General features: G+C 32.4%; 5 protein-coding genes, 1 long non-coding RNA gene and 1 other non-coding gene across 8 annotated transcripts; 3 read left to right on the top strand and 4 right to left on the bottom strand.

The window, feature by feature from the left end:
* Positions 1-13,562: 13,562 nt before the first annotated feature.
* LOC122602635 (1-aminocyclopropane-1-carboxylate synthase-like) lies at positions 13,563-17,475 on the bottom strand. Its single transcript, XM_043775236.1, has 2 exons — positions 16,912-17,475; positions 13,563-14,733 (listed from the first exon to the last, which is right to left on the bottom strand). Exons 1-2 carry the CDS (start codon positions 17,379-17,381, stop codon positions 13,755-13,757), a joined length of 1,449 nt encoding a protein of 482 aa, XP_043631171.1. The 5' UTR covers positions 17,382-17,475; the 3' UTR covers positions 13,563-13,754.
* Positions 17,476-35,559: 18,084 nt separating this feature from the next.
* LOC122584742 (G-patch domain-containing protein 1-like) lies at positions 35,560-41,487 on the top strand. The gene is made up of 10 exons (XM_043756796.1): positions 35,560-35,725; positions 35,849-35,933; positions 37,448-37,524; positions 37,631-37,728; positions 37,816-37,882; positions 37,977-38,082; positions 40,124-40,305; positions 40,563-40,793; positions 40,871-40,984; positions 41,214-41,487. Exons 1-10 carry the CDS (start codon positions 35,648-35,650, stop codon positions 41,271-41,273), a joined length of 1,098 nt encoding a protein of 365 aa, XP_043612731.1. The 5' UTR covers positions 35,560-35,647; the 3' UTR covers positions 41,274-41,487.
* A 5,215-nt stretch (positions 41,488-46,702) lies between these two features.
* Positions 46,703-48,005, top strand: LOC122588279. Its single transcript, XR_006322160.1, has 5 exons — positions 46,703-46,947; positions 47,059-47,137; positions 47,245-47,385; positions 47,495-47,658; positions 47,749-48,005. It is a non-coding gene; the product is annotated as an uncharacterized LOC122588279 (long non-coding RNA).
* A 5,999-nt stretch (positions 48,006-54,004) lies between these two features.
* Positions 54,005-56,738, bottom strand: LOC122585146 (meiotic recombination protein SPO11-2). 2 transcript variants are annotated; one of them, XM_043757251.1, is made up of 11 exons: positions 56,583-56,738; positions 56,400-56,483; positions 55,816-55,945; positions 55,586-55,723; positions 55,392-55,480; positions 55,055-55,183; positions 54,883-54,977; positions 54,750-54,812; positions 54,583-54,659; positions 54,356-54,483; positions 54,005-54,264 (listed from the first exon to the last, which is right to left on the bottom strand). In XM_043757251.1, exons 1-11 carry the CDS (start codon positions 56,649-56,651, stop codon positions 54,130-54,132), a joined length of 1,137 nt encoding a protein of 378 aa, XP_043613186.1. In that variant the 5' UTR covers positions 56,652-56,738; the 3' UTR covers positions 54,005-54,129. The 2 variants fall into 2 exon arrangements, with proteins under 2 accessions (XP_043613186.1, XP_043613187.1); XM_043757252.1 differs by having other exon boundaries at positions 54,190-54,280.
* Positions 56,739-58,214: 1,476 nt separating this feature from the next.
* TRNAA-AGC lies at positions 58,215-58,287 on the top strand. The gene has a single exon. It is a non-coding gene; the product is annotated as a tRNA-Ala (tRNA).
* A 169-nt stretch (positions 58,288-58,456) lies between these two features.
* On the bottom strand, positions 58,457-60,397 carry LOC122584823 (protein LURP-one-related 17-like). Its single transcript, XM_043756887.1, has 2 exons — positions 60,009-60,397; positions 58,457-58,901 (listed from the first exon to the last, which is right to left on the bottom strand). Exons 1-2 carry the CDS (start codon positions 60,285-60,287, stop codon positions 58,539-58,541), a joined length of 642 nt encoding a protein of 213 aa, XP_043612822.1. The 5' UTR covers positions 60,288-60,397; the 3' UTR covers positions 58,457-58,538.
* A 3,611-nt stretch (positions 60,398-64,008) lies between these two features.
* LOC122594319 lies at positions 64,009-65,481 on the bottom strand. Its single transcript, XM_043766801.1, has 3 exons — positions 65,311-65,481; positions 64,960-65,119; positions 64,009-64,511 (listed from the first exon to the last, which is right to left on the bottom strand). Exons 1-3 carry the CDS (start codon positions 65,479-65,481, stop codon positions 64,009-64,011), a joined length of 834 nt encoding a protein of 277 aa, XP_043622736.1.
* Positions 65,482-72,089: the final 6,608 nt, after the last annotated feature.

A 72,089-nucleotide genomic window follows, 5' to 3' on the forward strand; every position in this document is an offset into this window, starting at 1 on the left:
TTCACAATTTTTAAGGCCTGCGTTTAGCATTTATCAATTTTAAATTATCTATCGTGTTTGCTATATAAGATCCGTTGAGGAGATACAGAGTACCATTACAACATTGTACGTTATGACTCTCCACAACTTTCTACAAGTAGTATATTTTTTTCACAATATCATCTTGCATCATAGGCGTGATGAGATACCTCGCGTTCTTGATAACAAAATTCACTACAAGGTATGGGCTTGTTTCACCTCCTCATATATGATTTCCATGGATATATATAAAAAAAAAGGTAATTAATGGCATAATACAGCATAATTAACGCAACATCCATGATATAAAATACAAGTCTCCTAGTCATCAGTAAACAAAAGACCACTTTATGCTCTTTTATAATAAAATGGAGTATAATATATTATTAAGAAGCCGAAAAAATTTATAATGTTTTATAAGAAGCCGCCGGCCCGGCCCGGCCTAGCTCTATCGCTATCTGGTATAGGGGGTGGATCCAATATGACCGACTAACCCCATATGGTCGTTACTCATTACTCACAAGTAACAATCACAACCCAATAGTGATCAGAAGTCAAATTAACTAAGTCAATTAACCGGTTTGTCAAACTTCTACGAGACAGCCATTCCTTTTGGCAAAAAATTATTTATATTCTATGTCGGCTACTGTTTAAGTGTTTCGGTATCTTATTATCAGAATAAAAAAAATAAAATTGGAGTATTTCTGATACGTTGTCCTTTTAAATGATTTTTTTGATGTCTATACGATTTGTTAGTCAACTTATAGGTCCAATGTTTATTGAAGAAGCCAAACAAGAGATATCGGTTCAATTATGGAGTTTTGATTTGTACGTAATGTTGTGGTATAGAAGGCGATAGTCTATGGCCCCTAAATAATTCAGGCCCTTAATTTTAATGTTACAAGGCTAAAATTGTTAATGGATTTAATTCCGGTTGGTTTTGGACTTAAAGAACTTACAATTAAAACCAAGATACCTTATAAAATATAATATATGGTCTACAATGTCACAAGAAATATTAAATAAGTTAGTTATTTTATCGATTAAAAAATATGTATTGTATGAAATTATGAAGATTTGATTGAAGTAATTGTTTTTAAAAAAGTTAGAAACATAAATTTTAAATAAAGATTTAAACTTTTTTTACACATTTAAATGTAGATAAAAACTTCAAATCCGCAATTTACAAAAAAAAAATTTGTTTATTTTTATCTTTTTCAAACTTGAAGTAAAAAAAGAAGGTTTTATAGTAACGCTCTTATGCCATATGTGTATAATCTATACTCATTTTTTCACCTCATTTCGTTTAAGCATACATAAAAGTCATATATCTTGAATTTTAATTAGCTAGTTAGAGTTTTGCAAAGACTTAAAAATACGAGGTTAATGAAACAAACTTGGAATCTCGAATTTTTTTTTTTGTTGTTGTTATAAAAAATTTGTTTTTTTTGTTTGTTTTTCTTTTCAGAGTAATAAGGCCATTATTAGTGTACTACAATCTTTCTTGGTCAAAAAGACTTTGAAATATTAGATACGATGATTTCCATAAAAATAATATATCTTATCTTATAATTTATATAATAATACCATGACAAGTGAAACCAAACTATCCACATATTTACCTACCATGATTTAATTACATTACTTTAGTTTAATTAGGTGAAAAGCTAGATCACTCCGTATTAGATTTTACTTAATAGTCAAGCACTGTTACTTATCAATGGTCTAGTTAAGTAAAACGTTTCGATTAACCAATTTTTTCATAGGAGAGTTGGTCACAGCCACCATTTTCTATGAACAACCCGCATTTAATTCCTGTCAAGGGCAAAATTAAATTGAATTGTTTGAATTATTTTGATATTATCTTGTTAAGAGTTACGTGAATATCAATTTAGCACATGAGATCAAAGAATGTTTCGATTTCACATAAGATGTAGAAAGTTGCTCTCATATCCCGTAAAAGGCACACTTACCGTGGATTAGGTTTGAAAGGCTGTACCATACACATGTTGGTGTTTATAGTGTTTGTATGGGGACCAATCAAATAAGAACAACCTTGAGATCATTTAAAAACTACATTTTGATGCATTAATGTCCATAAAACTAACATGGTGTATAACTAATTATCATTATTTAAGTGTTTAATAACACATTGATTTGTCAAAATCGAGAAAATCATGTTTTTATATTGTACATCCATCTTAGATGTATATTCATCAAAATGAACGCATCCAACAAAAAACGTGATTTTTCCGATTTTCACGAATCAATATGTTGGCTAACTCTTAAATAATGATAATTAATTATACACTATATTAGTTTATGGACTTTTAATGCATCAAAATGATGTTTTTACCGTGTTTTTATTTTAAGAGTGTTCTCACTGCCATGTGTGTTTGGATTATATTTAAATGGATAACCAACTTATTATATATCTTTCATTTAACGGTTAAATTTTAAGTGTCAAATGGACGTAAATTAAATAGGATAATATTTAGTTTACCATTATGTTGACTATGTTGTTACAAACTTACAATATATTATGTTGCAGCACTAAAATGATATAATCTTGGCATAATGATCGAGGCATATATGAATTAACTTTAATTTTAACATAGCCTTGTACATTTTGACATCTCTCGTTTTATATTTTATAGATACGTACATATTATATGTGGATGGGTATATGTAAGGACCCAAACCTTTTTAAACAAAATCGAATAACTTCTTTTTTTTTTTGGGTGTCCACTGCGGCGCAGTGAGGCGAGACCACCTCCACTGCGGCGCAGTGGAAATTCTCTGCCAAAAGTGAAAGAAAGCTCACTGCGGCGCAGTGAGGCAGGACACACTCACTGCGGCGCAGTGATATATCTCGGCTAACATTAACCAAAAGCCCACTGCGGCGCAGTGAGCTAAAGCAGGCTCCCACTGCGGCGCAGTGGGGGCTACCTGCAGCAAACCACTTGTTCAAAATCAGGTTTTCCCACACTTAACTCTAAATGTTAAACCAAAACACCATTTCAACTTCAACATTTCCGAATACCAAAACATGACCTTTAGAGCATAAGTCACCCATACATTGAAATCATTCCTTTTAACAAGACTTTGACTACAAAATTTCACAAGCGGGTCAATAACCCTACTTGGGTAATTGTCAAGCTAGTTACAAATTCTACCATTACTAAAGTTTCCAACGCATCTACAACCTTTCAGGAGTTCATCCAAAAATAATTTGACCAAAGAACATGTATCAAAAGCCAATGGGTATCAAAAGGGACCATCTACCCAAATTATCCAAACGCCAACCTTCCAAATGGCAAGAGCTTCCAAATTCTAACTTCACTCGATCACTTCTTTACCTTTGCTACTACCAACTCCTATAAAAGAGTTAAACAACTAAAACATAAGCAACGCTTAGTGAATGCATACACATATAATCATAATCATGTCATTTCAACTTTGTGCATCAAGCACCATATAAGCCTAGCAAGCTAGCCTTTTCATACATTTCAAACAACATACATTCATTTTCAACATGGCCATGGATAATTTGGCTAGTAGGAATTTACCCACCTACTAGCTCTTATAAACAAATTGACTAGTAGGAATTTACCCACCTACTAGTTCTAACAAACAACTATCTAATGGGTCATAGGAATTTACCCACCTATGACCTCTAGTAACAAGAACATGATTATATGCATATACACTCACCATAAACTTGGCTAGTTGACACAACAAGGCTACAAGATCGATAATTTAATCTTCAACACCTATACAAGAGTAATCGCATATCATTTATGAGTTCCATGACTCAACTACTTACATTCAACAACTCTAAGATTATGGTGTTTGGCTACTAAACACTTTCCAAAAAAATCTTCAATTTCTCAAAATAAAGCTTTATTTTATAAACACTAGCCAAACACCATGAGATCCTTACCAAAGGGGATTCTCACTAACAACAAATTCTTTCAATCAATAATCCATACATCATTCAAATTTAGTTAGGGTTTTACTTGAATACCCCAATAGCAAAAACCCCAACTCTAAGGCTAAGAACCCTAATTTTAAATGACAAATCAAACTAAGGTTATGAAATCTATACCTCAAGAATGGGAAACAAAGAATTAGGGTTTTCAAATTGGAATTCTTCCTCTTTTTCTTCTTTAAAGAATCGGTCACCACCACCTCCAAGGAAGCCCCAAATTTCAATTCTAACACAATAGGAGATGATTATTGTTATAGCTTTTAAGATTAAACTTCTTCAATTTGAGTTTCTATTGCATGAACCATGGAAGGATTTTGAGAAAATGGAGTAGTTAGAAGAGAAAAGAGCTTGAGTGGGAGAACATGAATCATCAACTTAGTGGCTGGCTTTTCTCTCTGCTAGCCACGTCCCATATTGTATTTTGTGGGTAAAATACCCGCTAGCCACTAAAGTTCCAACTAAATTAATCCCTTAACTCAAAACAAAATACTAGGAAATTAACTTAATGTCAAAACTACAAAAAAGGTTAATTTTCTATTACCTTAAAATACTGGGATGTTACAGTATAAAAGGTTGTTAGGTATTTAAGTTTAAGTACGTAACATTCATATACTAATTTTCTAATCCATAAAATTTATGGGGTCTAAACATTAATTAATGAAACAAAAAATATTTAAAAAATAGTATGGGAGGAGTTTTACACTTAAGCTTAGATGTCAGACAATCTTATATTCACTTTTCCCTATACATATATGTGGTACAAAAGTTGAGGAAACTAGGTCGCGTTTGGTTAACAAATTTTGATGGAATATGATGAAACTAAAATTCAATTCCATTCCGTAGTATGTTTGATTGTCAAAAGATGATAGAACTTCATTCCATTAGAATGTAATATTCATTTGGTGGAATCTCCACTCATTGGGGCTGTTAGATGGAATTGCAATCCTATCCTCTCTGATGTGCTAAATCGAGTTCAAAAATTATAAACTAGAAATATCCAAAAACTCACTACTACACACTATCGGGCAGTGGACCCGTTCGTATGCAATATAGTTAAGAGATAAGTCCGTGTTCGTTCTCGGGGATTGGTTTGAACTAGTTGTTTAGTAAAATGGTTTGGAAAACAGAGTGTTGCTTAAAATCTCACTTGGACAATTAAATTAAAATAATTTTAAAAGACAGAACATATAAGAGTAAAGAAAAGTTTCAGACAATATTAATAAAGACCATCCACCTTAAATTCACTAGACTTCAAACATAATTGCATTCAATTATGACCAAATTCATTTGAGTTGAAAAGATAATCGTAAAAGGATTAAGGTGCTCACGTGGTACCACCAACCGTGAGCAAATTACCCGATCACCTAAGCTGCTAGTTAAATTACCCAAGCCGGTACCACCAATGCCTAGACAACCTTACCAACAATAAGTTTGTTTGACTATCGGATTAACAATTGTACCTATGTGAAAATAACGTGGTACCACCAACCGTTATAAAACACGTTGACAAAATGACTCCTTTTATTAAAATGATATTCACTATCATACCATGAACTAGTGAAAATTGCTCATAGACAAACAACCATTTGAAAATCACATATGCATCCAACTAGTACCACTAACGAAGAACACACATGCCACCAATATTACAATAGTATATAAAAAGGAATTAAATCATCAAGATCTCGGCACAACGATAACTGAAAACAAGTTTTGAATTAAAACATATAGCAATCACATCATTCGTCTAGTTTCATCAAGGTGGATGATTGAATGTTTAGCCACACATGATTAATTTAAAATAACAATCAAAATAAAAGAAGAACATGATATACCAATCGTTCTTGAAAATACAATTGCAAGACAATAACGTAGATACGATCTATATGGGTGCTCGTGAATCTTCAATGAATCAAACGAAGAAATCTTGCTTAGTTCCTTGAAGGAATTCCTTGTAGAGCAGCTCCTAGAAAGAAAATTTGATAAAGATGGAAAATAGGGTTTTTGTTCTATTTATACCCCTTTGAAATTTGATGCCAAAAATGGCCAAAGACCTTCAGTCTCGTGCTCTCACTGCGGCGCAGTGGGCGAGTGATGCCCCCACTGCGGCGCAGTCCCAATTAACTGACTTGCACGCTTGTATCTTGAGGTCCACTGCGGCGCAGTGGGCACATGTTTCCCCCACTGCGGTGCAATGGCTATCCTCTGACTTGGGCTCGTTTTCACCTTATATGACTGCGGTGCAGTGGGCCTTGGTCAACCCCACTGCGGCGCAATCCAAAACCTCTGGTCCATCACACTTCTTCAATCTTAAAAACTTGCTGAATTTTTCTATCTTTTCCACTTGAACAACTCTCGATCTCTTGAATCAACTTCTAGGCCTCAAAATAATCCGAAATTGCATCAAATGGACACGTAACCTGTTTAGAGCCTGAAAACACTAGCAAACACCATAAACGCGCCAAATGACACAAAAGCTGTAACACCCCAAAGATTTTAAGGTAAGAGAAATTAACCCCTCTTTATAGTTTTGACATTAAATTAATTTCCTAGTATTTTATTTTCGGTTATGGGGTTAATTTAGTTGGAATTTTAGTGGATAGCGGGTAAAATACCCACATAGGTTGAGGTGGGTCGTGGCACCCATAGAGAGTGCCAGACACTTGCATTTTCTCTTTACTCACACTTCCACTAAACTTGCTCTTCACCTCTTCATGCATCTTCTTCATTCCTTCATCAAAGATCAAAGTTTAATTCCTTCAATCCAGAGATAGAAATCATAATATTAATCATCATCATCATTTTCTATCAAGCAAATTTAAAAATTAGGGTTTGAGTGGTGAAGGGTGGTGGCCGAAAATCTAGAAGAAAAGGGGAAAGATTTGTGAATTGAAAACCTTAAGTAATTGTCTTCCATTGTTGAGGTAATGAATTTCCCCAATTTAACTTTATCATTTCTCATGAAATTAGGGTTCATAAGTGAACCAATTTGGGGTTTTTGCTAGAGAATGAATTATGGGTAATTTTTCCCCAATTCCTTACTTAACCTAGTTGTCATTGAGTTATATAATGTGTTTGATTATGAAGTTGATAAGTGCATGTGATAATGTCAATTTGTGAGAAAATATGAGTTTTGACTAGTTATGGAATTGTTGATGAAAATGGTAGATTGAGCTACCTAGTGTGTTTGTTAAAAAAAATGAAGCTCAATGACAAATGGGTTGGGTTTTGGGTATAGAAAGGCTAGTGATTTAGTATGACTAGGTTGAGCTAGTCAAGTGTGAATGTAAGCTTAATGCATTTTTATGGCATGATCATAGGTTGAAGCTTGCTTGTACTTGTTCGTTTAGCATTATTGTCCTTGTAGCGGAGGAGGTGAGTATTCTTGCATACCTTTATGTATACGTAGGGCCAATTACCATGAGATGTGAATGTTCCAAGCATGGTAAATGGTTCGGCGTTAAGCCCATGTGGAGCATTATTTATGAGGCCTAAGAACCTCCGGGGCCTAAGAATCCCGATAGTTGATGTGATATGAGGCCTAAGAACCTCCGGGGCCTAAGAATCCCGATAGATATGATTTGTTATGATTGTTTAGCTTATATGGATCCATATAAGTGTTGATAGTGTGCAAGGTGAGCATGTAATTGTGTCATGACGATGCCCTAGGTTACATGTGATAGTCCTTGTACTTTGCCCTCCTTCGTATTTGTAAATGTATGCAAGTATATTCACTAAGCATTTGCTTATATTTTAGATGTTTACCCTCTTATATAGGTAGTTCCGGAGGAAGGAACTAGTGAGTGTTGTTTGAAGATAGTTGATTTAGAATTTGAAGCGATCTTTGGACGTCTTGAAAGTTATTAGGTCATTCCCGTGCGAATGACGATCTTTTGGTATAGAAGCTTAGTTGTCCCTCATTTCTTGGCTCATGGTACATTTTAGTTTGAGGTCATGCTTTTGGGTGAATTTCTGTAAATGTTCCAGTTGTAAAGTTTTTGGATAGTTGTGAATTCATAATTTTGGTCAAAAAGGTGTCAAAATGGGTAAATGACCCGTTTGATGGAAATCTTGATTTGTGTACTCGTTGATGTTGTAAATGTGTTTGAAATGTGTCTTTATAGTTGTTGGAATATTTGAAATTTAGTTTGTGGAAGTTGGGCAAATGAATATTATAGTTTGGAGTTGTTTGGTATGTCAAATGGCTGGTTTTTGCATCAGGTGCAAGTCAGAAAATTCCCACTGAGTCGCAGTGGGAGGTTTTTCACCCGCAGATCAGAGATTTCCCACTGAGTCGCAGTAGGAGGTGTCCTAACCCCACTGAGTCGCAGTGGGGGGGAAAAAAATCTTGTATTTTCGGTTTATCGAGTCAGGTTCTTTCAAAAGCGACTTAAAACACTTAATAAAATGGCCAATAATGATATGGGCGATAGGCATAAATTGGTCACATCACTCTCCTAAATTTTTAAAAAATAAAAAACATCTCATCAAATTATATTTATTTGAGACCTAATTACTTTGACAAATTTCATTCATTTTCAAAAACATTTTAGGAACCATCCACACCCAAATGCTAAGCACGTGGAGAATGAGAAATTATTGGCAGAGCCGGCCCAACCGTGTAATGGGGTCAAGCAGCCGCTTGAGGCCCCCAAAAACCACCAACGCCCCAACTTTTGTGATATTTGGACTTGTAAATAGATAAAAAAAAAAAAACGGCTTTAGAAAGAAAAAAAATAGAGCTTGAGAATTGAAAACTCTCCAGGCAACCAGACGCAGTCACACTCACACGCCTCACCTCTTTCACTCCTTGAAAATTGTAAAGCTACACGCCATTGATTTTCTCTGACAATATAATGACAACGCTCGATAGTTGTAATTATGGTGAAATCGAACCGTCTCCAACGTTCTTATGCTTGAAGATTCATCTGTAAATCTGGGTAAATTTATTCATTATTGTTCTTATCATCTTATGCTCCAAAAAATCAAAATCTTTTAATTACGTTCTTAAAATTCTTATATGCTCAAAAAATCTGTTTTGGTGTAGATAAGTAGATTACTATCTTTGGTGTAGATTTTTAATCTATTTTTATTGTGATTTATGTTAATTAATTCGTGATTCTAAATTCTGTTATTTATATATAGTTTCTATCTGAATTAGTGATTTCTAAGTTATATTATTGATTGTCAATGACATACCGAATCCGTTAATGTATGTATGTTAATAACTTTTTGAATTGGTGATTTCTAAGTTTTATTATTGATTTCAAAGTTTTATTAGTGATTTTTAATTTTGATTTCTAAGTTTTATTATTGATTTTTGTGAATTAGTGATTTCTATGTTTTAAGATTGACCAGGAACCTGTTTTTTTTTTCTTTATTTGTATACTACACTTTGTATGTTAATAAAATAGGCCCCCAAAATCGATCTCGTTTAAGGCCATCAAAAAGCTTGAGCCGGAACTAGAAATTGGCATATTATTTGTACGTTATTTCCATATCAACTTATCAAGATGATTTTTGTTCAGTCGTACGTAAACATTTATGCAAGTTTCTCATAAGTACTTAGCTCCGGTTGGAGATAAAGAAATGTCAACAAAAACAACATTCGCCAATCACAACTCTCAATTTCTCAAAATTATTTAAATCAACATATGTCTAAATTAACTTACATTTTTTAGTTTTCCATCACCAATTTACACTTTTAACCTAATTTAAAAATAATTAATACTTTATTGCATAATGTCTATCTAATAACAACATATAACTAAAAGTTAGGGAGGTTACATATTTATATTAATATTTTATATTATTATTGTAATCAAATTAGTAATTGTAATCAAACTATAATTAGGATAATCATTGTTGTTATTAGTAATTAAGTTACTATTTTGCAAGACATTAATGAGAACTCAATCAATTATGTAATCAAAGTAAAGATATTGTTTCTTTAAAAAAGTTTGTATAAAAGAAACCTTGTTACTAGGGGTGTTCATTATTTGGTTTCACCCAGAAAACCGCCCAATCCAATTGGATTTGGGTTAACTGGGTTTGGGTTGTTTGGATTTAGTTGGTTAATTGGTTATAACCGAATAAAAGTATCGGGTATTGGATTGGTTTTGGGTAAAAAAATAAAATTTGGGGCCCAAACCGAAACCCGATAAGTTAATATTGATGAACTTGGTTATATATATCGCGTAGTCAAAATGCAAGTATTCTCGAATAATTGTAGTATGATATCATGAAGACAACACCATCACTATATTTATGTAGTTAATTTACTTAAGATATGTTACAAATTTAGTTCTAATTTACTATCCATGATAAGTCGTTATATATGTTTAGTTTAATATTTGAATCATTTTACATTTTTGGATTTATTGGGCCTCAATCCATTTAAACCGAATGTTTTTTGGGTGGTTTGGATCGGGTGTTTACATTTTTGGATTGGGTATTGGTTGGTTAAATTTTTATTTAAGACCCGATTAAACCAAACCGACTAACCTTATTAAACCGAAACCCGACCGTTTGAACACCCATACTTGTTACACCATACAACCTTGATATGATTTATTATTCAGTATTTACGTTTAAATATCCCAATTCCTTTTAAGTATATTTTTCCATTTAGCGTATAAGTCTTTTTTTGTTTCATATATGAATTCTTATATTAATAATGTTATAAAACTCATGTATATGACATAGGTCTAAAATTTAGTTGAATACAATGTTAATTCTAACGTTAGCTTTAGCTTGCTTAATTGCTATTTTTAACGTTAAACGTACATCTGATCCATCTGGCATCTAAACCATAACTAAAATGCATCTTAAATGAATCTTGTAGGGCTACTAGAGCCATAATACAAGAAAAAAGTAAGCTGTAATGGACAGTTTTCCCCGATCCACACGAAGCTAGCTAGTTATTCTTTACAAGTTCATGTTTAAACTTCACGCATAGCCCAGCCATGTGCAAATCTTTCACAAGTATATCAGTTTGGCGATAGATAGATAGATTTCAAGAGCCAAAAAATCAACATGTAACAAATATCTCGAGACGTTTAGCAGGCTCATTTATTGTAACTCGTTTTCCTCAAAAGGGTAAAGTATGAAGTACATATATATCATACGAGTAATATATTTGGTTCTTTAGTTTTATTTATTTGCTATTTATGTTAAGCTTAACGATTTCTTATAACTCGCGAGTTTTCCTCAATAGGTAAAGTACGAAGTACATATATAATAATATTTGGTACGTTCTTTAGTCTTACAACACAAGTTACATATACATATATACTAGCTAAGTAACTCAGGTTCAATCCGGGTATTATAATCAAAATTTTAAAACCAAAAAAATGTAAAAGAATGTATGTAATTTTTTTATCAATATACTATAACTTGATATGAAGATAGTGAATCGACTAACACAATGATACGTAAAATAAGAGTACATGTTGCGTTAACAAAGTATAAAAAGACATTTCATAATATTTTATAGAAAAAATTAAGATTTATTTGTTTCAAATAAATTAGGAATTTTAATGAAGCATTAAGTAAGATTTTTTTTTTCTTTTTCAAATATGACATCATAAATAAAATAAAAAACTTTTTAAAAATTATGTGATCATAACACATCATAATCTTTCTAAAAATACTTTTGAAAAACAATCTTTCTTTATTATATATAAAAATATATAATATCTATATATATATAATCTAGCTATAGGTCCAAACTAACTGTAGCTTTTGAAGACTCCATCTGCAATGTATATAGCCTTTTTACTTTTATCATTTTTGACTTTTTGTAGATGCTTTAGGCTTCACAACAAAGAGCTGTAACTCATTTCTTTCTAATTGTCACATCAATTTTTTTCTCTTTAAAACACATCCAAAAACATTATCTTCTTAATAAGGCCATCTCCAATGGTATATTCAGTTTGCTCAAGCACACCGGCCACCTCAGCAACACATCAGCAAACTGTTCCAGCACACTAAACCAACAAACTGAACTCATTTTGCCTCCAACCCAACATATTGAAACTCAGTTTGTCCACGTCACATCATCATTTATATTAAATTATAAAATACATAAAAAAAAAAATAATAATAAGAAAAAGGAAGTAGCATGTGAGCATGGAACGGTCAAAATATTTGGTTTTAACAAATATGGGCCCGCATTATTGTTAATTTGTTCTCAATTTGCCCATATGCAAACTGACTAAACAAATTATGAAGCACACTGAATGTCCAATGGTAACAAACTGGGCTTCAGTTTGCCATGGAACTAACCAATAGACCATTGGAGATGGCCTAACACCTCTCCTCATCACATACATAAAAATTTTATATATATACTAAACACATATAAACGAGTTTGGGCCCACTCATTTTACTTCTTCTTAAAATGGACGAGCCACTAAGAAGAGAGGGTCAACTAGCTTTGTATCAATAGAGGAAGACGTAGAAGAGATTTACAAAAAGCTCACGAAATGCCTATTGGGAAAGACCTTAGTAATTAATTTTGTAGTTATGTACTTATGTAAGAGTAGTTCTTTTGAGGTCAACTATTCTCTGAAATGGTGTTAGATTAATTAGTAATTGGCCCAATAACCCAGTTGCCTTTTTGATACTGCTCCAATATCCGGCCCACAAATAATAAAATATTAATATAGACAAATGTTTGGAGGATGCGACGGCGAGACGGAGGCGGTGGCGGCGGAGACGCTAGCGGCGATGGTGGCGGTGTAGTTATTAATCTAAAACTAATTTATGTAAAAGTGGTAGTGTAGTTATTTTCATAGTTGAAGGATGTATGTTGTAAATAATTTTATTAAAGTTATTATCAGTATATTTGATAGAGATATATAATGAATGGAAAAGAGGAGAAATAATTTGAGTTTATTAAGTTCTTTTTTGTAAAATTTAGAAAAGATAAATGTTTTATAATGTAGTTTAGATAATGAGACATGGTGAAAACATGAGTTACCAAAATATCCTTACCTTTGAAAAGTTTTTTCGGTAGACCCATATAATTTACATATGCAAGTAACAACGAACTCTACTCAGTTGGTGGGGGATAGCTAGCTATTTAAGATCTAAGAGACTCATATTCGAGTCTAAAAAAAAAAAAGATTTTCTCATAATATGTTGTCGAGTCATTGGTCGAATTATTAAATAATTTTTCCTTATACAAAGTATTGAGTGAGGAGGTTTTTTAACGTGGATTGAGTGAGGAAACTTTTTAACGTGGATTCAGTTATTATAGTCTGAATCATCCGTTATTATATTCAATTCTCAGTTCGTCTTTTTTTTCTTTGTCCTTCGAATTAGAATTGGATTACCCAAGTTTAATTATTAATTGAAGTATGCATTATTTGGCGTGGACAAATTATTGGCCACCTAAATGTTATATAAAACACACGTACATAAAATAGACTAAACTGTTGCAATCATTATTGAGCAGTGACTTCATGTTAACAAATAAAATAACTTGGAAAGGAGCATATATAGTTTATTTTAAACTTTAGATTAAACTTAATTAACGTACAATATGAAGTGGTAAAGCCCACAAAAAGTTTATTTAATAAAATAATAAAATGCATCAAACTTTCATTGTAAGTTGCAAAAAGTAACAAAAAAATCACACATTATATAGTTACACTTCTATAACCAGCCTCTTTTTAGAAAAAGAGACTAGAAAAACCTTGTTATATTAAAGACTTTATATTTATACTCGCATGATGTTCGTCTAAGTTTGTGCTCGAACCATGGGCGAGTTGAGTGGAGAGTGAGGTGACATGATATCTTCAAGCCTGCGAGACGATAACTTGAGGTGAAGGTTCCAGCATTGTTTCTTTTTGGGCTTGATCTCGAGCATTTTGGTTTTAAGGACAAAGGACTCAATTCTACGTACTGCAACCGTAACTGTCTCGTCATCCATGTTAGCAAAGCAAACCCGAAACCATCCTGGCTCAGAACAATGGAAAGATGAGCCTGGAGACACGTTAAGCTTGATTTCATTAATTATAATTCGCCAAAACGTCATTTCTGACTCATATGTCGCGTCTTTCAAGAAACCACGTAGGTCCATCCAGAAAAAGAGCCCTGCATTGCTCTTTAGGCTGCCTATTCCAACTTGGGCCAGCTCTCTTGTGAACGTATCGTGCCTATTGGCTAGTCTGACCCTGCTCTCGTGAATAAAATTTTCAACAAAATCATTATCTGATAGCATCGAGGCTATCATGTTTTGGGTCTGGGTTGAGACCAACCCAAAACTTGACATTTTTCGCGCAATATTCACTACGGTGTCATTGTAGGAATATATTATTCCTACCCTGAACCCGGGGAAGCCCATGTCCTTTGAGAGACTATAAACAATATGGATTAGATTATGATCGCATATTTTAGGAAATTCATCAAGGATTTCGGCTATGCTTATGAATTCATTCGCGTTAGTCACCGTGCCAGCGTAGATCTCGTCGCAAACGAGATGGATGTTTTTGTCATTGATGAAAGTGACTAGAGTTTTTAGTGTTTCTTTGTCGAAGAATGTACCCAATGGATTTGATGGGTTGGTTATGAGTAAACCTTTGACTTTGATGTTGGATTCGTTGGCCTTGTCATAAGCCTCTTGGAGGGCTTCAAGGGTGACTTTGAAGTCGTTTGAGCTTTCACAAACAACGGGTATAAGCTGGACTCCAGTTCGCCATCTTAAGTCACGATCGAACCTATATTAAATTTGATAATCAAATGGGTTAGTTGATTACTTCATATTAATTTAGTGTGTTTTGATATACTAACTAATTAATTGATGCAATCAGAGTTTATATGCATGTGTGATGCTGAAAATCCTACTACCAAAAATGAACTATAACAAATTATAAATCACAAGAACATCTATCTATTATAAAAATAACAATAATTCTAGTAGTTGCCTAGTTGGGTATGGGTAGTACTAGAAGTTGGTGATCCACTTTGAACTATATATTGGTATTATACTAAATGTTATATATTACTCGTATATTCTAATTAACAATAAAGAATGACTGATCAAAGGTTGACTTTTGTGTTTGCAATAAAAATCGAAGTTAGCCAAATTAGTCGTTCAGAAAATTTTCTAACTACATTAACTTATTTTTATCAAAAGTCCATAATAACATTAATTAGTTGAAAGAAAAAGAACCTCAAGGTCAGTAATTGACATATGTGCTTCAAACTGTGGACTACAGAATAGTAAGTTCTAGACCCAAAACATTAACTAAATTATCACAATATGATTATATCTGACGTGGATTTTGGATGGTAGCAAGCATTTATAATAGCAAGTGCACGTCATTGATCTTATATAAATTTATCATTTAATTTTTGAATCATTGGCTACGGTTCACATTATATCGTTCTTTAATAAACTTATTAAATTGTTGACATGTCCACCGGCTAGAGCAACATAGGTGGATAAAACTGTGTGACATTTTCATCCATTTGGTATCACAATAACCAACTTTAGTATAATTTCATTCGCATATATAAAACTCCATATTTAGACAACCAATCAATTACAAGTTGGATAAATTCTGTAGTTTTATAGATATGACTTAAGAGTGAGTACGAGTCGATTTGGGTTGGTTTTTGGCTAAAATCGAAACCCGAACCGATTCATTCCATTTTTAAAAAACCAAAACCATTGAATTCGGTTTTTATTCGGTTCGGTTTTTAGGTTTTTCGGTTCGGTTTGGATCGGTTACGGTTTTTTTAGAAAAATATATTTTTTAAATTTTTTGTTTATAATGTTATAAATTTAATTTTCAATTGTTAACAATAGAAACTAAAATATAGAGATGATTTATTTTAACTAATTATGTTTTTTAGGTGTTAAAAGTAATATAACTTTTATAAAATGAATTGATTTTATTGCATGTTTTCATCTAAATCATCTAAAACATACAATTTCTATAGATTTGTATACTAAAAAACCAAAAAGTTTAAATATATTAACATATTTACAAATTATAAGTAATAAATATAAGTGTAATATGATATAAATATAAAATAAATCTATATCTATACTCCATTAATAAGCAAACTATCCCACCCCATTTTAACACTTCTACCTTTAAAATGTCTTTTATGCCCTCCTAATTTACACTACCCTATTTTTTCTCTATCACGCTCATTACACACACATACGTTCATCCGATTTCCGATTTTCTCTCCCTCCCCCCTTCTCTGATTTTCTCCCCCCATAAACACCATCCACCACCGCCCCCAAAACCACCATCAAACCAGCATCCACTGCCGCCGGCTTATTTTTTTTTCTTTTCGCCGCCGCCCCACAAACCACCATCAAACCACCGACGTTTTTTCTTATTCCCCGCTGCATCGCGCGGGTACAACGCTAGTTAAAATATAATGGGTTCAGTTCGGTTCGGTTCGGTTTTTGATTGGTTTTTTTGCATATGAAACCGAAACCCGAACCGATCCGTTCGATTTTTAGAAAACAAAAAACAAACCAATGGATTTCTTTCGGTTTTTTCGGTTTGGTTTTATCGGTTGTTTTTAGTTTTTGGTTTTCCGGTTCGGTTTTTGCTCACACTAAGATATGTAATAGAACACTGAAGTCATAGTTAAGTTTGCATGCGTATAAATATATATGCATCATGGAGACCTTAATTATAAAAACATATATAAATTATAAATTTGCAACTTAATATTCTTGGACTTAATTTTACGGATAAATCTAATATCTATATAAGATTTATAGATGTTATACAAGTAGTCAAGTAGTGTTATTGTATTATACGGAGTAATAATAATAATTTAATTTGTTTGCAAAAAAAACTTATTTATCTCGTGCTTTAATATGTTTAAAAGATGAAAAGTGAAATAAGTAGACTGATCGATCATACCCTGGATAGTAAGGAGTGGGCACCAAGAAGGCTTCGCCAGGGTTAGCCAAGCAAAACGCCACCGTCTCATGAGCTCCAGTGGCTCCACCGCTCATCACGATACGGTTAGGATCAAACTTCACACGGCTTCCCCTGACTCGACTCATGAAATTCGCAATCGCGCTTCTAAACTTTGGTAACCCATGGTAATCTTGGAAAATAGCAATCTCCTTGAAGTCAAAACCTCCTTCATGTGTGCATATGGATGCTTCCGGGTGCTTTGCCATCCATTCTTGGATCAAATCAAAGCAAAGTTGATTTTCGGCTAGGCCCATTTGAATAACACCGGTTGGGTTGTTTTGAGGGTGGTAAGGGTCAGTATCATATGCCTTCCAACCATCAAAATATGGTGAGTTTTCACCATGCCCATCATTGGTTGCAATTTTGGATAAGAACTTGTGGCTGTTGTTGTTGTTCAATGCCACCTCCATTTTTATGAAAATTAAGTTTGTGAGAAAGATAGGAATGAGTTGTATGATAAATTAAAGTGGATATATTTTGAGGTAACAAATAAGTTTGATAACTTCATGGAATGGGGTATGGTTTATATAGAAGGGGGTGGATCGAGTTGACCAAAACAAAAAAGAAAAAAATGTAATAGTACTTACCATATGCATGAAGTTTCCTTATTGTTTAGGGACCATTGGTAGAATATTGGGTCCAAGGCTTATTGGTTGTCATTTCCTTTTGTTCCTTCATTAGAAACAAATAGTTGTTGATTTTTGTACTTACTATTGGTATTAAAATACACAAATTCTTATTTCATGAAAATACTTGGGATGTTTCCTCCTCTATCTCTTAGTTATAACAAAACTTGGGAAGCTTAGTATGGGTACGAATTGAAAAGGTTCAAGAGAAATAATCATGGTATAGTATAACTACATTTAAGTGAAAAAAAGATAATTTTCATAGCGATCATAACGGATTAGGGATAAAAATACATAAATAACGATTTTCAGTTATTCATATATTGTATATATTCAAGATACGAGAGTAAGTACCCGCGCGTTGCAACGGTGATATGGTGGGGTGATAGGTCATAAAGTGTGATAGTCAAATGCCTTAACCGTACGAGTTCCGCCATCGGATTTAAAAATTCGTCAAAAGTATATCAAATGACATCTCTAATGAAAGAGCATGAAATTTTAAGAACACCCATATATTTTTTATAATTTATCGATGTACGGTTTATGAGATAAAAGATTTTGAATAAATTAAAGGAATAAATGACTTATGGAAGAGAAAAAAAAAAGATGATTGGTTGAGATTTGGAGAGAGATAAAGGGTGTTTGATAATATATAATTGATAGAAGAGGCATTTTGGGGAAGTAAATGTTGGAACTTTAAATGTTAGACAGGAGGAATATCGTTTAGCATGGGAAATGATCCCTACACAATACAATTTTACCATACACAACAATATATGCATTAAAAGGTTATACAATACAACTGTTTAATGCATGTATTGTTGTGTCTGGCAAAATTGTGTTGTATAGGGATCACTTCCCTTATCTAAATCTATACGAGTATTATATCATAAAGCAAATAGGGTTTCAACTTTTAACTTTCAATTTTAACAATGTACAAATGATAATGCATGATGTACCATACATCAATGTCTACAACTTTCTCTCTCCTCCATAAATCATTTTATTCCTCTAATTCTTTCAAAATCTTTTATCTCAAAAACCGTACATCGATAAATTATAAAAATTATATGGGTGTTCTCAAAATTTCATGTTTTTTCATTAGAGATGTCATTCGATATACTTTCGACAAATTTTTAAATCCGAGGGCGGAGCCCATACGGCTAAGACATTTGGCTATGACACTCTATCACATATCACCTCCTATGACCTATCACATATCACCTACCTATGACCCTCACCATCTTACCTCCGCAACGCACAGGTACTTGCTCTCGTATATATATAAACTGGATTAGTATATCAACTAATGATGATACCACGCGCACACGATGGTTCAAGTCCTACATAAATATAGTGGAAAATGATGATGCCACGTATGATATCGTTGTGTATAATGGAGAATGAGTTAAATGTGAACTTATGTGTACGTATGATATACAGTAGTAATTTCTTCTTGGACTCTGTCACACTCGAAACAGAGAAAAACACATCAATTATGCATTAAGAAAAATTCTTAACTAGATCATTCGTTGGTGGTCAAGTTAGTAGAAATGATTCTTAAAGCTAAGTACCCTGTAACCCTTGTATATATGATCGATCGGCATAATTTTGTTTAGCGTATATTAATTTTGACTTTTGAGAGTATAATTGCCCTAATAAAATTTTGACTTAATCTTGAGAGTATAATTGCCCTAATAACTTTATTGAATTTTGATTTCAAACCTTTGTGATTGATTTAAGGATACACAAGAATTTCATTTCAACCCATAGATATAGTCATATAGTGATATGCATTTTGTGTGCAATAAGTCACTATAACATATCATCCCTTACTCCGTCTACAAGAGTACATTCATGAAAATAGTTCCTAAGAAAATTGAAATAACTTATAAACCACTCTTTCAAAAATGCGATAACGTTCATGATAACATTACGTACATGAGAATAGCTTAACATTATTAATCTTTTTTATAGTTTGAATGCCTAGTTCATTCATAAAGTTTTATAACATTTACATGTTCATAATTGTATAAACTTAAAAGACATTAATTGTCATTAGAGATTACTCAGTCCGAACTATATTTGCAAGTGATGAAATAACAAGTCCCACCTCCACGTTTTTGCTCTGGTTTTTGAGCTCTTGAAAAAGTATGAAAAATGAGAGGCGTGAAGTTTTTATCATCCTGGCATCAACTATTTTTTCGATGGACCTCCCCCACCCAAAGAAAAAACACAGAAATCTTTCTTTTTACATTTTAACCCTTAAGACTATTTTTATTTTAGCCCCTTAACCTGTTTTTGTTTTCCATTATTAACCATATCTTTTCCAAATTCCCATCTTAACCTTTAAACTTCTTTGTGGTTTGTACGTTATTCACTTATTACATAGACGAACAAACCTCATCTAAAATCAAGAAATTTATTTATGCATTAACAAACCTTAGAAAATAGATTGAATTAAACCATATATACCTTGAGTATTAAAACGACTATGTATTTCCGATAGAAAAGAAACTTTACCGACAAGGATAAAAACTTAAACTTTGTAGGAGATCGAATCAACAAATAATCATACCAAAATATTAATCAACTAAAACAGGACCGTGAAATAAGCGTGCAATGAATATTATGAGACGACGAATGAATAATTGACAGGGTGATAATGAATTGAATTCATGTTTATAAATAATGAATGAAAATAACACAAGGCGGCATATTTTAATCAAAGTTTTCTACACAAAACAAATATTCATTGATCAGCCACACTACCACACGGGATGATCCAAGAGGCAACACGTACGGGCTACGGTAATGATACGATTAGTGCACCTATTAAAATTCCACCAACCTCATTCACTCTTCTTCACATCAATCACATGTACCACCATTATTGGCCTGGCCAATTTGCACCAAATGTCCTGTTTTATTTTTGTTTTATTCTTAAATAATAAAGAAACGTAAGTTATGATAAACATTTGTTGTGCTTAAAATTAAGTATTTGATATATATTGGCTAGTGAGAGTCTCATAATGAGTTGATATCTAAGCACGTAGTGATCGAAGCTATCTCGACGGGTGATGATAAGAGGAAATAGATATGGCCATGTGTGGGTTTTAATTTGTATAAAGTGATCAATTTTTATTTATGTCTATACTACCATCCCTCGTTTAAGGGGAAATAAAATGATACGAGTAATAGAAGGCAACGCCTTTAAAAAAGTTAAAACCGGTATGGCATGCATAGATATTTATTTGTTTATATACGTATGTATTTGAAAAAAATACATAATTTGGTGGTGTTGATAAAAATACAACTGTAAGCCCTATTGTTGTTGACTTCTGCAAGTAAATACAAATCATAATTTTCATGAATTTAGGGAAAAGGGGTGCAATGAAAGCAAAGAAATTGCTACAAAACGTTATCATTCCACAAGTTGACCCATCACTCATCCAGTATGATTTATGAAAGTTAGAGCTTGTTCATTTTAAAAATGTCCAATTGAATCCAAAAAGGGGAAAGTTGTAAGAGAAGTTGAACTTATAATTTGAGATATTTAAATAAATATCATGGCTTTGATACACTGTATTTAGATGCACATAAAAATGATATCATATATGATCACGATAATAATAATATAAAAATGTTTTTGAAATATTGAGTTAACAAAAAATTTGCTAAAGTAAATAATTGCTAGCTCTAATGGGCGTGAGACTAGTATCGTCTCGTGCTATCGTGTTTCTCATTTGCTATCATTTTTTGGTATCGAGACGAGAGCATATAATGTGAGCTTTAGTCTTGTATGACTAGCTTGGTTATTAAATACAGGACGTGTTGGCCCGGCTCTGTTTTGTTTTACAATTTTGCCAAATCCCATAATAGTGTCACGACATGTTATAACCTCTACCCTATAAGTTTACATAAGTTATTAAGTTATTATGTAGTTGGGTCTCACATATTTTACGAAGACAACTTTTCTATATATGGTAAATCTAATCTTCGTTTGGATGAGTAAATCTAATGGAAGAATAATCTTATGGTCCTGTGGACATCACTCCACATGTATCATTTGTGGACATCTTTTATAAGCATTCATTGAAAATGCTTTAAGGTAAACAGTTGACAATTACTGGCTATAATATGAGCTTTATTCTTATCGAATACAGGTTGTGTTGGCTTGTCTACGTTCATGGGCACCCAATGACTTTGACTTGTTTGTTAATTTTTGAAACATCTGTTTCAAGTTTCAACTAAATGTTAAATAGAATTGAAAATGACAACATTGAATTTAATAAGGGTTTTTTATTTTTGACTTCTTATCCTAACATTGTTATTTTTTCTTTTCCACAAATGAAAAATGAAAAACATGATTAAGTACTTCCCTTTATAGCTCAATGGTTGAACATCAGTTTTACATGTTGGAGGTTTCGAGTTCGAGACATGGGAAAAACATTTCAAGGTATTTCACAAATAAAGTCCTCCAATGAAATAGGTTTGAGTCCCGCAGAAGGGGCAGGGTTTTATCCCAATTAAATGTCGTGCATTCGGGCGATTTAGTTGGGGGTTTCTCCTCCTACTAGGTATTGAGGGTGAGGGACTCTCTAGCGTGGACCCAGTTAAGACAACATAAACTAGATCATCTATTGCGAACAAATGATCCTTTCAATAAATAAATAAAATAAAAATAAATACAAGATGCATAGTTAGTCATTTACACACTCTTGTGCCGGTTATTTCTTATAAAAAATATTTCACGTGGATTAGTGTATCATAATGTAATCAACTAAACACAAATAGTCATAGACTCATAGTATGTACCATACTTCAATTTCATTTATTTAATGTAAGTAGGTTGTTATTTTGTCCAACTTGTATAATGGATTACATGCTGAAAAGTTAGCCGGTTACCAATTGATATTTGTTAATGAGTTCCCTTAAGAATAATGTCCCAAAGTGTAAGTGTAACACCCCGAGTTAGGTTCGAAATGTACCGAAATGCATGACACAAGATGAAATTATCGTAGAACGAGACTATATGAATTTAAAAGGATTCCGTGAACCCAACAATTTGTTTACAAATGTCACAAAAGCACAAGGAGCATACAACCATCAAGAGTTTACAAAACAATATCAAAAGATGACTGTTTTGGTCAAAAATTATCCAAGATAATCAACCTTGAAGACTTAGATCAATTATATAACCAAACTTTCGTTCGTGAGGTTGTGTGCTTAAAGATCTTGAAAGTTCAATATACTGAGATGTCAAAATAATTGCGAAAATGTAATGTATTTGCTAGATATTGAATAATCACGTAAAATAATGTTTAAAAGAATGTTTTTATCAAGATAGGACTGTAAAAGTAAAGATCTACTTGTAAAATCTAATAAATGAACATTTAAAGTGCCAAGATCTTGAATAAAAAACTTTAAAACGTGATAATACTTAAGAATTCGTTAAGAAACAGTATAAAACCATAAAATATGTTTAATTAAAATACTTGAACGTAAATAAAAAGATTACTTTGTAAACATTGATCTACAATAAGCAAAATGTAAAGATATGAGCGATAATCGTAAGAAAAACGTTATATAAAATAGAAATAAAGTAAAGTGCATAAAAGGAGTAAGAACACCGTGATTTGTTGACGAGGAAAAGCCCTTAATCCTTCTGGATTGCCGGCATAAAAACCCCGGGAGGAAGCAGTCGTTCCTGCCTTTGTTATCTTATTGATTATCGTAAAAATGTTTACAAGAGGTGGAATTTGGTTGATCGATCTTTCTAAGTGTGAGAATGGTGATGAGAATAAAGAGAGTAGTGTGTGAATACAAGTGTGTTGTAAGCAATAAGTGTGCAGAAGATAAGATGCCTAATATCGATCAACCTCCTTCGTTTATATAGACTAAGGGTCTAACTAACTCTCCTGAAAATCCGGGATATTGGAGCTGACTATCCTGAAAATCTGGGATACTGAGCAGATTCTTCTCTTTGACTTGATTATTTGGTAAATGGACGTTGTGGAGTCATTTCTACATGTTTTCAACCATAAATTCTGACTTTGGGGGCAAGTCTTTCGTTTTAATCGTTCCTGTACAGCTGAGTCAAACTAAAATAACGGTCAGATATCTTAGAGCCCCAAGATCTTGGAACCTCAAGATCTTGGAACCTGAAGATCTTGGAGGTGAAAATCTCAGGCATAACAATGACTCATGATCCTAAGCAAGGTCCCATCAGCGGGTAATGAATCACAGATCCATGGTCATATTCCAACTCCTAGCAATGAAACCAAGCTCTTGGATTCTCTTGGTTACCTGAAAAGTGTACTAAACAATGTCAACACTAGGTTGGTGAGTTCGTAGGAAATAATGAACAAGAATGCGTACCAATGTCGTCCTATACATAATTACATCAAACATAATCTAAGATTTGCACACTTGTACACAATGTCTCTCAATGTCCGCATGTCGTCCCTTATGTCATCAAGTACTAAGAGTACCCGTAAAATGTCATCAAGTACATATCGTACCCGTATAATGTCATCAAGTACTAAAAGTACCCGTTTGTATTGTCGTCATGCACCTCATTGTATTCATTGCACATAATTTGATCATCCATGACCCTCATTGTACACACATAACCCAACTCCATGTGTATATACTTCATACGATAATACTTTTGAAAGGCCTTTGATGCTTATATATAGGATCACCCGCAGCCTTCCCACCACATCTCCAACCTTTCAAAGGCATTAACGTCTTCCATATATACCCAATTACCCTAAAAACATCTCAACATACACATACAATAACCATACAATGGAATCACATATTTGCACGTCTACAAAATCATCACACAACATGTAATTCACAAATTTCTTCATGCACAAAGTACACTTTTCAGCCCGACTCTTAAAGAGTAAGGGAAACTACGAAAACTCACATTTGCCTTGTAAATGTTAAGGTTAGAAAGAGCTACAACGTCAATTGTTCACCAAACGTTCCCGACCTATCAATGTATAACACAATGTCATCAATATCATCTCTAAACCCTAGGACAAGTTGGTCTAGTTGGTTCAAGTCAAGTCGCAAACCCACTGACGCTACAATGATCTTCCCGGGTAAGAGCAAGACACTTTGGCTCGACATTTTTAGAAATGAAAGAAGATTAGACCCAAATCAATGTTACCAAAAGAAACTAGACTCTCATACGATTCTAACGATGGGTCATATGACTCGATTGGGCTTACGGATTGAAAGTTATAAGCGTTTGAAGTTGACACATGAAAACTTTCGACTGGACTAGTCTCATTGCGCCGCAGTCAAACCTAAGCAGTCCCACTGCGCTGCAGTGAGACCCAAGCACCATTCTGATCCGAAAATCTTCACTACGCCGCAGTGAGGACTACCCCTCCCACTGCGCCGCAGTCATCAAAAACTACACCAGAACAACAGCAACCAAAACGACCCTAAAACTCAATTTTGAACCTTGAAATTGATTTAGGAGGTTCCAAGACTCATTTTGAAGCATAAATAAACATCATTAAGTATAACTAAACAGGTTTCATCATTCAAATCCAATTCCTTAACACATTTACATGTCCAAATCGTTCTTGACCCATTTGAACACAAAATTGACCCAAAACCTAGTTTTGGCTTAGGATTAGTTTTAGGAAGTTCTTGAACACATTTTTTGCACATAATAAACTCATTTGAACATAACCCACTCAAAAGATTCACTTCATAACATCACTTTTGACTCCCAGTCGATTTTTGACCTAATTGAAGAACTTGAAACCCTAATTTTGGATTTTGAAGCTAGGAAGACCAAGAGTGCTTATATTTAGTTGAAATACCAGTTTTATAATTAGAAATGATGAATTTGAGCTAGGAAACACTTACCAAAATTTCCACAAGCCACCAAACCCGAATTTGACCTAAATGGAGCTTTTTCTTGCACTTGAAACATTGAATTTTTGATATGATGCTAGAAGGATAATTAGGATGATGATTTTGTTATTATTCCACTTGAAACAACATTTAATGAACTAGAGTTTAGAGAGGGAGAGGGAGAGAACTAAATGTTCTTGCATTTGGTAGATAGAGAAAGTGAATGAGAGAATTGAATGAATGGATAAAGAAGGGATAAGGTGGGGAGGGTTGGGTTAGTCTTGGATGGGTCATGGGTTTGTTTTGACCCGTGGATAGGATCCATATTCATTTTTAGCTAAAGTTAAATGTCATCTAAATGAAATCGACTAGCACCTACTAATGACCTCGACTAGTACATAACTCTCGAATCGAACAATAAGTTGACCCATATGAACACATTGCACTCAATTGGACCTCATATTTTATTAAAACATATATTGATTAACTAATACTTAGTCAAATATACACATAGTCAAAGAGTCAAGAATCACAATTGTTACAGTAAGTTACCATTCACAAATGCGCATTGTGTGTAACAAACTATGCATGCTCGTTTTATGTGTCAGCAATTAAATTTAAGTTGGTTTATTACATGTAACACCCCGCCTTACCACAACACAATATTGTTCGCTTTGCCCGCAGGCTCACGACTTTGTTTCTGGTTGCTCGGGCAAACTTCCCAGAAGGGTTACCCATATGGCATTGATGCCGCCTGAGCACGCTTAACTGTGGATTTCTCCTCTCATCCACAGCCAATATGCCCAAAACGTGTTGTGTGTTTATATGTGTATGTGAAATATGTGTTTGTAGTTAGTATACTATTGTCATGATGGATTGTGAAAGAAATGTTGGACAATATGATGTGTGAGTATAGTTAAAGGTACACGTGTGAAAAATGATATATTTACAATTATGATCCGGAACATAATTGTAAATATATCATGATGCGGGCGTGTTCATTTGACGGTATTCACATTGATTAATGTAAGAGGTGAGATGAAAGGTGAAGAAAACGGATTTGTTGGAAGTTCGGTTGAATATTAAGTGGTAATTGTGGTAAAATTTTGACTTATATGTGTATGGGAAGAAGTGAGAAGAGAAATGGAGTTGATGATATCAAGAGGTGATTCTGAGGACAGAATCCTTTTAAGGAGGGGAAAATTGTAACATCCCAAAACTTTTTGACGTTGACCATTAACTTGCCGTTAGCGACCGTTAGTTACGATGTGTTTTATATGTGCTTACGTGAATTAAATGATTTACATGAGATATTTGTTAAAGTGATTTAAAGTAATGAAAATTAAAGTTGATAATGATTAATAAAGTCAATTAATGTTCCCGATAAGATATAAGGGTCGATAAGTGTTTTCGTAGGCGTTAAAAGAGCCGTTAAGGGTCGAAACGAGTTGTAACGAAGTGCGAATGCCTAAATGTGAGGTTTTGAAAGTTTCTACAGCATATATAGGGTATCATGCACGAACCTAATGCCTTTTATTCAGATCTAAACCCTAGTAAACTCTTACACACAAAACCCTAGGTGATTTTCAAGGATTCAGGTGATTTCAGTGATGATTTCCATAGGTTTTCGATCCGTTTATCACCCTAGGTGATTTCGAACCTAATGCCTTTTCAAGATGTTGATTATGTTGAAAGTATACGATGATATGATATGAGATATTGACTAAGATGTAAGTTATGTTGATATGTTAAAAGATGTTCATTAAGTTGTATGTACTCGTTGATGTGATATGAAATGTGAATGAACGTGGGAAAAAGGGAAGTATGGGTTGATTAATGATTGTTGTGGATGATATATAATGTGATTATGTTTTGATAAGTAAAACATAACGAATTTTTATGAAAGTAAAATGAAGAACGTTTTATTAAATGTGTGTATCTTACTTAGCTAATTTACTAGCTAACACTTGCTTTTATGAAAATGTTGTGTCCTTCAGGATAAACAGGTTTGAGCTATGAAAGGATTAGCTTGATGAGATGGGGTAGATGCAATAAAAAAGACTAGCATAGGTTGTTGAATGCTTAGACTTCCCTTTGCCTATGTTTCGGGTACTTTATTTACATTTATGATACTTGTAAAGATGAATGACATTTATGTTGGTGCCATGACTTAGATTTCATTGATATCATTTTGATAACACCATTTTGGTGCCATGATACTTGTAAATGGTAACACCATTTATTGAAAGTGCCAACCGTTTCGGTTGGGACATTTTTTAAGTAATCCTATTTCCGCTACGTTTTAAACGTCATTTGGCAAAAGTTTTTGAAATCCAGGTTTTTAAAATGACTGGTGTTACATTACATGATTTGGAAAAAAAACAAGTTACTTACATACAATTAATAAATTGAAATACCTTAAACACTATACCATTCATATATAGTTGATTACATTTTGAGACACTTATAATGTTGCCTGTTGTTCCATGCAACATGAAGTAATTGTTAGGGTGGACATAGTTCGATGGTGAGGGAATCGGTGCCGGTCCGGTGCCGGATTGAACATCGCCTTGTCTAACCAGTACCGGTGGGGTGGGGAGGGATTTGGGGAGGGTGGTGCTGGTTTTGATGTCGCTTTTGATGACCGTTGGCTTCTTTTCCAATGTTTTTTTTTCCACTCAAACCAGGATCTATTGACATATATATGTTGCAGGCTTGCTGTAGAAGGCAAAGTCAAAGAGACAAACATGTATTTTTAATTTTAACCCTGAAACTTTTAGCTGTTTATTAGAGTGGTCCAAAGTGTGTGTGTTTTTTTTCTATACATTAAGCTATTATTATTATTATAATTATTTTAATTGGTTTATAAAAATTTTGTAGTTATAAAATTATTTATTGAAAAATTTAGTTTTTATATTAAAACAATTTGTATTTTTTTTAAATGAAATATAAATAAATATAATATAAATTAAATAAAATATAAAAAGGTGAAGAGGGGCGGGGAAGCAATCCGTGTCATTAGGGAGCGGGCGGAGAGGAGGATAAAACACGAGGAGGGGTGGTGAGACACTCCCCCACCCTTACTTGTTACTTTGGGTTTTGGCATTGATCTTATATTTATACTATCTTTTGTTTTTATATTTTATTTTCTTATTCGGAAAAAAAAAAGGTTGTATTGATTTCTTTTTACACAATACTCGTATATGAATACGTAGATCAACACCAAAAAACAACAAATTAGTATAATGAAGCAAAATAAAAACACTAAAGGCGCGTTCTTTTTTTTTTCGGTGCTAAATGTATTAAGCTAGTGCCCCAATGTATAAATTAATAATGTGTGGATAGACAAGAGTCACAAGACAATATGAATCAAAAGAATATCCTAATGATATTAAACAAGTAATGATTTAAGAATTACCAACACAAGTTCTTCGCTTTTTCGGTTAATCTGCTTTTTCGGTTAATCTGAGAGAGATTTCGATTTCCTTTTTTGGCTTTGGTTTTGTTTTGCCGTGTCAAGAGTAAAACCCTAGGTTGGAGGTCTTTCTAGAAGCAACATACTTCTCCCGTACTTCTGGGTAGAGGTAAGATTGTAGAGGTAAGATTGTTTACATAATACCTCTCCCGTACCTCGTTTTTACCGGGATCATATACCATTTTCGTTGTCGTAGTTACAAATTCTTAACTTTTTCGTAAAGAAAAAAGAATCTATACATCCCGTGTGTAAAAGACGTGTCAATCCATTATATTTAGGGTAACAAAAAGAAGAGAAGGAAATGCAGAACTCCAAAGAGTTGTCTTTGATTTGAAATTTGGTTTTCAGTTTACTTGGTTTTTTTATAAATAATTTTCAAGTCAAAATAATATTTCCCTTCAAAATCACATGCCATTGGGAAAAATCAAATTAAATGTAATCATTTTAGAAATAATATCTGGAACATTTGGTCTTGAAATAGCTACCTTAGGGGTGTTTGTAATTGTGATAACAAAACAGGTTTTGCGTTTTAAAAATAAATTATGCGTTTTCAAAACTGCGTTTTGAAAAAGCGGGCAGGTACATGCTACTTCAAAACTGCGTTTTCATAGCAAGATAATCACTTTTTTAGATTATTTGTGTTTTACAAACGTAATAATCAGATAATCACTTCAAAACGTATTTCCAAACACCCTTTTACTTTGATTCGAAACTTATTTATCTTTTGAAATACTAACGATACTTTTGAAAAAATAAGGGAGGATATTAGAGCACAACTGTTGGATAAATATATGATTATCTACTTATCTTATACTTTTGGAGTTTTGGTCTAACTAGTGTACGTGTGTTTGTCAAGGAAGTTTCAGGACTTTTATAATGTGTACTCTTGATTAAGGATGGATTTACAAAATCAAATGTTTAGTGGATATAAATCTGAACTTTAAGCTCCATATAACTCCTTTAATGATAATGATACCCAAATCCTACTCAAAATTTATTAATCGTACAGTTTTTTCTTTCAAAGTTGTTATAGACAGAAATTTTTGACTAAAACCTCCATACTTTGTAGTTAGAGACCATGGTATATATAAAATTCACTTGCAGTACTATAAATATGCCAACACGGTTTAAATGGACTCCATATGTTTGTTAATGTCGGGGGAAAAAACATGGGTCATGGACTACTGACGTGTCTATTCATCATTTCAAAAACCACTTTTCTATATAGCAAAAACAAATATGGTATCATCTTGTCTGGGCGGTGTGGCAGTCAACTTTCGGTTTGTTTCTCTTTTTTACTGTAATTATATATATATAATAATCTGAAATGGGCGGTCATGTGAGGAGAGCTACAGTAGCTAGCTCCTCTCCTCCAACCATGCCTTGCCACATCTGTTTTTAATACTATTTTTTAAATTAAGTCTATATACAAACACATAAGCATCAAATCTGAAAAAATTATAAATTCAAACCTAACCCAACAAATCTGAAAACAAACCACCGGCATGAATCATCGCCGGAAAAAATCACCGGGAACAGCTGCCGCCATGGATCTTCATCTTACAACTTTGGAACAACAACCACCGCGACAAAGAGTAATCTTCATCATTAAACTAAAAGATAATATGTCGAAGATCCCAGCCAGCTAGGTCCACATGTTCATATGGGATGGCAGCGGCGTCTCGGGCCGTCATCCGACGATTCACTTCCTCACCGTCAATGACTCAAACAAATAGCAAATAAGTGAATAACTGTACAAGTATATTATACTCATTTACAAAAACGAATAAATTTTTTTTTTTAGAAAAGAAAGAAACATCTACAAGTATATTATACTCATAAGTTTTTAGAAAAGAAAGACGAAGAAGAAGTTAATGGTGGCATGGTAGGTAGCAGTTGTCGCCAGTGTTGGTTGATGAGTGATAGATTCATTGTAATCAAACAAATTTTCTTACTTAAAAGTTGTCAAAGGAAACTGAAGCTCGATATAAAAACCCTTTTGTTGATGGAAAGAAAATACAAACAATTTTATGGAAAGGGAGAAAAAAAACCCAATAGAACTACAAATGGTTTTTCAAAATAAGTGAATGAGATAAAAAAGCAGCAAGTACCCACAGATTTGCAAAACCATCGGTGGGTTATCTTTTTTTAGGATTTAGCTTAAACACCTCACGCGTGACACAAAAAGGCAGAAACGTTACCTACTCACCTCATTTCGTAAACTGTGCCTTACCATAAACATATGATTCATTATTTTATTTTACAACAGTTTTCTTTTTTAACTTTGTAAAATTAAATAAAATGGGCCTTAAAATTGTGAAAATTTATAATCTTTTAAAATTAAATAAAATGGGTTAGGTGAGCTGATCCTTAGAGCTAATTCAAAATTGGATCGAATGATTATGAATACAATACTTTTATTTTGACATTTTAATCTAGAATGATATCTTAGAATATCATTTATTGAGGATTAAGAATAATACATAAAAATATACTGTTATCAAAAAATATACTTAAAAGCGCTATATTGCTTTATAATAAGTTTATATAGTGATAATGTTTCTTTTGAATTAACTTCAACACTGCACATAGCAGGTGATCACGAGTAGTTATATTAGCATAAATATATTAACTATATCTCATTGTTACGACAAATATAGACTCAAATTTACTGTCCGAAAAGCAAATATATCTAACATATTCAAACTCAACGTAATGCACGTTGAAAGATAAACGATTTTGAGAAACACTAAAAGTACCACCCCGGCCAACGCCGGGGTAAACAAACTAGTTAATAACATAGCTAGTCAATAATCTACCAATCTATATATGTACATCTACCAATATAACAAGATCCTAAATTCTTTTATAGAGAAACAAGAACCTTAAATGAGTTCAAACTTTTATTAATAACCTTTAGATCAAAATAATGATGTTATTTCCAAATTTATTATTGAAAAAACACAACATTAGTCCCTTTTCTTTACCCAATTAACATTTTTTTTTCGAACATTCAGTCGGCATACGACATCGGGGAAATATCACCGTATAATGGTGAAGCCTTGCATGTACCCTAGACAACGAGAAGTTGACCATGGGCAATTACAAATATTCAGAGGGAAAAACCCCAAGGTTTTGTCATCCCTAAAGATCGAACTCAAGACCTTGGGTAAAACCGGGAGTACCTCTGACCAGTTAGACTAACCTTCATTTAATTAACATTTAATAAATACGTAATCCGTAATTATTTATTACATGTAATTGGACAAGTTAAATAAAGTAATCGAAAGTTGCTTAATTGCAAACGTTCAAAACTTCCTTTCTATGTGAATTATATTTTGTCAATTGACTTTACCACTTATAGTATTTAATTTTAGTTTATTAAGTTTATCATATATTGACAAAACATTAGTTTATTTATTTATTTATATATTATTATTATTATACATTAATTTAAAAAAAAAAAACAAAAACAAATAAGGTTATATTTTGTCTAAACATATAAAATAAAAGGACTAATGTTGTGTTTAATTTAAGAGTTGTAATTAAAATTTGATATATTTAATTAAGAGTAAACTACACTTTTCGTCCCTGAAGTTGACACGTTTTTCACTTTTGATCTTTAAACTTTAAAAATTATAATTTTGACCCTAAAGTTGGCCAATTTTTTCAATAATCGTTCTTTGGCCTTACGGCATTAAAAAATGGTCGTTAATGTACGCACGTGCTAGACACGTGAAGGTACCAATGCCATTTCACCTTACACCGAAGGACTAAAAGTGAAAAAATAGCTACCTGAGGGACGAAAAGTGAAAAAATAGCTACTTGTAGGACGAAAAATGAAAAATCATACAAATAAATTTATTCTTCCATTCTTTCTTTTTCGATCAACTTTCTGTTCATCTTTTCTGATGGAATTTTCCGATTACACATTTATTTCCCCTTTACCTTCAAGCCTCTCCAATCACCACCACCTAATAACTACCAACAACAGCTGTCACTACCAGCCACCGCCATCTATAAATGATTCAATAGAATAATAATAGCATAGTACACATGTAAAGAAACACAATTAGATATTTTTCTTTAAGAGTGTTCGGTAATATATTATGCATTATAATTAAGACATTTATTTAATATTGTATGTAATTTTTGAATATAATGATTTAACAAGTTATAAAATATCCCCATCCACCCTAGGGTTAATGTTAGATTTTGATTTTAGTTTGCTTTAACTAATGTTCTTTTTTTAGTATAATATGTAATGGTAAAAACTTTTTCACACAAATATATTTTAAAATTTTTTGCAAAAATAATGGTAAAACTTTTATTGAATAAATATGTATATCATGATTAATCGTGTATCAATTTTAATATGAACACTAAATTTTGAGTGGTAAACTACAATATGTATGTATATAATAAAGCAACGTCATATTCGTAATAAAGTTTATATTATAATGCCTGATGTTATTAAACATTATCTCATATGTCCCAAAGTAAGTGTTCATATTAAAACTAGCTAATTAACCCGGGTTCAACTCGGACCGCTTAATTAAAAAGTTAAAACCAAAAAGTATATAGAAATATGTATGTAATTTGTTGTCGATACATTATAATTTGATATTGAGATAACAAGATACTTGTAAAGATGAACATTAATATATAAAACTTGATTAAGGTGATGAAAAGGTAAAAAAAACTACGATAAATCAATAGTAGATATAGATTTAAAAATAAAGAGTTAACATAAAGTCGATTATTTTTCAAAATAAAAAATGATTATGACATCATATATATTTAAAAAATAGTTTAGAAAAAAATGTTAACATGTCACATATAAACAATTTTGTTTTATTTATATAAGAGATAAGAGATTTACACATTTTAAAATAAATTAAGACACATATGACATTTTAAAGTTACTAAAATTCGATATTTAACTTTGTACAAATAAAAAGACACACATTTTTTTCCCCCAAATTTTGTACACTAAATAAACATATTTTGTTTATATTTAGTTTACATTGTCATTATGTAAACACATAACACATATATTTTACTAACCATCTTGAATAAAAATCATTTTAAAAATAATATTGTTATCAATTTTCAGCAAGTAGTATCTCTAATTAGCTTTACTTTATTATATCATACTAATCGTTTTCAATACAAAACATCTATTCTGAATAATTATAATATTTCAACGTGTCTTTTGAAAAAAAAGTTATATTTATCTCACGTATTACACGGGAAAATAACAGTTGATAACACATGCAAAGATGCGTTTGTTGTTGCATTTTCAAAATAGATTTTACGTATTTTCAAAATTGAGTTTTGAAAAAACATGTACTATGTATTTTTAGTAGATAATCACTTTTTTATTCAAGCATTTTTTCCGATTATCTGTGTTTTACAAACGTAATAACAAAATAATCACTTCGAAATGTGATCCAAAACACCATCCAAACTTGTAATAAATATAAATTAAGTATTTAGGGCTAAAAAATGTAAATTATTGATGAAAAAGAAAAAAGTATAAACTAATAAGACTTAATATTAATATAAAAATATACTTAGATAATTATGATTATTAAGATCTTCAATTTAAAATTAAATTAAATGATGACATAAGCGCAAGGTTGTAAATATCAGTTATCGGTTTATTATCGGCCGACCCCCGATAAGCGATAAATAGGATATATTGGATACCCTAAAATGTAAAGGAATTTATCTAAAATTTATATATATACTAACAAATAAAAAATTTGTAATACAATGCATCAATAATTAGAATATAAAACTATATAAAAGAAAATAATTACAATTAAAGTTTCAAAATTTAAGTATATATAGACTATATTCAAAAGGGAAAACGGTAGTAAAGAAAGTACTTACAACTTACAACTAGAAGTTAAAAGATTATTAAAGATTAACTCAAAAATTAAAGAATTAATTAAAAATTAGCTAGAAAAAATTGAATTAAAGAAAGTAATAAACCCTAATATTTGATAAAAACCCAGATTTTAAAAAGAAAAAAATTGACCAACATTGACCGATAAGTGCCGATATTGATCGATAAGTGCCGAGTTTGACCAAAATTTGACCAAAACGATAAACTGCACGATAAGTCATTTTTCTTATCGGTGAAGGGCCGATAACCAATATATTGCCGATATATCGGACAATAAATCCTATATTTACAACACTGCATAAGCGACAGTCAATTTGATAAAATCGAACGATATGATTAGTCGATAAATTATTAGAGAAATGTATTTTAATATGTTATATTAAAGGATTAATATTAAAATAGTAATAGTTAGTACAGATGCGTTAAATAATGAGTTGATATACTTCTTATTAAAGCTTAATGATTGAACATCAACTTTACATGATGAAGATTTCGAATTCGAGAAATATGAAAGACATTTAATGGAAATTCTCAAATAAACAAGTTTGAGTTCGAGTGTTTGACAAGGTTTTACCCAATTAAATGTGATGCCTCTAAAAATAATAAAAATGAGGTGGTGAAGAATTGAAACGACGTCGTATGAAGTACGTTCCACTTTACCCATATTAAGACTAGAAAAAAATCCACCCCTAAAACCCTTTTCGTTGTTGGCCGTCGTTAGAAGCAAAAAAGAAACTAAAGCAACCATCACTTGACGGCGGAGGAGCAACAGCCGCCATGGCAGCTCCAGAAGCCCCTTTATGCTACGTTGGTGTCGCCAAGAAATCCGCCGCCTTTCGTCTCATGAAACAAATGGTTTGTGTTTTCTTGTTTTCACACCAAAATCTTGAATAATAATCAACAATTATTATTAATTTCAATTATTATGAAAATAAAAAATTGAGATATATATATATATATATATTTGTACTTTTGTAGGGATGGGAAGAAGGCGAAGGACTTGGAAAGGAGAAACAAGGGATCAAAGGTCATGTTAGGGTTAAGAACAAACAAGATACTGTCGGTAATTTTCTATCTTTTTATTATTATTGTTTAAGTTTTAGCTAAACTTTTATTTTATGTTTAATGAATTAATCCGAGATTATCGATTAGTCAGTTCATCGAAAAAGGGTTGTTATGGATGCAAATGAGACAATTGATATGATTGTGAAAGGGTTTTTTTAGCTATAGAATAGGAACAAAAATATAGCTTTGTCCAATCTAGCGACGATCCACTCGAGTTGCAATTTAGGATCTCAAGATTTTTTAATTATGGGATAATGTATACCTAGCAACACATTTTTCGGAAACATTTTAGCTATGGATGTGTCAAAGTGACTTGACACATGTTGTTATGACTATGGTGGGACATAATATGGATGTATAATGACTATTTTAAGCCAAATGTTTTGAGTATAATGGCTATTTTGGAAACATCTTTGTACAAGAACTAGCTAATTCAATGTTACCGGTTAACGTGTAGCTTGTTAGTGCATTGACTACATTGGATCGAAATTTGAACTTTTAGTGACTGCATTGTACCTTTCTGGGATTGTTGCCTACATTGGGACAAAACTATAAGTTTGTTGCTACTCTACAGCTTAAACTATCGTGATTATTCAAGTATTTGATTGGTAGATTCTAAGTTAATGATTGAATTACTAGATGATGTTATATAGCTTGTTTTTGTTTTGTTACATAGCAACTATAGTTATTGGAAATCTGCAAAAGGAAAAACATTTAATATTTGAGTACATGTTTTTTGTAAAGATATATGTGAATACATAATTCCATCAAAAATCTTAGTATTTGAAATTTGCATAGGAATTATCGCATTCTGACAACTTCAGTGAAATGATTTGGAAAGTCGTTTACTTTTTATACCGGAAAGGCACCATATTGGTACCCTTTCCACCAAACAGGCATCATAGTTATTCATTGAACCTTGCACATGTTGTGAATCTAACTCACGATCTGTTTTTCGCCATGTTGACTTTTTTTTACTTTATCACAGGTGACATTTATTAGCATATAGTTGGACTTCTGTGTTTATTTTACTCGCATTATATGTCAAAAGAACGTAGTAAGGACATTTTTAATTTTTTATGATTCTATCAGTTTCCATTTAGTTTTTATATATCGAAGTCAAGATTGAGGGGATTAATAAACTATCTACTAGAATAAATTGAAAGAATTTCCTGCTTGTCACTTTGAGCATCTACTTAAATTTGTGGAACCTCATTTTAGTTGGATGAAAGATGATGAAATGAAAACAAGCACACGGCAATTTAAGTATGGTATTGATAAGCTTTTTATTTTATTCTTTCTTTCTTTTGAGTGGAGGGTGTACAATACAAGCTATAATCATTTGGTGTTCTTATATATATTTGTGATTCTCTTTGAGATGTGTATCAAAATTATCGTTTATGAGATTGAGGGCGTGACAACTACACACTGGTAGCCCTGCTGCTAGCTTAAACTTGGTTCTTCAGTTGAGCACAATTTGAAGTACCTTGTTTACTTGTAACTTAAATGCAGGTATTGGTTTGGATAAGCCGAATGCATGGGCATTTGACACGACACAGTTTGATAGCATTCTTAAAAAACTGAAAGTGGTAAGCTCTTCACTTATGATATCAATCACCTGGAGATGCCTATTGTAAACTATTGCTTTCAGCTTATCACGGCTATTAACAAAATATATCCATCTATGTATTACAGCAATCTGCAGTTGTTGAAAAGGATGATGACCTAGAGATAGATTCACCAAAAAAAGAAGATAGTAAAACAACTGTCAAGTCTACCCGGCCCCAAGGAAGGTCTGTTCTTAGACAAGCTAAATATAATTTACAGTTTGTGATTAAGTTTTACTTTTTAATTGTTGATTTTCCCGGGTGTATTACTAGATACAAGAGAAGAGAGAAAGGGAAGCATGTCCGTGCTTACTCTGCTCAAGATCTTGAAGGAATCCTGGTATGTTTTCTTGCTTTAATACTCTCTCTCTCTCTCTCTCTCACACACACACACACACAACTAAGGACTTGCTTAACATATTGATATTTCGCAGGTCAAGAAGACCGAGGATACCCCAGAACCTGAGCCTGAACCTTTTTGTTATCAGAATGGAGATTTGGAGTTGGTAGAAGCTTCTGAAAACACTGTTAATGAGACGGGTAACTTATAATATTCACGGATTATGATTTTAGTGTTTAAGCTTGAGCATGTTACAGAAAGTACCTGTTTGATTCAATGGAATTTTGGGCACGATATTGAAATATCTGTCTTTTTTAAGGCTAGAAGGGGAAGGGGATACCAGTGAACCAATGAGTTCTACTTTTTTGGTTCAAGTAGCTGTCCTTTTACTCAACTATTACTTCATACTTGAGAGTAGGGCAGTCAATTTCAACCTATTTATATGGAAAAACGTAAATTTGGGCTAAATTTTCTATATCTATATCTATACTATGTTGTAAAACATTTGGCCTTTTACCTTAAAATCTAAAATTTTAGGTGCAACAAGTTGTCTATTTTGCCCACAAAATGGAAACTAATTAAATATAATCATTTCATCCCATTGGTATCATCCTTATTAACATCACCAACAACAAACGTTAAACGAGCAGGCCACCTTCATCTCACCAACTGACTATCCTCGTTGAACAATTTCAAAGTGTTCTACCACCACGCATGGCGTGGACACAATTCTAGTATCTATAATGGGTCACAGAAATAAACTAAAGCCTTTGAACTAAAAGCTAAATAGATTGGTGAAAGTCGCTTAATGTATACTTTTTTGGAATGTTAATCGTTTAATGAAAGGGTGTTCTTTCTAAGTGCTACTGTATCTGTAATTAATTGTAATCCTTTTAGTCAGATAATTACCTAAGTTTTTGTTTGGTCGAAGAAAAGTTACTTGGTTGACCTGACTTGGCCCATATTGACATGTACATAAACGTTAACCGTTACCCTGTTTCTAGTTTCTACCCCTTTGACGCCTGACTCATACATCTTTCCAACTACAGCTGATTACAATTAGCATATTTTCTGTTATGGCAGATTTCTTGTTGGTCATTTTATATGTGCTTGGTCATTCATGAAACATCATCAAAGTGGTTTTTGTTGCTGATTATTTTTGTAATAGTCATTCATAGCCTATTTTTAGTCTCACCTTCCAAAGTAGATGCAACAATTGATTGAAGATGTAATTTGATGACATTTCCCGGTTTTTAACCAAATAATTAAAAACACTTTTAATCATGGAGGAAACTCATAGTCTAAATTCAGTTATCAATGATTTCTATCTAACTACCATCAGTATGGGTCAAAAAAGAACTGGTATTTCGGTGTTTCGTTCAAGGACCGGTATACGAAATTTCGGTATTTCGGATGGTATTTCGGTGGTATTCCGGTAATTAATATTATTAATATTATATTATATATAATTATATATATATAGATGTATATACATAAATAATAAGAAAAAGATGAAACCGGGAAGTGCTGAAGCACTGAAACAGAAAACAAATTGCTGTAAACACAACAGATTGCTGAAAAACAGAAAACATATTCAGATTGCTGAAAACAGAATTCAAATTACTGAAATACATACTTCAGAAAGCAGAAAACAGAATACAGAATTCTGAAAACAGAAAACTGAAAATAGATTTCTGAAAGCAGAAAACAGAAAACTGAAAACAGAATTCTGAAAGCAGAAAATAGAATGTCAATGTCTACATGAAACGAAAAAGCAGAATCATGAATGCTTGAAGCCCCGGCGGTTGTCAGTCACTCACTCACTCTGTTGCTTGATTGTAAAATTTGATCTGGCTTTTTTTTGTTAAGAGATTAGGTTTAGGTTGTTTTATTTGGGTGGGTTTCTTTACTCACGTGTTTAATTGGTAATGGGCCATAAAAAAGAAAAAAAGAACCTGAATGTTATTAAATTAGGCCCAAAAAAAAAAGGTAAAACCACCGAAAATACCAAAATAGAAAAGGTCAAATTTCGGTCAATACCACCGGTTTTCCCAGAAACGAAAACGAACCGGTATATGAAACCGAAATTGTGTCAACCATCCGAAATCTGGTATACCACCGGTATACCACCGAAATTGATAACATAGATATAGAGTATTGTGTTAATTATTGGACATCACAAATTCGAGTCTGTTGCATACTGTTGTGGAACTAAAACTGCGCCTTAACTTTGTTTAACAGCTAAAGATGCAGAAGGTATCTCCCCAGATTGGTGGGGTAACAAATACGGATTTATTTCCGGGGGTTTTCTAGGTGCTCAATCCAGAAGAAGGAAGTCTAGTGTGACAAGAGATACTCAAGATCCTCATAAGAGGACTGCATTTCACGAGGATGATCAAGAGAACCTTTATAATCTCGTGCAAGTATGTACTTCAGCTATAACTTTTTCTGTTACAAATTTATACCTTGTCTGTGATGAAACATTGTTTGCGGTTCAACCCAAACTGACTCGGTTTGGACTGTTGTGGCCCATAAAAAAGATTACTTGCTCAATGCAATCCTATTTTGACCTTTATCCGACTTGGTCGACACGTCTATCTTGTCACACCTAGTTTTTTAGTGAAAGCAGGGGATGGCTGTTTGTAGAATTGATACTGTGTACTCGTGAATTTTATCGCAGGACAAGGCAACTTCTGGGAAACAAGGACTCGGGATCAAGGGGCAACCAAGGAAAGTAGCGGGTGTCCGTTTTCAAGGGAAAAGAACGTCTTTTAGCGATGACGAGGAAGGATCCGAGGATGAAGATTGTCATCTTTCAGCAAAAAGGAAATTTGATGACATATCTGAAACACAAAAGGAAGTTGAATCAAAACCGAAACTAAAGAAGTTGTGCAAAAAGCTTCTTTCTCAGGCATGTGATTTTTTTTGGTAAAGATAATCGCTTGTTTAAATTTTCTCATTTGTGCTAATGATCATATTATTTTGCAGGTACCTGATAAATCATTGAAACTTAAACAACTAAAAGGTCTTGTTGATGAACATTGCTCCATTCTATCCGACTTCTCTTCAAAAAAGGATGCTCTTGCATTCTTGCGAAAGAAGGTAAGACCTTAATGGTCACTGATCGCCCATAAACATTTTTTTGTCGTTTTTATATCTAAAATGTTTGTGTTCCGCTTCTTAGAACGAAATTTTGGTAGTCCATGCTGTCTAGGACTTTCTATGCTCTTAGATGTTAAAAGACTTTTTTTTGTTAGGATGGAATTAGTATTTCTTTTTGTTTTATGTAAGTTCCAAAGTGAAGTTTGTTGATTATTTTTGGTTGTTGCAGCTTGAAGGCAGCGAAACATTTACTGTAGAAGGAAAGAAAGTCTGTCTCTCAAATAAATGATGGACCAAAATTTTGCTCCAAATCAATTTGTAGAGTCTGCTTGTATGAACATGCATTGTTTCTAATTATGTAGTCGAATTTATTATAAAGGTGCAACTTTTTGTAGCTATGGTTGTCAATTACTTTTAAAAATTTCATTTATATTCCATGTTGTAGCTGTCACATATGGTTCAAAAACACTGTCGATTGATCTGATACACAATACTTGTCAAAACCATTGAGGCTTGATAGACTCTGCTAGTTACGCGTCATTGAATTCTGATTATGATTAAATAATGGATCTGGACAACTATTTGCTATGTTTCTGTTTTCTTGGCGCTACAAACCGTTACCACTTACCCGTAGCTCTTCTGTACAGGTTAATCTGTTAAAATAATTTCTTACCTGTGTCTAATCTTTCTTTCTAATTCTTGATATGGGCATATAGTTTGAGAATCCACAGTGACATTCTCAAACCCACACTCCAACCATTTGGGATACTTTCGGGGTTAATGCGAGGAAATCTCATCTGAAAGCAGGTGGCCTGATGAGTGCATATAGTAGATAATGTAATAGTGATACAAATGTTTGGGTGTCTTGAAATCGCACTGAAGAAACTTTTGGCAGGTTGCAAATCCTTTTGGCTTTAGTTGCATGAAAGATTTTTCAGGTATAATATGCAAATCCTCTTTACTTATTTCTACAACCACTTGAAGTTCACAGAAAAGTTGATTAAAGCTGTAATGCATGGCTCCATGTTCGACAGAAAACATGAAGTATTACCATATCTGTATGCTTCTAGTCCCATTCCTATATTTCCATACTTGACAGTGCAAAGAATAGCAGTCAAGAGTCAAAACACCAAAGTATGTGAAAGGGGAAAAAACATAGGTTCCTTTACATACCAGTCAACCAACCCCGAAAATCAAATTTCAGGAAAGGCTCGACTCATACAGTGAAGCAGTGATTGAAAGTCTACCTTGTAGCAAGATCAAATTATCGTTTTGCAGTAATAAGACTGGATAGAATTTGATTAAAACATTTCATCCTCAGCCAACTGCTGAGGTTCACTTCAGTAATACAACCTACATTAGCAAAATCCTTTATGGATGGTCAAACTCACCCAAAGACATACTGAACTTGGGTAGGCAGAAGATCCGCACTCAGTGCAGTCAACAGTCTCTTTTTCCAGGGGCTCCTGGACACAGTTCAGCCGTGAACAACCATAAACATATAGAAGTAGGGAAATTGGATATAGGAACTTGTTCTTGTTATTGAATATAAATTCAGCCTAATCCCATTTGTTGAAATCATTAAATTTGTATGCTGAAATCTCCAGACTCTAGTTTATATAACGTAGAACATAACAAGGACTGAAGGACACTATCGATACAATGGTGTAGCATTTCTATGGAAACAGTTCAATTCGAGATGTGTTTTGGTCAAAGGAATAAGCTAAAAACTTTTCAAGTAAAACTGAAACAGATCAAATTGGTTGAATAGGTCAAAGTAAACGGAAATGGTACTCAAATACTTGAAATGTTATATTTAGTTTAATTAGTTTATTCGAAAGGGCGTTTTTGGAAAATATACATGTCATCAAAAAACATACTCGTATTACACTTGTCAGCTCCTATGCTAGTAGAACATAACTTCGTCTTACAAATATTTTTCAACGATGAAACATTAATTTCTACAAAACTTGCAACAAATATTTTAAAAATCGATGACCACATATTATCAAATCTGGTTACATCTCATCAATCGTTTATAGGTGTTAAAAAGGGGGTGTACTATTATAAATTTTATTGGCTTAAAATAAATCTCAATCTATCTATAACTAAGAGAGGATAGTCCAAATCCTATGTGGCTATCCTCTTATCATGACAACTAAGGATTTTTCATACGTGTCATTTTTTTATATATTTTCAATTATCTTTCTCAATTTATATTCAACTCATATCCTAGTCATCATTAATAAAACTCATATCCTAATCATCATTAATAAGATCTAAAATATACTTTGTTACTTAGAAGATATAGATACTTAAAAATACCATACAAGTAAATCTAGATATGTATATAGATATATTGCAAAGGTTAATCGTCAACTTTTAAAAAAAATTAATACATTAAATATGTTTTAAAATTAATATAAGTTAAATTTGGATATAGATTGCAAAACGCTGTCATAATATTTTTTTCAGATATATGTTTCAAAATTAATTTAGTCATGATCTTTTAAAATATTCTATATTTTAATTATGTTTCAAAATTAATATAGTTAAGTTTTTGATATAGATAGCAAAAATGTTTAGTCATAATATTTTAAAATATTTAAATTTCTATGTTTTGAAACTAATGTTAGTTAAGTTTCTGAAAGTGTTAATGTTAATGAAAATATTATTTTGATCGTATGAACTTTAGAAAAACTTATTTTACCTTATTTTTTGAGTTAATTTTGTTTCGGTAATATTGAACTCACAAAGTTAAAACTTTTGTCATCTATATAAAAAGTTATTATTAATTTCCATATAAAAATATTTCCTTAATTATCTACCAATATATATATAACAAAGTTCTAAATTCAATCTTAAACAAACAAGAACTCTTGGATGAGCTTTAACTTTGATTTAAAACCACTAGATCAAATTAAATTATTTCATCTTTATTAAATGACAATATTAATACTTTCACATTATATGATTAGTCAAAACATACTCGTTACACATATATTTTAATAATAACTAATACATTTATTATTCAATTATTTGATTTAATCCGATTAATATTGTTTGTTTTTGGAATTAACGTAGGCCGAGAAACATAACTTTTTAATTTGAATGTGGCATTCCTTTGACATTACATATACATACTTATTTGTTTATTCTTTTAATAATTAAATATATTGTTACCAAATCATATCGTTACCAAATTGACATCTTACTTTTATTAAAGATGATTATAGGTGTGTTATATAAACGACATGTTTATTTTTATAATATAAATATTTAGCCAGGTAAAAATTAAACCACTAAAAAAATGAAGTTACATTAGTGGTCATTTGGATTCTGGTTAACAGTGACTACACAGTTGAAAAATGGATACATCATCTATTAGAGGTCTTGCTAAGTAAGGTTTTGGTTTCTAATTTGGATGTCTTTCATTCATCCGGAATGTCTGCATTGTCATTGTACTTGTGCTTTAACATTTTGCTCGAACAACTTAGTTATACACTAAAATTACTAAGCAACTTAATTATCAATCTATATATCGCATGTTGTGTTGATTTAAGTTAAAATTATGCATAATATTATTGTAATTTTCATACAATTATTTTTCTAATATATAACTTTGATAACTTACTACAGACTCTATATTCGTTTCTTAGTCCAAAACATTGATTTAATAAAGGCGTTATATGATAAAAGTCTTATACCAAAATCTTTATAACCAAATTTTATTCATTATGTGATAAAAATCCTATACAAAAATATATAATATGTATTACATTAAAAGGGAAAATATTATTGTAAAAATAAAAATGATGTAAAATATAAAAAATTTTAGTTTTCAAAATTATATCATTAAAAACATTAATTATTAATATCTACAAACTTAAATAAGTAAATAATAATAATTTACTAAAATAAATTAAATTTAAAAAAGTTAAATATGATATATAACATCATCATTTGATCTAATGACTCTAATTAAAAGTTGAACTTCATCTAAGGGTTCATACTTCTCCAATTATGAATTAAGGTTTCTCTTTTATATATTCGGAAATTATATGTATTCATTTTTTGTAAATCACTTGTGAATGTCGAGAGGTCTAGCATACGTTATCTTAACCAGATTTTGATATGTTTATTGTTGTTGAGAGCCCCCTCGCCTCAAAAAAAGTTAGAGGTTTATTTCGATATGTTATTTGTTTCTTTCACATGGCCCAATGATAGAAATGTTTAGTTAATTATATAATAATATTTTCTATAATCTATAACACCTTTGATCTTTCTTGCACATAAATATGTAACAATGATCATATATTTCTGTTAGTGTGCGTATTTTTACTATAAACACTTATTTTGGGATGAATTGGGTAATATTAAGTGACCCCGGCTATCGTAATGTAAATATTAACGTAAGTGTTATTTTGTTTATCAAATAGATTTTAAAAGGAGTAGTTTAAAGTTAGTAATTTGATATTTGTTGTATAAAATTAATATGTTTTATTTATTATCAATACACGGGTTAATATATATGTTTTCTGATAGTTATATTATTACATTAGATAAATATGTTTTTATCAGTATATATTTTTTCATTGTCACTATACAAAATTATAACTAATATATATTCTGCGAACCATATATAATAGAAACTATTGTTGAATATTTATATCATTTTTATCGACAGATAATATACAGCTTTTAAATGTCAATTTTGGACTCAACAACATTGCCTCATAAAATGTTCAATTCCGTTTTTTTTCAGTTTATTTAAAACAGAGGGTGGTCGAATACCAGATACTAAAGGGAGGTGAGCAATTTAAATTTACACCATTATACAAAAAAAAAAAAAATAACATACATATATTATTACTAAACATCTTCGGTAAAAAAAAAACTTCCAAAATAATAATATTATTATATTCCAACATGTTTTATTTATAACCGTTATATTATTATAAATATATCGCGTATCACACGGGAAAATAATCTAGTTATATTAATATTTTAGCTAATGATTATCATAACTAAATTTTTTTTACCCGTACGGGTTTAATTATAAAAATAACATTAAAAAAATCTATATAAATATTAAAACAATAGGAATCTTAGCTTTTTAAAACCCTTTTTAATTTAAAACTATTTTTAAAATTTGCCACATAAGATTTTATCATATGTGTCATCTCTATAATTTTCCACAATATTTATTTATTTATCCAATAAAAAATATTAAATATATATTGGTATGTAAAAAATAAAATTATGAAATTAATAAAATTGATTTTGTTTCCTAAAAACCAACATTAGTTTCATATATAGATTACATAATTGTGTCGACACATCACACCATTGTGATACTTTTTTTTAAAAGTTGGTTTTTGATTTCATCTTCAAATTCTTTTCGACTTTTAATATGAAAAGTAATTGGGTTGTTAAATTTTATGTGCTTTATACATCATTATATTTTTCAAAAAATTTATATGCTTTAATGTATTATTATATATTAGTTCATGTTTATTTTTATTCGCATATCGTGCGGGTAAAAAACCTAGTTATGTATTAGTAACAAAGTTGAGTCGGCGAAACCCTCTTTAATATAGTTTGACTAATTGACTTTACATGTCAGCGTTTTACTAACGCAAATGCGTGAAACCGACATCCAAAACCTATATATAAAATCCAATGTTTCGCATCAAAAACTCGCCTTAGCCCCTATCAGAAAATCAAAACCCTAACTCTCCGCAAAACCGTCATTCGTTTGATGAAAACTTATAATAGTATTGTCATGAATGGTTCTTTAATTTGATTTCTGCTTGGTCCGGTTAACTTTTTCGATGCTGATTTCGATTTCGATTGCGATGTCGATGATTTGAACAAGAAACTGGGAGGGTTTTACGTCAACAGCCAACATTCTTTCTTTTTCTATATATTTCATTAAAAATATACGTATATATCTATTTCAGGTTCTTCTTCTACTACTTTCTTTTTTTGTTATTCTATCAAATTTTATTTACTTCTTGGCCTAATCTAATAGTTATGTTACTGACTTACTGGTAATCTAATTTGCCTTATAGGTCCGTTAATATAGGCTGCCTGGAGTTCAATATTTTGGTAGTATCTTGTTATCATTAACGAGGGAATTTATGATGTCAGGTTCAATATTTTGTATTCTGGGGTTCTTTTGGTCTATTTTATTATTTCAATGCCTGATTGGTTTTCACTGTCTTTTGTCGCTTGTTTGCCTTTTGTCACGTTATCAGTTATCACCTTGTGCTTTTCAAATTAGGAGATGCGGGGTAGCGTGCTTTATACTCACGTCGTCATGCGGGTAGTTTCATCGTCTATAGTTCTTGAGCCTCTGCTTTGTCATTTTCATCTACCTTGATCTTTTGTGTGCTTTTGTATGTTCGGATCTCTCAAATCTGTTTCTCTTTTACTTGGAGTAGGGGTTTGTGTGCTTTTTCTGTTGAAGTATTGAGGTCCGGTTATCTGTTTTTTAATATCTTTCAGGCTTACAAGTTTGAGAATTTGAACAACGTGTTTCTCGGTGCTTCTTGATTTTATTCCTGGTCTTTTGCTTGCATGAGTTTTGTTCCCATCGTAGGTCAATTTTGAGTTTATGATAGACACTTACGGTAGTAAGCTACATATTGTGACTCCAGATTCTTCAGATTGTAAGTGTCGTGAAATCCCTGACTGTCAAATTCTTTTTTGTTTTTCTTTCTTCGAATCATCTTTGTAGATTGTTTATTGTGTGATTTTAGGTTCTGTTGGCTGTTATTAAAAGAGGTGGACATTGGATCATAGTTGCACAACAACTGGATGGTTATTTTTGATATATTGCTATCATCAAGTCATAAGATATATGATGTCAGGTTCTCAGGTTTAATAATTTGTATTTCTGACTTTTATTGTTTTTCTGGGGTTATTTTATGTTTTCGGTGTCTTACACTTTTACTTAATTACCAAATACATTGTTAAACTGTGTATGAAGAATAAATTGTCCTCCCCTATATGTCAATATGGTAAGTGTCTCATATCCTCCATAGCTAAAAAACTACCTACGAGGGAAGAATTTAAGACCTACATGTCTCTCTTGCTAAAAGGAAAAGCATTGTGGAATCCCTATTCAAATGGAATTTGGGCAATGGTGGGCTCAACCTCTGATGTCTTGGTTTACATGACTTTACAGACTCGACTCAAACCCCTCTTGTTCTGTTACCAATCGCTTATCAATATAGAATGAGCCCCTGCTTCCTAAATGGGCATGGAACAAACTCTTAGGGTCTGTTTGGTTCAATGATCTTAATGAAATATGACGGAAAGGAATTTGGGATTTCTTATGTTAACCTAAATTATGTAGCATCGATACGGCAAAGAGGTACGGGGACGATACGGGAACGCCGAACGACAAAACTCAAAATCCAAGATATGAGAAAAGTCAAAGATTATTGACAAAAGCATCACCACCCACATCCCACATCCTTACATCATCATTCGGATTCCTTGACAAAAGTTGGAGATTATCGTGGATGTATACTTTGGTTCGGTGTGAGGCATCATGCTGAGAGACATTTAGCCAATATAGCCTGCCCAAGTATTAAGCACGACTTGTAGTCAACATGTTTCTCCAAAGTGATTGAATAAATGTATAAGTACTCCAATTACACTCTATACAAGAAAATCTAGGTTGTTAAGTAATCTAAAACCAAGTATGGAGAAAAGGAGTTTAAGCACCAAAGTCAACCCACTAATTCTTGGGTTCCATCCGTAGCCATCTTCTAAATGCTTACTAAATCCTCAAAAGGACCGTTCTTCATTGAAAACATTGCATGTATAATCATGTACTTTCTTATTCTCATAATCATTAGGAAACAACTTTCGAAAACATTTCATCCTTTTTGTGAAATTTATCTATCTCTATGTGGATCATTTCTTGTAAAATTCTCGAATAACCATGCATCACTATATTATCTACAGCATCTCAAAGTATAAACATAAGTATATTATATAAATCAAGCGCATAGTATAAAATCATATACCTTGGATTTAAAGAGTGAGCTAAACAGTTTAATGGAGTGTTATTCTTCGCCCATCGAGCCTCTAACCATGCACACATCATACGAAGTGTAAACATGGTTTGTTGGTGTCACAAACTCTAATCATCTCATATATAGGTCTAGTAAAACTAAGAATATATGATACTTTTTCCGACCATTCATCATTAACAATCTTGTCTTTAACAAAGTTTGCTTTCACAATGCCATCGTCCATATACGAAGATCATTCTTCGCTTATGACCATAGCTTGAAGACCCCTTTTGATAAGTTTCAATCTCTTAAGCATCACAATGATGCATGCAAAGCGAGCATCAGCAACCGAAAGCAGTCTAAGAGGAGTAAACTTGGTGAAAATCGAGAGTCTCATGTTATGGTTCATGATAAAATGTTTTATTGCGAGCGCATCTCCGTATACCTCTTTAATCCATTTGCACTCATTAAATGCCAATTAATTTGTTTCCATATTCTTTGGTGAACAAATGTTCTTCAAAGCAAGATTAGGCGTATGGATAACACATAGTGTGTAATAGATGTGAGGAAACTGGCTCTCCATAATCTCTTTAGTCGTCTTACAATTTGCTGCATTCAGTATTGATTTGCACCACATTTTGATGACCAATTTTATTGATGACTTCTTTCATCAAATTAACAATAAAAAATATATCTTTTACTTCCCTAAAACAATTACCATTACCTGAGGTAGCCATGAAATTGATTAGCATCTTTTGTGTAGGACCATTACAACCATCACACACAATAGTGCACCTTTTTCTTTCCATGTAGACCTAAGTGGTTCGAATAGCCTGTGAACATTATCTCTTTGTTTTTGTAGTAACGTTGTTCTGATTTTATTATAACAAGGAGAATACATAACCATCAATTTTGTTGTTAGCAGCAAACTGAAAATCTCTGAGATGGTGTGGATTTCTTGCAAGATTGAAAGGTAAACCTCCCGTATAAAACATTCTTACTATTTCTTGATCTAGTTGGTCCCTAATTTCAACACTAAAAGCTCTTTCAATTGGTGTTGAAATACCTTTTCTTTTCTTAAATTCAACACAAGCTTCACATGGCAACTCGACTTCTTTCGTTTTTGATTTTTCTTCTCTTCGTACGCATCTTCTAACCGTTTCATCTCAATTTTGTCATCCGCTTTTGCTTTCTTGCATATAGAAATTAAAAATTCTTTGTTTTTCTCCCGAAACCTATATAAACAAATGTCTACATGTGAATCTAATGCGTAATAGGTCATGAAGAAACTACTAAAACACTACAAATGATTATGTTTTATACGGAGCAAAAAACCGTTGAATATGATCTTTGTATGGCTTCACAACAAAGGTTGCATTGAAATTTCCAAGTACCTTTAGATGCACCTTGCTTTTCGATTTTAGTCATATAGTACTACATTTGAGGTTCTTCTACTGATGTAGTCGATGATCTTATACTCGTGCTGCTTGAAGCCTCTAAGTCATTATGGATGCCTGATGGACCGTTGGTGAATGGTTGGTGAATGGTGATCGGTTTATATGAATACTATAATGTATAATGAGTTTTTAAGAATGTCGATGATGATTGATGCGTGATTGCCTGATGGACTGCTTGTGAATGGTGATTGGTTTATATGAATATGTATAATGGGTTTTGGAGGATAAGACACATTAAGTAGGTTTTGGAATTGGAAAGCTCATAATAAAACCTAAATTTAATTCGAAACGTTTAGGAAACTTCTTGGAAACGTCCTCCAATGTTAGCAAAACGGATAAGAAACGTTTCCACACATACCCAATGCGTTTCCGTCCCTTAGTGTCCCTGAAAAGGGTACTTCACTTTTAGAGTCGTCCCCGTGCTTCATAGGCTGGTGTTGGATTTGAGAAAAGAAAAGGTCTTTCAACACTTATTGAAAGAGCTTTTGATGTTGAAATTAGGGACCAATTGGATCAAGAAATAGCAAGGATATTTTATATCGGAGGTTTACCGTTTAATCTTGCAAGAGATTCATACTACTATGTCATGGCTTTTCAGCTTGCTGCTAACAACAAAATTAATGGTTTTGTACCTCATGGTCATAATAAGGTTAGAAAACATTACCACAAAATGAAAAAGATAATGTTTACGGGCTATTGGAACCACTTAGGTCTACATGGATTAAAAAAGGTGTAATTGTTGTGAGTGATGTTTGTAGTGATCCTACAAGAAGCCTCTAATCAATTTCATGGCTACCTCAGGTAATGGTCATTTGTTTCTAAAGGTAGTGAATTGTTTTGGGGAAGTAAAGATAGATTATTTATTACTAATTTGATGTTAGAAGTCATAAATGGAATTGGTCATCAAAATGTTGTGCAAATCATTACTGACAATGCAACAAATTGTAAGGCGATTGGAGAGATTATAGAGAGTCAGTTTCTTCACATCTATTGGACACAGTTTGTTGTTCGTACGCTTTATCTTGCTTTGAAGAACATTTGTTCACCAAAGAATGTGGAAACAAATTAATTGGCATATGATGAGTGCAAATGGATAAAAGAAGTTTACGGAGATATGCTTGTAATAAAACATTTCATCATGAACCATAACACGAGACTTTTGATTTTTTCCAACTTTACTCACTTTAGACTGATTTTGGTTGTTGATGCTGACTTTGCCTCTTGTGATGCTTAAGAGATTGAAACTTATCAGAAAGAGTCCCCAAGCTATGGTCATTAGCGAAGAATGGTCTTCTTAGACAAGATAACATTGTGAAAGCAAACTTTGTTAAAGACTTAATACTGGACGATGAATGGTGGAAAAAGTATCATAAATTCTTAGTTTCACTTGACCTATATATGAGATGATTAGAGATTGTGACACCGACAACCCATGTTACACGGTGTATGTCGGATTCGATGATTGATAAAGTGTAGATTGAGATCTACGAGAAAGAAAAACGTCCCGCATATCAATCAAATCATTTTAATGATTTTGTGCATGGTATTTTAGAGGCTTGATAGGCAAAGAATAACACTCCCCTACATTGTTTAGTTCACTCTTTAAATCCAAGGTATATGATTTTAAACTATATGCTTGATTTCTATTATATACTTATGTTTTGACTTTTGAATGTTGTAGATATATTATAATAATGCATGGTTACTTGAGGATTTTACAAAAAGTGCTCCACATAGCGATGAAATTTCACAAGAAGGGATGAAATATTTTTGACGGTTGTTTCCTAATGATGATGAGCATAACAGAGTCCTTGATGAGTATGCAATGTTTTCAATGAAGAGTACATCCTTTTAAGGATTTAACAAGGGCACTATGGAACCTAAGAATTGGTGGGTTAACTTTGGTGTTCAAACTCCTTTTGTCCAAACTTTGGCTTTTAGACTACTCAGACAACCTAGTTGATCTTGTGCTTAGTGTAATTGGAGTACTTATGCATTTACTCACTCGCTTAGGAGGAACAAGTTGACTACAATTGCTAAAGACTTGATTTACATCCACAAGATCACAATAATCTCTCACTTTTGTCAAGGAATCCGAAGGATGATGTAAACCTTTTTGTCAGGCCAGGTCTTTGTCTTCCGTACCTGGGATCATTGATTGGCAAGCTATTTGTTACAACTCGATTTTGTTATTCGTTTTATGTATTATCTAAATTCAAATTTTATCTAGTTATGTTGGTGTAGTTCAATATTCAAATGCCTAATAGCTTTTCCCTATCATTTTTGGTTTTATGATAGTGACCAGCTTGGCAGCTTGCATCATTTTCTTCATTTGCTTGTTGTGCCTCATTCTGTTGCTGAGGGCCTTCAAATTAGAAGGTGTGCCTCTTATGCTCTCTGATTTCACAATAAGCGTGCGAAGGCAGAGAAAGTTTGATACATTGCTTTACTCCCCAATGCTGTCCTTTCGATTGCTCTATATCCTCCAATCGGTCATTTCTATTTACCTTAATCTCTTAGATGCTTCTGGAGGTTACCTTCTAATTTGTATTTTGTTTAGCAACTGTCACACTACCTTCTAATTTGTATTTTGTTTAGCAACTGTCACACTACCTTGTTTAATTCTGTATCTTTTACGTATGGCTCTGGTTTTGTGTTCATTTGTTCCACTGAGATTGGGTTAGTTGCTTTGTTGATAGATTCTAAACGGCCTTCAAGCTTGAGAATTTGAACGTTTTATTGTGTTGTTCCACTGAGATTGGGTTAGTTGTTTTGTTGATAGATTCTAAACGTCCTTCAAGCTTGAGAATTTGAACATGTTTCTCAGTTTGACTGTGATCATCTTTACCACTGAGTGGTGCTGCTTGATATTTGTCACTGTATTTAGTATACAAGTCTAGTTCATGCCATGGGTCAGATTATGTTCTTGTTTCTTTCTTTTGTGGCAGATACCATTACTGCTTTACAACTACGGGTTGTGAGAATGATTATTTATCAAGGATACAGCAGAAATGAAAAAATTGTTCAACACCTCAAACCTGTTTTGACCTTATCCAACATGACCGACTTGTCTATCTTGTATCCTCTAGTTTTATAGCAAAAAGAGTGGGAGGCTATCCTGTGTACTCATGAAGTTTTTTTTGCCAATTTCTGGAATAGTTGTGTTCCATTGTTTCTTAGATAAAGTTTGGTGTTCCATGACTAGGACTTTCTATGCACTTGATTGTTAAAAGACAATTTTCTGAATGGGATGGAAAATTTTTACTTGCTTCCAGACTTTTTGTTTAATTGATATTTATTATTTATTAATTTTTAAGTGTTGCAGCAGCTTGTAGGGCAGTGAAACATTGAAGGAAAGAAAGTTTGCCACTCAACAAAATTTGCTCCAAGTCTATTTGTAGTCTGGTTATATGGACATGTATATTGTTACTAATTATGTAGTAGAATATGTTGGTTATTATATCTCATGGTCTTTTTTGTCATTTATTTTGTAAGGAAATACTGGTGCAACTTTCAATAAATATCGTTTAGAATTATCCTCAAAATCTACATCTATATTACGTGCTTGCGGTTGAAATGTATGGTACAATAACACTGAAAACATGTCTGATGTGAGGCACGATACATACATATCAAGACTACTGAGACCTGATTATGACTAAATATAATGGACCTGCACAACTTTATTTGCCAAATATTTCCCTAAAAAATCATAACCGTGGAAGTATAGAGCTTCAATTTCTGCTTTCTTGCCGCTCTGAACCATTACCTCTAGCTCTTGTTTATAGTTATCCTGTTCAAATTAGTTTCTACTCAAACTCGATTCTCTTTCTAGTAATTGCGTATAATAAATAGCAAGGGAATGACGAGTTCTAAAAGCACACCTGCAATATTTCTGAAGAAGCCAGGCTCTTGGCAATTTGCAAATCTTTTGGCTTTAGTGGAACGAAAGCTTCTTCAGGTATTATATCCAAATCATCTTTCCTTATGCCCAGCCACTTGACATTGCAGGCTGTTTGAAGAAAAATTTTATAAAGTTTTATGCATAATGTTGTAGTATATGCATCGCTTAGACCAGACTCCATGTTCAACAGAAAATGAAGAAGATTACCATATCTGTATGCTTCTAGTCCCATTCCAATGCTTCCATACTTGAAGGTACAAAGAATAGCCAATCCAGCCGGGTTCCTGAAAAGTACAAGTGGTGTCTTACTCTGGTCATGAGTCTAAACACCAAAATATGTGGAAGGGGGAAAAAGTGAAAGTTCCTGTACCTACCAGTCAACCAACCCGAAGATCTTGATTTCAGGAAAAGCACGGCTCATACGGTGAAGAAGAAACCTATTTGAACAATCTATAACTTTAGTTACAAGAGACTACAGTTTCCAGTGGTTGAACTGTTGAAGTCTACCTTGTAGCAAGATCAGGATATCCTTTTGCAGTGATAAGAATGGATGGAATTTGATTGAAGACTTTATCCTCAGCCAACCGCTGAAATATTGCATGCTAAACACAAACATATTCACTTATTCAATGATGCTTCCATACTATAAAAAGCCATTAGAGAAGATCGAACTGAGTACCTTCTCAATTACAAATATATAACGAGCATCTGTCTTCATAATCAGTTTTTCTAACAGGTTTAGATCACCAGAAATAGCATAGCCAGAAGATCCGCAGTTAGTGCAGTCAATAGTTTCTTCGTCAGGCTCCTGGACACACAGTTTTTAAGCCAATGAGCAACAAAAAGCGAATAGAAGTTGGGGCATTGGATATAGGAATTTGGTTCTTGTTATAATCTATATATTCAGCCTATCAGTTTGGTTATAGCATCTAATTTGTATACTGACATCTCTAGTTTATATAAAGTATAACATAACAAGGACAGTATACGAATGTGTAGAGCATTAGCATCTATACCTGTAACAATAAACGGCCAGCTACGGCTCCTCTGCTGGATGCCATGATTCCAAGACTATAACGGCTGCATCTAAGCAATGCTACCACGTCTATTTTGCATTTAGTGAAATTTCATAATCAGAAAAGCGAGCTCAAATAGCCAGACGCCCAGATGAATCATGAATGGTGGGAGTAAAAAAAGTAGAATATTTGACCTTGTATCGTTTGATTGACCTGTAGCTGTGAAGCAAAATAATCTGGTGACGAACAAAGCAACTTGTAAAACAATTCTCTTTGAGTCACTCTTTTCTCCAAAAGTAGAATCTGATAACACATCTCCATCACCTTCCATACTAATTCAAGTAAAGATAGGTAAACCGTTAAATTAACCCACTTTATGCACTGAACGTGTCCGTTTAATCATTGATGCAGGGTTTAAAAATACCTCTTATGAAAGATTTAGCAGTGTTTTCTTTTGTCATGGATTTGGTGCAGAACGAACGTGACAGAAAAATCCATGAAACTTGAGATAAGAGCTCCTGATTCACTCTGGTATTACTTGACTTACGTTTAATCTGTTTAATTCACGTCGCAAACTCATCATCCAAACTAGTTTACACATATTCAAAGTACTACTAGTGAACAATCATAAGTCAAAATTCCACCGACTTAAAGAAATCCGAAACAATTTTTTTTTATCTAATTGCAGAAATCGAGCCTGCAGTTGCCAGATAGCGTTCCTCTATATTTATACTACCATTTGTGTGTCCCCATAATCCACTAAAAAACTTGAAACCGGCGCTAAAACATAGTTTCACAGAGTTATTACTAGCTCAACTAACTAATTTCACCAGTGAGGTAAATTCAACACGAAAATTAACCTAATTTGACTGGATTTGTTTTATAGATATTATATAATTATTGATAGTTTCAAAGGAATAAGGCAGTCGGACTACGAAAAGCAAAATCCATAAAATAATGTAATGATAATGATTAAAATAATAATGATTAATGAGAAAGTAAGCATACCAAAGGGAGGTTAGAGATGGCTGGATTTGGGGAATTTAGTGATTTCAGGAAATTGATAACTGCTACTTCAATTCTGGCTCGAACCTGATCAAAATTCCATTCAGTCAATTTCATCATCATCATCGTCATAATAATAAGCATATGTATTAAATGTAGAACATTTTGTAAAATTGAAAAGAAAACCTCGTGAGGATGAAGGATATCGGCGTAAGAAAGATGTTGTTCCGTGAAGAAATTGTTGCTGCCTTCCATTCCCCCATTTTGGGCGCCAATTTGCCTCCGTCCCTTTTATTTACACCTTTCATCAGCAGTGAAATTCCCTTGTCCAATTTTCCATTTTGTTTTTCAATTTTATATTGGAAAAGTGACGGTGGGATTGTCACTTAACCCTTCATATAATAGAAAGAAAAAATAAAAAAACCAAACTGCTCATGGTCGTTATGCGGGTTTTGAGCTCCAATACTTCGGCGGTGTCTAGGGAGGTTAAGATGTAGACAGACCTTACCCCTACCTAAGTAGAGGGGTTGCTTCCAGTTTCTACCTAAATGATAGAAAAGACCCTCCAACCTTTATATTTTAATATTTTTTGTATAATCAATAAATGGGCCGATGGGGCCCCCATGATTTTTATGGAATATAAAAACAAGATGTGAGGGGTTTTTCACCCAATTTGGGTGTGAGACAACCTCACCTTCACTTTCCACATTTTATAAAGGTATTCTGTGAAAGCTTATAAAACTTAGATATTTTAGTATATTTAAAATTACTAGAGATAGTGTCCGCGCGTTGCGGCGGTGAGATGGTGGGGGTGATAGGTCAAGTCATAGAGTATGATAGCCAGATACCTTAGCCGTACGGGTTCCGTTTTCGGATTTAAAAATTCGTCGAAAGTATATCGAATGACATCTCTAATGAAAGAGAATGAAATTTTAAGAACACTCATACAATTTTTATAAATCGATATACGATTTTTGAGATAAAAGATTTTGAATGAATTAGATGAATAAAATATTTATGGAGGATGGAGAAAAAATAAGTGGTTGAGATTTGAGGAAGGGGAGAAAATGAATAGTTGAGATTCAAGGGTTTTATAGATACATTAGGTAGAGATGTTTATATTAGTGAATAAAGAGGAGGTAATTTAGGTAGTTCAATTACTTAATTGAGATTTGAAAAAAAGAACAAAATGCTTTATAAGATAGTATTAGAAGTATTTGATAATAATTTTTGGTTATATAGATTATTTTATCTTAAATTTTGGTTAAAACTATAACTCATTATTTAAAAAGAACCAAACAAAACCGATAACAAAAGAGAAAAATGAAACAAAATTGTTATTTCTATGAACCACTTAATTATTTCATGAGGTTATAGCGTAACCAAGTCACAAATGAGTTTCCGAGTCTGATTGATGTATACGTTGTCTTCGATAGAAGAAATTGTCAATTTGGTTGGCGAAAGGATCTTGATAATTACGTAAGCGAGTTTTCAACCATGGATAAAATGAGTTTAGTATGTTAGTTTAATTTGCTAGATCGATAGTTTATTGATTTGTTGTTAAGGTGACTAGTAGGCTTAATGTCATTAGAGATTATCTAAGTAATTATCTTCGATAGTACCATGCTAATTTATTGTTTGGTCCCTAAGTTTACACATGCATATTTAGTTTTCATTTGTTATTTAATTTGTAAAGTTGTTTTAAAGAATCACGAAGGAAGAAAAGTAAGTATAAAACTCTAGTATTGTTTTTGGAATAATTTTCGGAGATTGATAAGTACAGATATGGAAGTGGAAGGAAGAAATGAAACAACACATGGGGATGTAGCTCAGATGGTAGAGCGCTCGCTTAGCATGCGAGAGGTACGGGGATCGATACCCCGCATCTCCATATTTTTCAAAGCCTATTTTTTTTCACGGTCAAAATATGTAGAATTCGCGGCCCGCATTAAATCGCAGCCCATATAGGCCTTGGAAAGGCTCAGGCGCTCAGCAACCTTTTAAATATGAGAATACATGTTTGCATATATCTACACATAGACTTGCTTACACACGTATAATAACTTTGCACAACAATCATCGTCATTACTCGGATTTTGTTACAAATCTCAGATGTAACACAAGATTGTGTGGTTACAATATCTAAAGAAACATCTGATCTAATAACAAAACAATTGACATTGCTAAACTCGAATCGAATCCTTGATTTACAATCAAGTCAAAAACCTCTAGCCCCAATGACACACCTTTCGTGACACTCTCCTTTCTTCTTATCTCAGCCACTATATTTCCCGATTCATCAAGAACCTTACATGATCGGTTCACGTACGACCCTTCAATCACGTACCCTAAAGTCTCATCATATGGTACTCTATAGAATCGGGCTAATCTCTTAACCTTTGCGCGCAAGAAATCCATATCTTTTCTAGCACGATAGATCGGTTTTTGCTTCTTCGATGATATATCTCCTTCAAAAACGAGCCAATTATCGACCAAATTCAGTTTCTGTAAAAACATGTCACAGTTATTAGAAGCATGTTAAAATTAAGTCGTTGTAAGTAAAATACATGGTAATTAAGTATATATAGTTTATAGCTCATATATAAGCAATTATTAAATTAAATTAGTACAAATATATATGAGGGAATTATTGGAATGGAAAATATGAGGATTATGTGTCCCTATTAACAGGATTTATCAGGTGTTACTTTTTGGGTCCCGCTTAATTAACTAAAAAGTTCGTCGGTCATACATATACAGTGATAATACGTTGAATTGTTGATACGATGTAATTAGCGATTTAAATGAATTAAACTCGATTGAAATTCTATCTAACCGTTATATCCCTTTGACCTTTTACTAATACTTGGACTTGGTATAATAATTTGACTAATACTTGAAATCTTGTCTTACGTACGTTTGAATTGTCTATATGATTTATTTACATGTAATACTCGATGGCAATTAAATCCTGTTTAATCTTTGACTGTTACTCGAATTGTTACACACATGTGTTTCGGGATTACATTGACCAAATCCAGAATTTTGGGAAGACAGAAACAGTGCGTGCCAATACAAAAGTGATGTGTATATATTGTTTGTATATATATATATATATATATATATTAGAACGGTACACGCGTAATACAACGGGCTAATTACGGGGTGGTAAAGGCAAGCAATTTAAGTTATTGATGTAACCACATTGTTAAAGTTTGAAACTTAAAATTTAGATAATAAAATATTAAAAAAATCCTATTTGCTTATATATATAGTATATATATATCAATAGATGAAAGTTGAAACTAAAATTTTTTTTTTATAAAAAACCCTATTTGGTTTATAAGATACTAGAGTGGTGGCTGCGAACAGTGTGGTGGTGGTGCCAGCGTCGAGTGGTGTAGATGATTGATGTAAATATAACTGATCGATATAATGGCTGGCTGATAGTAAAAGTATATTAAAAGATAAATGATATATGATATAAATATGTAAGAGTGGTAATATGGAAAGTCTGAATTTTTAAGAAATTCCGAAAATAGAAATCCAAAAGGCTTTATAGGTAGTTATAGAAAAGTATATAGATATTGAAGTATATGATCGAGTACGCACCTGCTTGCTACGAAAAATAGTAAGAATGGGTTTCCCGGAAGCATCCATGAGAACAACTTCTTGTTGTCGTCGGCCACCGTAGTTATCCACTCTATATACCAAGTCACCATCGGAGTTAATTACCGTGAACCCGCTACACCCGACAAACAATGACTTCCTCCAAACCGTTAAGCTCGTCGGCCCATCACCATCACCATCACCATTATTCGGACGTGGTTCCGGATCTTGACATCGCTCTTCATGCACAGTCCTAGACAAAGATTTCAAGAAACGTAACATATTTTTCTTTCTCTATTATTTTAGATATATATAATTATATATGTCTCCGTATCTATCAAAAGTTTATCAAGATAGAATTTGTGAAGATGGAAGACTAGAATACAAGATATGTAGAGATATTTATGATACGATGGATATGATGTATGTATGTATATATATATATGTAACATTTAGGGGCTTTTTTGTAATTATGATTAGTCCGTTGGTGTTGGCCAATGTGGTGTACAGTATCATACATATCACATGGTTTACTCATTTTGACTAAAAATCACATATTTCATGTGACATATATACGTTCACGCGTATATATCTCCCCATGATCTTGAGTGTCCAATTTCTTTAAATTGAATGAATATATAAGGTAACACTTCAGTGAGAACAGTCTTAAAATAAGAACGGTGAGAACACTTAAAAAACATCATTTTGATGCATTAAAAGTCCATAAAACTAACATAGTGCTTAACTAATTATCATTATTTAAGTGTATAACAACACATTGGCCTGTCAAAATCAAAAAAATCATGTTTTTTGTTTTGTGCATCCATCTTAGATGCATATTCTTCAAAATAATGCATCCACCAAAAAACGTGATTTTTTTTATTTTGACGGATTAATGTGTTGTTAAACACTTAAATAATGATAATTAGTTAAGCACTATGTTAGTTTTATGGACTTTTAATGCATCAAAATGTAATTTTTAAGTGTTCTAATTTGTTCTCATTTTAATTTCATTCTCATTTGAAAGCCACCCTATATATATATACACTCCGGTGAGAATACCTTAAAAACATTATTTTGATACATTAAAAGTCCATAAAACTAACATAGTGCATAACTAATTATCATTATTTAAGTGTTTAACAACACATTCATCCGTCAAAATCAAAATAATCATGTTTTTTGTTTTGTGCATCCATCTTGGATGCATATTCATCAAAATGATGCATCCAACAAAAAACGTGATTTTTTCGATTTTGATGAATCAATGTGTTGTTAAACGCTTAAATAATGAAAATTAGTTATGCACTATGTCAGTTTTATGGATTTTTAATGCATCAAAATGATGATTTTAAGGTGTTCTCACCGTTCTTATTTTAAAACTGTTCTTATTTGATTGTCCCCCATATATATATATATATATATATATATATTATATGCTAGTGTCAGACTCGTTCAATGGATAGGTAGTCTCAAAGTATAGTAATCAAACCTAAAATATTGATTTCAATTTATTTAATTTTTTTTTAACTTTAGTTTAATAAAAAAAACCAATATCACAACTGAATCAATACAAAAGCTAAATAAGAAATATATGAAAATTAACTCCATATAAATATTGATTATTGTTTACCTTTTTTTTTTCAACTTTAGTTAAATAAAAAATTTGCAGTTTTTTTTATATCTAAACTTACTACAAACACAAACAACATATTAGAGTTTAGCCCAACAAAAAGAAATTTTAGACTAAACAATTTAAAGTTAAGCTCAACATAGACAAACAAAAAGTGTATAATATATAATTTGAAAAATACATACCAATTCATTAACAAAAACCATCTGGAACGTTTTGATTTTCTTCGGGTTGTTTCCTTCTGAAACAGTTCATACATGAATAACACGAAGTCCATACATGTGAGGGTTTTTTTCTATATTATATATATATATTATATATATAATAAATTTTGAAAGAATTTTAAGGATAAAAGGTTATGTTTCTACACACTGATAATAAAACAAATAAGTAATGAAAAATCTTATTCGGAATAGTTAATTAGAAAATTCAATAAGGCTTTGAATTTATATGTGGATTTGAATTTTCGTACATGTGCTGGCTTAATTTTTGGAGGTAATTTACAATTCCATATTTATCTTTTTTCCATTAATTAAAGGTTGGTCATGGATTTTAATTATTAAAAAAATATTTAAAAAGTAGAGGATTAATAAGAAAGGAGTATTAGGCTAAATAAGAGAGATTAGGAGTGTCAAGTATACTCTCAACCCTCTCTTTTAGTTATATTATATATATTTGAAAGGTGAATTTCACTGAAAACTTCGTGTCGCGATTCGACAGCGGGAGGTTTATTATACGTTGTCTAAACCGGGTCCGCGCTAGAGAGCTTCCACGAACTTGAAATGTCTATTTCAAATACCCGATGGGGGGAAACCCCTTACTAATCCGTCTGAAGGCAGGACGATTAATAGTGGTAAACCTTGCCCCCTCAAAGTTGAACTTGTGTATACCCAAGCCAAATCCTCATAAAAGGACCTAATTCCTATGTCCACCCCAAGGCTTGAACTCAAAACCTTATACAATTATTGAGCTAAAGCTCAAGGACATGAAACATATTTATATGATATGTCTCAACACTTTATTAGACTACTGATCATTTGAATCCGTTTGAGATAAAGAGACTTGAATTTATTTTCAGATATTGGTTAAGTAATAGATCAACAAAGTTACTATTTGAACAAAAAAATCGAATTACTGATGTGCCACTAGCCCAACTAATCTTAATCGCTTTTCACATATATAAGTTATTTTCTACCATAGATAAACTTCTGGCTAACAAATAAACCTAAATTTTAAACAAATATAAGAGATTTCTATAGAAAACTATTATGCTTGAACTCGATAAAAATGAACTCGAACTAGAGTAACTCAATTAAAAACTAGACGTATTTACACCCTTAATTAAGCAAGATTTGACATTCAACTTCGTTCATATCCCATTTGGAACATGTTTAACACCATAGAGTAAGAGGGTGGATAAAGCCACAACAATTATTTTGCCAATTTATAACAATTATATGTTTTAGGTATAGTAGTCGTATATTGTGAATACTATTGTAATTGTGTTATTGGCAAAATTTTGTTGTGGATACTGGATATACATTGTCCTATAGTAAGTAGTAGTGTAATTCGTTGCATATGGATGGTTTTTGACGAGACATAATTAAAGGGAGACATAGTTGAACGAATCGTCATTTTATCAAAAAATCAGTTCAATTTGAAGTCGAAAAAGTACCTTCTTGTTGGCCTTATTATGTTTTTGTAAACCAAAAGGCTACAGCACGTTTTAATTACCCATATTTGGAATTTTAAGTTAGGATAAAAACCAATCTTTTAGATATCGGTATATACCGACTGACATTAATGGTATTATCAGAATATCCAGTGCCAGTTTAAGGTATTTTGGGACCTTAAACGAAATCAAATTTAGGGACCCATTTCGTTAGTATATTATTTAAGTAAACAAAAAAAAAGTAGTTTAACATATGTTGTTAAACTACTAGTAAGGGTGGGGGGAGGGCTTCCCCACTCCTCCCCTCTCCTCCCCTCCCCTCCCCGATTGCTAGGAGCACTTCACCACCTCTCCCCTCCCCTCCCCACCCTTTTCTATTTAATTTAATTTCTATTTATTTTAAAACTAAAACATTTTATTTAATAAATTAAAACTAATACAAATATTAAATATAAAACAAACAACAAAATAAAACATCAAACTACAATATTAAACGAAACGACAACACAATACATAAATAAACTAGCGATCGATGTCCGGGATGAATGTGCGATGAATATGGTCAATGAGATCCATCTTAAGATCCTCGTGAACGTTTGGGTTCTGTATCTCAAACAGTCGTTCATCCGATGGCTGTGGCGCAACAGGAGGATCTGGAATGTAATCAGGACTTATAGGGTGGTCCTCGTCTTTTAAAGTCATGTTGTGAAGAATACAACACGCATACATAATCTTACGGATGGGGGTTTCTTCCATTTGTCGTGCCGGTTCTCTAAGTATTTTCCATTTTTTTTTATAATACCAAAAGCTCGTTCCACATCCTTCCTTGCAGCCTCCTGTGCCTTAGCATATCGAATCCTTTTCTCACCGGTTGGATGGGAAATCGTTTTCACAAACATCGCATATCTTGGGTAGATCCCATCCACGAGAAAATATGGGTACTGATATTCGGTTCCATTTACAGTGAATGGAACCAACGGTGTTGTGCCGTCTTCAAAAGGATTGAACAAAGAAGATTGGTTCAACACATTAATGTTGTTGTTTGAACCGGCAACACCAAAGTATGCGTGCCAAATCCAACAATCCAGTGATGCAACTGCTTCAAGCGATATCGTCGGCCCGTGATGATCACCTCGCGTGTACTGGCCACGCCAAGCTACTGGACAATTATCCCAAGCCCAGTGTGTACAATCAAGACTCCCTATAAACACATTTATTAGACCGAAAATATTAAGTAAGCTACGTAATATATATATATATACATTATTAACTAAACTACGTAAAATATATATATACATTATTAACTAAACTACGTAATATATATATATATATATACATTATTAACTAAACTACGTAAAATATATATATATTATTAACTAAACTACGTAATATATATATACATTATTAACTAAACTACGTAATATATATATATATACACATTATTAACTAAACTACGTAAAATATATATATATACATTATTAACTAAACTACGTAATATATATATACATATATACATTATTAACTAAACTACGTAATATTTATATACATATATACATTAAGTAAATATATATTAAGTAAAGATATACCTAACATGCCGGGGAAACCATGATAAGACGCATGATGATCAAGAATGCGTTGCGTATCAGTACGCGTTGGCCTACGCAAATATTCATGCCGATACAACTTAATAACTCCATCACAAAAAGCATTAAGGGTGTCACGTGACGATCTTTCCGACATATTTAGGTAATCATCTAAACTGTCGGGATTACTACCGTATCCTAACTGGCGAACTGCAGATGTGCATCTCTGTAAAGCCGAAAACCCCTATTTACCACGAGCGTCGATCTTCCTTTGAAAAAAACTAAAATTGTTTTCCAAATCTGAAGCTATCTTCATAAACAACCGTCTACTCATACGAAACCGTTGTCTAAAAAAAGTCTCATTAAATTTCGGTTCCTCGGCAAAATAATCTCGAAAAAGACGGTTGTGAGACTCACCACGATTGTCGCGTCTCGTATACGTTCTTGAAGAGGAGGCAGTATCACGGACATTGTGAATAGATTAATATACCGTTCCGTCTCGTCGGATGAACTCGAGTCCAATTGGAAATTTGGGGGTGTTGGGCCGTGATTGTCAAGAAATAAAGGATTGGTGAAGAAAGGGTTCATGATTCCGAAAATATAGATATATGTGTGTGTTATTTGTGTGTCTTATTTGTGTGTTGAAAGAAAAAAAAAAGAAACAGAAGTGCAGAATGGAGAAACAAGGAAGAAAGAAAGAAGAAGAAAGAGAGAGAGAGACGTTGCAAACGTGCCCCCCCCCCCCTTTTTTTTTTTGTAACAGTCAACTTTTTCGGCACTCAAACCGGCACCACTGTGCCCAGTCCCCTCCCCACCCAACCGGTACCGGGGGGTCGGGGCGGTGTGCCATCCGGTACCGGTCCGGTGCCTCACCCACTCCGTCCACCCTAAAAATGTGTAGAGGTTGATACAAAAACCAATAAGAGTATTGCTGCAATGCAAATTTTTTAATAAAATCCAACAAAAAGTCCAAACACTAAGTCTGTTATACGAAAAATGGAGGCCTTAAATTTTTTGGGGGCCTCAAGCGATTGCTTAGTCCCTTATTACTATTGAGCCACCCATGAGAATATCAGTACCGGAAGGTACTTCGGTATTTTAAGCCTCCAATATTTTTTTTTTCTGGTATATTCACTATTTAATACCGTCGGGTATCTCCGTATTTTCGATATTTTCATTTATTTAATTTTTTTTGAATTTTTATTCTTATAATTCTTATTCAAAAAAGACAACAATACCTACCTGTAATTTCAGTTGCCAACTTTTATCTAGAAAAGCCTATCTTCTTTTCTACGCATTTTTTGTTTTCTAGTGTCAACAAGTGTGTTCCGAAACTCAATGAGGTGTGTGTCCCATTCAAAGGTGTAGTCTTTTGATTCTCTTTTTCCTACAAAAATTCCATTTTTATCTTTGGTTCGATGACGTGTTCTTCTGGGTTATTATTAATCATGTATATTGTCAGTTGCCAAATGTTCAATCTTTAGGAGATATGATATATTGATATATAACGATTATTATGGCTTAATTTACACTGCGACATTCCTATATATATATATTTACTAGGTCTTTTATCTACAATTCCGCACGATGCACGAGTTGTAATAAACTATTGTTTAATCATATTAGATGTAGCCATCGATGATTAGTAAAATGTATGCTTCGTTTATAATATTACATTTATGTTTTGAATTGTTATTCGATCTATTGCCAATTATAAATCCTATGTTTTGTAAGTTTCGTAATTCGCATTGTTCAACGGCATTAAGTTATTTTTATCTGCACAAAAGGAAATGGTACCTTTTACGTAACTAATATGAGTTTTTTTTTTCTAAACAAAATATTAATCAATACTCAAAAGGTTACATGCCACTATATAATAATTATAAGTTTTAAAAGAGTAACATTATAGATGTCAAAATCATATTGAGATCTATTTTACATTGAATTAATTTTTTTTATCGTAGAAGTGTAGTCATACACTTTTGTGTTTTTTTTTTTAAAGTTAGTTTCAATTCAGACATGCTGGATGCAATTTTAACCAGTAAATCGTTAGACTTCTAAACCCCTACTCATGAAAAATACCTTGAGATAAGAAACCCAAGACTCAAACCCGAAACTTGAAAAAACTCACATCTAAGGCCCACATAGTAGATTTAAAAGATACTCCTGGTCAAACTACCTAAGTGGAATTGGTTATACACTTTTGTTTCCTAATCATGCGATATTGAATTAGATGAAAATATATTAGAGGTGGAAATATAATTTGGTCAGCAACTTGGATAATAGGTTTAGAAAAAACTTTAATTCTGTAAAACCTTTGAAACTGTCCTGAATTTAATTACAATATGTTGTTTATGAATATATGTAGGACAATTCTAATAATCAACCATTACGCTTTTAAAAAACTATAAAACTTCAACTAAAATTATCAAATATACACACTGAAGTAGACTGTCCACAAAAGTGTTTTATCTCATATAAAGAAGAAATCCACCTGCTTGGTAAAAAATTTCTTCTCTTTTCAAAGCAGTAAATACATTACCTTCGAAGTATTATTGAAAAAAATCAAACATTATTTGTTAAGGATTCCATTAAATACTTGTTGTGTCTTCATCAAACACATGACATGTCTTTTTTTTACAGGTGTACATCTTTCATGATGCCGATACACTCCTCGCCATCAAATGGTAGGGACCATCTCAGCAGTGGGTAATCGGTTGTTTAAACCGGGTTCCTTTACATCCACACTGAGTTGGCTGTCAGGGAGAAACTCTAAGAGGCTCCCACACATGAAAAATTTAACAGAGGGTTAATTCTTGCACCTGACATGGATGAGGGATCGAACCCTCACTCACCACTGGACCAGTGAGTGGATCATTGTCCCATGACATGTCTATTATCTAAAGAAAAAAAGGGAGAAACAATCGTCACTTTATAAGTATAAATATATTAATTTGTATATGAAATAAAACAAAATCTCATTTTACCTGAAAATATTCAACAACAAAAAAACCAAAACTTTTTTTGGGTAAACTAAATAAATTATATTGAGTAATTTCACTAATGTATCAAAAATAAATTACTTTTAATTTGAGATAAAGACCACCGGTTACTTAAGAAATTGTTAGATTAACTTCATGTAAAAGAAATCTACAAAATATGAATAGTGATAGTTTTGGGTTTTGAGATATAAGAGGAGTTTATATTATATAAAATTTTTCCATAAATTGGTCCACATATTAAATAAAAAGTTTTGCTAAACGAATTAATCTAAGGTTTTTCGTTAAGGTGCATTAAGTAGTTGTACATTTACCATAAAATTCAGGGGTCAACTTTTAATATAAAAATATACAATCTTTTTATGCACGTTAAATGAAGCGTTAAGACCTTTGTTTAGCATTTACATTAAATATTTAACGTTTATAATTAGTATTATTTGATTTTGAAAATGTGAAAATAATCTTATGGGTAAGTATTAGATATGGGAGATGTTTATATTAATATTAATATTATATGATTATTATTGTTAGTAATATATAAAAAAAAAGAATAATTGCCAAAAATATAAATAAGATGTCCAACAATGTTCAATATTTTTTTCACTTTTTTTGGTTTTTGGACAATTTGTTTTAACTTTTTTTTATATATATATTTTATATTTTATCTTTACTTTATGTAGTTATTTTTTTAAAATTATTTTGTTCTAAATTTTATAGTTAAAATATTGTAAAAGCTGATGAGAATGCCACATAGGCTATGATCCTACGTGACATTGTTATAAGATAAGTTTGAGTTATAGAGGCTATAGAATCGTTCAGATTTCTACTATTTTACTATATATATATATATACGATATAGATATATACTCTCTCTATATAATTTACGAGTATAACATATGAATTTCTTCACAATTATTATCTCACTATGTAACATTATATATATATATATATATATATATATTTAATTTGGATGGTTTTGGGTTCCAACTCCCATGTAGCTAGAATAACATCTAGCTATATATATATATATATATATATTGAAAAATATTCATTTAATAATCTATGATTAGTGTAATGGGTTCGGTGTGTTTCTCACATTTGCGTATTCAGAGACGGTACCAGAAAAAGGTCTTACAGGGGCAAAATTAGAAAATTCATAAAATATAAATATAAAATGGGTAAAAATGTCAAAAACCTAAGAGAAATTTTTTTAAAATCGATGAAAAAATTAAAAATACATGACAAAATCTAAATTTTAAGGGGAGCATTTGCCCCCTTTGTCTCCCATGTGGTACCGCCCCTGCTCGTGTTTGTTGATAGTGAAACTAATCAACAAAGAACTGATAATAAGGCCGATGACAACGGTCTCTTCGTTGGCTCTTTCTCAAAGCCTTCGTGGAGGACACCAATGGTAGCATGGTGTTCGTGGCATTCGTCGAAAGGGGGAGGTCGATGGGTGGAAGGTGGACGACGAAGAGAGAGAAAAGGAGGTAGGGTCGGTTTTATATATATATATATGTGTGAGTATAAAAATTGAAAAGAGAGATGAGGAAGGGATGAGGAAGAGGTATGGTTGATAGTGAGTGAGGAAAAGATGTTTTAGGAGAGAGAAAAACTGATGTGGTAGTGAGGAAGAGCAAAGAAGGTGTCGTGGGTTGGCAGAGACCTAAGTAAGTTACCCATTGCTTAATGTTTCAAATACGTGTGATAATATTGTTGGAAACAAATTAAGGAGAACAAAAATAAGATGTGGGGTGGACTTTGTCTAGCATGTTTGGAATACGAGTATGTGGACTATAAATATAGTGCATTTATTATAAGGGAATGACGTCTACACATAATTATTCTTTGTTATCATCAAGTAACAAGTAAAGTTAACATGATATGACTGATTGCTACATACTCCCTTTATTTTGAATTTTAAGTTTGTTTAATTATGTAATTAAGAAGTGAGGGTGAAGTGTGAATAGATGAAGGTGGCATTTCTATAAATGGTATAACTGTATAAGCTAGCAAGTCAAAGATCTTCATTGGAAAATGGTGGTAGATGCCAATCACCATCTAATCATTTTTAAAATCTACCCCCTAACCCCGGACATATTTCCATTATCTTTATGTGCTTTTCCAAAACGGTAGGAATTGATCAATATATTGAATCTTGTCCCATTTTTCAATTTTCATCTAACCATTTTGTTACTTTTTGTTCCCCTCTATATATCATTATTCTTAATTAACTAAATACAGTATATCAAAAATATTGGTATTAGTCATCAACTTCTAATCACTACATTTTAATTCTTTTTACCTTCAACCCATCAACTAAAACAACAAAAATAATAAAATAAATTCCAGCACACCTCCTCTCATTGGCTCCCCGCGCCTCCTATTGTAATCCAATATATTGTGCAAATCAACAACACATTAACTTATCAAATTGTCTACTTCTTTCAATTCGATACATATTCCGGACATGAACCAACTATTGATGATGCGATCGATGATGCACATAGCCTTAGCTTATGAAGGTTTTGGAGTTCCATAAACGATGGAATGCCTATTTTGGAACCAAAACCCCAAACTCCCGGACTACACCACCCTTCACAGTTCACAATGATGTGGAATGTGAAGATCCCGGACGTGTATGGGATTTGACAAGATTTATTAATTAATGGCCTTATTAGATGTATAATTATATCGAGAGCAATTAATCTGTTATTTTTTTTTAACTTCTCGATCTATTACCAATTTATACTAGGTTGCTAATAAAGCTGATCTGAAAGCTCAAGAAAAATAGATTCTTCCAAGACTACTAATTAAGTCTATTCTAGTCCGAACTGGACATGGCCAAATGACGCATTCTTGTTCTGTAAGGGTATTTTATTTATGGGTTTTATTAATGACATTAGTGCATAAATTTTTTTGTATTTTTATCATAAAACTTAAAAGATATAAAACGAATATACATTTTATACAGGTTGAAGGTTTTATAAGAATATTTTTTATTTATATTATGCACAAAACTTCATTACCATTTTATGTTTTATATATATATAGATTTTAGGTAAAATAAAACATGTATTAAAATAAAACATGTAAAACAATAGGTTTTACTTCATTAAAATCACCGTGCATCATAAAAATCATCAATATATATGTGAATCTACGTGCATCATATTTATCATAATCTAAGGGTCAAAATCTTGTCTTATTTGTTTTACTTTAATATTTGTTTTACAATAACTAACCCTTATGTATATATATGATTGTACAATATATTATAAACTACGTACTTATACATGTCATCGGTGTACAATAATGTTGTCTATATGTTATTGTTTTTTTTTAAAGGCAACAACTAGCAGCGGATAAATGGCTAACACTTTCACGCGGGTACGCTTACGCCGGTTGGACTCTTGGCAACGCCCTAACTGGTTTGCTCCTATGTGTTAGGTGGGTATAGCGTTGCTAAGACCCCCACACTACATTTGCATGTGACAAGATTTAAATCCGAGACCCTCAGGATGAAACCATATTGTTAAAAAACCCCGATATTTTATTATATTATTTTTTCGAATTTTTAATAAATAAATATATCCATTGCTTTTTAATAATTATTAAAGTTTTATGAGCGTAAAAAGTCAATCAAAGAAAACCTTTAGAATTATATTAACTTTTTATGAACGTAAAAAGTCATTCAAAGAAAACTTTTGCAAGTGAATCATTGATCTGTCTTCTGCTAATTTTGTCTTTTATTTAGATGCAGAAATGCAATGAATCGAAACGGACACGTAGGCCTTATCTTATTATAAAATAATACATGTGTTGTCGCACTTGTTTATTCGTAAAATAAACAAATCTTTAATCCAAACACAGTGTGTCATGCACGTGCAAAACTTGTTTGGGAGTGTAATATACGGAGCAACAAGAATTTTCAAATTTACGTTGATACAAAATAGCTCATCTTTCTAATAAATCGGCCATAGAACCATATTTTTTACTTCATTTGATTGAAGATATAATTAACATAATTTTATTTGAAATGTGTGGATCATTAATAGAGGATCTAGCTTACTATACGTTGTTTTAATCGAATCCGCGTTAAAGAATCTCTTACCCTCAATACCTAGTATGAGGAGAAACTCTCAACTAAACTGTCTGAATGCACAACATGCAATTGTATTATAAAACCTTGCCCAG

Source organism: Erigeron canadensis, chromosome 1 (assembly GCF_010389155.1).
Source record: "Erigeron canadensis isolate Cc75 chromosome 1, C_canadensis_v1, whole genome shotgun sequence".
In the NCBI taxonomy this organism is placed as follows: domain Eukaryota; kingdom Viridiplantae; phylum Streptophyta; class Magnoliopsida; order Asterales; family Asteraceae; genus Erigeron; species Erigeron canadensis.

Excerpts from the sequence above, each read along its gene's own strand:
- LOC122602635 (XM_043775236.1), bottom strand. The coding sequence starts at position 17,381 with ATGGAGGTGGCATTGAACAACAACAACAGCCACAAGTTCTTATCCAAA. Across the intron at positions 14,734-16,911 it reads CCCACTCCTTACTATCCAGG|GTTCGATCGTGACTTAAGAT; the intron begins GTATGATCGATC and ends AATTTAATATAG.
- LOC122584742 (XM_043756796.1), top strand. The coding sequence starts at position 35,648 with ATGGCAGCTCCAGAAGCCCCTTTATGCTACGTTGGTGTCGCCAAGAAA. Across the intron at positions 35,726-35,848 it reads TTCGTCTCATGAAACAAATG|GGATGGGAAGAAGGCGAAGG; the intron begins GTTTGTGTTTTC and ends GTACTTTTGTAG. Across the intron at positions 40,306-40,562 it reads ACCTTTATAATCTCGTGCAA|GACAAGGCAACTTCTGGGAA; the intron begins GTATGTACTTCA and ends ATTTTATCGCAG.
- LOC122585146 (XM_043757251.1), bottom strand. The coding sequence starts at position 56,651 with ATGGAAGGCAGCAACAATTTCTTCACGGAACAACATCTTTCTTACGCC. Across the intron at positions 55,481-55,585 it reads GGTCAATCAAACGATACAAG|ACGTGGTAGCATTGCTTAGA; the intron begins GTCAAATATTCT and ends AATGCAAAATAG. Across the intron at positions 54,484-54,582 it reads ACTAGAAGCATACAGATATG|CCTGCAATGTCAAGTGGCTG; the intron begins GTAATCTTCTTC and ends TTCTTCAAACAG.
- LOC122584823 (XM_043756887.1), bottom strand. The coding sequence starts at position 60,287 with ATGTTACGTTTCTTGAAATCTTTGTCTAGGACTGTGCATGAAGAGCGA. Across the intron at positions 58,902-60,008 it reads CTATTTTTCGTAGCAAGCAG|AAACTGAATTTGGTCGATAA; the intron begins GTGCGTACTCGA and ends ATGTTTTTACAG.
- LOC122594319 (XM_043766801.1), bottom strand. The coding sequence starts at position 65,481 with ATGAACCCTTTCTTCACCAATCCTTTATTTCTTGACAATCACGGCCCA. Across the intron at positions 65,120-65,310 it reads TACGAGACGCGACAATCGTG|AGATGCACATCTGCAGTTCG; the intron begins GTGAGTCTCACA and ends TCGGCTTTACAG. Across the intron at positions 64,512-64,959 it reads ATATTTGCGTAGGCCAACGC|GGAGTCTTGATTGTACACAC; the intron begins GTACTGATACGC and ends ATGTGTTTATAG.